The sequence below is a fragment of the Anomaloglossus baeobatrachus genome, chromosome 3 (assembly GCF_048569485.1).
Source record: "Anomaloglossus baeobatrachus isolate aAnoBae1 chromosome 3, aAnoBae1.hap1, whole genome shotgun sequence".
In the NCBI taxonomy this organism is placed as follows: domain Eukaryota; kingdom Metazoa; phylum Chordata; class Amphibia; order Anura; family Aromobatidae; genus Anomaloglossus; species Anomaloglossus baeobatrachus.
The window spans coordinates 370,326,205-370,398,293 of record NC_134355.1 but is presented as its reverse complement, the minus strand read 5'-3'; positions in this window follow the sequence as shown (position 1 = coordinate 370,398,293).

Genomic DNA, 72,089 nt, shown 5'->3' with positions numbered 1-72,089 from the left:
GCCTACACAGAACGGTGCGGTGATTCTTCCAGTGATACTGTTCCCACAACCCGTGGATGAAGAAGTAGTGGAAGCGGTCAACCGTCAGCCAGAACCAGTGCCAGTGCCCAGGGATGAACCTGTACCCAGCTCCCCTACACCTCCGCCTGCTCCACACTATAGCAGGGAGGAGGAACCACTTGTTCCCTCTACCCCACTGTCTAGCCTCACTGACACCGGGCCCCGAAGGTCCACCCGTCCCAACCTAGGTAGATCCCCACTTAGGTACAGGGAGACCGTTCTGTGAGAAGAAGGGGTCAGGGAATGTAAAGAGTGGTTGTTTGTTTGTTGAAAAGTTTGGAAAGTTCTGAAAATGATGAAAAATGATTACCGAAGTTTAACCTGATTATCTGAGTGATTTGCAACCGGCCGGAGCCGGCACCGTTGTCCCCGTGGGGACCGTTTAAAAAAGTTGTTTTGCATGGAGGACTATCCATGGACAAGCCTGTGAACTTGCAGGGCAACCACAAACGTTAAGTGGCTTGTAAATAAGTTGTTTGCCGTTACCGTTTTCCGCAATGCCGCCTCCGGAGAGGCAGGTTGGAGGGAGGGCCCTCAGCAGAGCAGGCTGGGGCCCAGCCACCAAAGGAACCGGTGGCTACCCTCTGGAGGGGAAGGACAGATCCCGCTCGGGTAACTTGTGCTGGACTGTGGGTCAAGGGGTGCTGCCTGGGCTTTAGGGGCAGCATCAGGGCCAGGTTGCTTGGGTGGGAGAGAGCGGAAACCGTAACCGTAAACCGTTTGCAACGTTTAAGAAATGTGCCTCCCGTTAAGGGAAGATTTATTAAAAATGTACATATGTTATTTTACCCTGTTATCTTTTACAGAAAAATAAAACCGGTGTTGGACGGCAGCCCGCGGACGGTCTGCATTTTGCTAAGGGGGAATGTGTCGCCCTGGGCAAGCCAGGGGACACAGGTCACACACCACCACACCCTACATCCCAGTTAGGAACACCACAGCTAACCAAAAATCCTTGTTGCCTTCCTCCAGAGGCTGATGATTCACACCAGGGGGTGGGCCAGGCAGTTGGCTCCGCCCACCGAGGAGTTCACAGCTCTGGAGGCGGGAAGAACCAGGCAGATAGAGAAAGCAGGAGGAAGTGAGAGGAGTCCAGTGAGGGACATGAAGGAGTAAACAACGCAGAGTAGCCCAGGCAGGGCTTGAGTAAACAGCTAAGAGGAGTTAAGGAAGTGAAAGTAGAAAGAAGTAAAGTGGTAAAGGAGGAAAGCAAGAGTGGTGACAGAAAGAAAGCCTGAAGTAGTCCAGCTGTGTGCAGGACAGGTCAGCAAGGTCAGCAACGGCGGTGACTGTCTGGAGGGGGACCGTGTGGAAGTTCCTGGAAGGACCGCGGACGGGTAGTGGCCCGGCGGTCTGGAGCAGTGTACCGAAGGACAGTCAGCACCAGGGCAGGGGCCTCTCGGACCCCGGCAAGGCTAGGAGTCGCCATAATTTGCCAAATCCGTCAGTGAAGGGGACGTAGATCCCCCAACAACCAAGTCCCGATTGAAGGAAACAGCCCAACCAGAGTAGGAGAGACACCGCCACCGCCAAGGCACCAGTCTCTCAGGGCCAGCGCCTGCGGGCAAAGAGTAGAGCTCCTCTGGCCCAGCTTGAAGTCGGGGAGCGGGTTACCGGTGGGAATCCATCGCTACCAACACAGAAACAAAGGTGCAAGGAAAAGGGACATCACCGTCACCTACTGGGAGAGCAAGTGCAGCCGTCTGTGGGAACCGTCTTTCCAGCCGTGTGGTTTACCGTAAAACTGTGTCAACGTCTCAGGCTGAGTGAGTACCACAGTGCCGCAAGGCACAGCGCTGCCCCCACGTCCCTGCGCCCACCAGGCCCTGCACCTCCCTCACCATCACCGGGCCCCGGGATCACCAACCCCTACCCACGGAGGGGCAACACAACACCTGGCTGCTCCGCATCACCATCCCCGGGATCCCCGTATTGAGCAGCGGTGGTGAAATCACCACAACCGTGGGTGGCGTCACGGACAATAAACTATTCTGTCACGCTCCCCGGGTCCTCGGCTCCCCTTCCCGGGTCCTCTGTTCCGCTCCCCGGGTCCTCAGCCCCGCTCCCCGGCTCACCTGCCACGCTCCCCGCTCTCCAGCCTCCGGTGCCCGTCCTTCCCAGGTCCCCTGGTCTCCGATCCCGGCGCCCGACGGCTTCCCAGGCCCTGGCCGGCTCCCCTGCGTCCTCCTCTCAGCTTCCTTCCCTGGCTTCTGGCACCCGGGCCGCGCGCATGCGCATTAGGGCGCGCGCGCGGTCACTGACCCTTTCTTAAAGGGCCAGCGTCCATTAACAGGAAATGAGGCTAAACAGGTACAGGGTATAAAGGGGTTTATTGTCCAAGGGGGCGGGGCCTGATCTTCGTGTTTCCTAAGCTAGGCGTCAGGTCTCCTGGTGTCTCTGTGCATATACTCACCTATCTCTCTTGTAGAGCCGTGCCTGCCTCGCCATCCAGTCCTGCCGTATCCTGAACCCCGAACGCTGTCCATCTGCCATCCTGACAGTCCGCACCATCTCGGATCCCTGCGGTGACCCGTCATCTCGCTCCAAAGGTTCCGGACCCCGCCTGACATCATCTCGGCTTCCGAACCTGAGCTGCGTCACCCGGACTACCACCCTTGACTCCATGGTCCCAGGGACTTCTCCGCTATACTCGTGTGCACGGACTGTTCTGCTGTTTATAGTGTTCCAGCTACCGGACTCTTTACTACCATCTAGGAGTTCGGCCCAGTGGATCCACCTCCTGGATCTGCCCGTCCACCTGGCCGTGACAGTAAGATCAGGCCATGGATCCCGCTGCAGCACTAGCAGCCGTACAGGAGGAACTCCAACGCCAGCGTGAGACTCAGACCCGCATGCTGCAATTCATATCTTCTGTGGACGCCCGCCTGAACACGCTACAAGCGGCAGTCACGTCTTCAGCATCTCGGGCTTCCACTAGTCAATCCACGGATCCAGCTCCTGTGGCGACTTCTTCAGATACCACCAGACTTCGGTTGGCTTCACCACCCCGGTACGCCAGAGACCCCAAGACCTGCAGGGGATTCTTAAACCAATGCTCCCTCCATTTCACGCAGCTGCCGCATTTGTTTGCCTCCGACCAAGCCAAGGTCGCCTTCATCATGTCCCATCTAGAGGGTGAGGCACTGGCGTGGATGAACCCCTTGTGGGAGAAGGGGGATCCTGTGACCACGAACATCCAGGACTTCCTGCAGGCATTCCGTGGTACCTTTGATGAGCCCGGACGCGCCTCCGTGTCTGCTTCGTCTCTTCTCCGGTTACGTCAGGGGACTCTGACGGTGGGTCAATACGCGATCCGGTTTCGCACCCTGGCCTCAGAACTCGGGTGGAACAACGAGGCCCTAACCGCCGCCTTCTGGGAAGGACTCTCAGGGCGAATTAAAGACGAGCTGGCGGGTCGTGACGTACCGACCACCCTGGATGCCCTGATTGCCCTAGCGACTCGAGTGGACATTCGCTTTCAGGAGCGATCCAAGGAAGTGTCCCGTGAGAGACGTCCGGTACGGCATTCCTCTCCTCCGCAGAAACCCTCCGTACTTCAGTCATCGACAGCTGGGGCTCCCGTCCACGAGCCCATGCAGATCGACCGAGTGCGTCAGTCTGAACAACGTCGAGCAGAGCGGCTCGCCAAGGGTCTCTGCTTTTACTGCGGTGAGGGCACACACCTGCTACGCTCCTGTCCAGAGAGGCCGGGAAACTCCAAAGCCTAGGGTTGGTAGGAGAGGCCACCCTAGGTGCTGGGACTCTCTCTGACCCGGTTACATGGACAGTGCAAGTGACAACGGGAGAGACGCGGTTCACGGCTGATGCCTACCTCGATTCCGGGGCAGCAGGCAATTTCATCCAGCAGGCCACGGTGGACAAGTACCGGGTGCCTGTTATTCCACTCGACAAGCCCCTAGTGATTGCCTCGGTGGATGGGAGACCCCTCTCTGACACCATCTCCTGGATCACCAGGCCGGTCGAACTGCGTATCGGTGCCCTTCACACCGAGAACATCGCTTTCTACGTCCTCCCACACATGTCCCACCAGATCCTGCTGGGACTTCCATGGTTGCGGACACACGAACCATCAGTTAGCTGGGGCACTGGCGAAATCACCCGATAGGGCTCTTCGTGTCATGAGAGGTGCCTAAAGTCCATACAACCCATCCGACGACCTCCGGTTCCAGAGAACCTACCGGGGCTGCCCTCGGCCTATTGGTCCTTTGCAGATGTCTTTGATAAAAAGGAATCCGAGGTACTGCCGCCACATCGTCCATACGATTGTGCCATCGATCTGCTCCCAGGAACAACACCACCACGAGGACGGATATATCCTTTATCTCCAGCCGAAACAAGGGCCATGTCTGCTTACATCTCAGAGAGCCTGGCAAGGGGGTTCATTCGGAGATCCTCCTCTCCTGCTGGAGCAGGTTTCTTCTTTGTCAAGAAGAAAGAGGGCGACTTACGCCCATGCATAGACTACCGGGGTTTGAATCAAATCACCGTAAAAAACAAGTACCCTCTGCCGCTCATTCCCGAATTGTTTGACCGGCTTAGAGGAGCTCGTGTGTTCACCAAGCTGGATCTTCGGGGTGCTTACAATCTGGTACGCATCCGCTCTGGTGACGAATGGAAAACCGCGTTCAATACGCGCGATGGACATTATGAATACTGCGTGATGCCCTTCGGCCTGTGTAACGCTCCTGCCGTCTTTCAAGAACTGGTGAACGACGTGTTCCGGGACCTTCTCTACATCTGTGTGGTAGTGTATCTAGATGACATCCTTGTCTTCTCTCCGGACCTCCAAACCCACAGAGAAAACGTACAGCTGGTTCTACAAAGACTGAGAGAGAATCGTCTGTACGCAAAGCATGAGAAGTGTGTCTTTGAGCAGTCTTCTCTCCCCTTTCTGGGGTACATCATCTCTGATACTGGACTGCAGATGGATCCCAAGAAGGTCTCCGCCATTCTCAACTGGCCTCCTCCTTCTGGACTGAAGGCAATCCAACGCTTCCTGGGATTCGCCAACTACTACCGCCAGTTTATCCCTCACTTCTCTGCCTTGACTGCTCCTCTCTCCGCTTTGACTAAGAAGGAGGCTAATCCAAAGGACTGGTCACCTGCGGCTGACGCCGCGTTTGGCTCTCTGAAGCGGGCTTTTGCTTCCTCTCCTGTACTTCACCGTCCGGAGTTAAACCGCCAGTTCACCTTGGAGGTGGATGCCTCCTCCTCAGGAGCCGGAGCAGTGCTCATGCAAAAGTCCTCCTCCGGGAAGATGGTGACTTGCGGATTCTTCTCAAAGGGCTTCTCAGCGCCTGAACGCAACTACACCATCGGTGACCGAGAGCTCTTGGCAGTCAAACTGGCTTTGGAGGAATGGCGCTACCTCCTGGAAGGTGCAGTGTACCCCGTGATTATTTACACGGACCACAAGAACTTGGAATACCTACGGTCCGCTCAGCGTCTGAACCCACGGCAAGCCAGGTGGTCCCTATTCTTTGCCAGGTTTGATTTCCAGCTTCACTTCCGACCCGCGGACAAGAATGTACGCGCTGATGCCTTGTCCAGGTCTTTCATGCCCATGGAGAAGGAGGAAGAGACTACCCAACCCATCATTTGTCCTAGTAAAATCATTCCGGTGGCCCCTGTCACCCTGGCCCAGATACCGCCCGGGAAGACCTATGTCTCCGAGGTAGACAGGAAAAAAGTGTTACACTGGGGTCATGCCTCGAAAACAGCCGGTCATGCTGGTCAGAAAAAGACATGGGGTGCGATTGTACGTCATTATTGGTGGCCATCCCTTCGCACGGACGTCGCTGCTTTTGTATCCGCCTGTTCCTCTTGTGCCAGGAACAAGACGCCCAAACACCTCCCATATGGCCGTCTTCTGCCTCTGCCGATACCCTCAGTTCCGTGGCAACACATAGCAATGGACTTTATTACGGACTTGCCATTGTCCTCCGGACACACAGTCATATGGGTCGTGGTGGACCGGTTCTCTAAAATGGCCCATTTCGTCCCTATGGCAGGACTGCCCTCTGCTCAGGAACTCGCGGACGCCTATATACAACTCATCTTCCGCTTGCATGGCTTTCCATTACACATCGTATCCGACAGAGGAACTCAGTTCACCTCCCGCTTCTGGAGGGCTCTCTGTAAACATCTGGGAGTGACTCTGGACTTTTCATCTGCATACCATCCTCAGTCTAATGGCCAGGTAGAGAGGGTCAATCAAATCTTGACCTCTTTCTTACGTCACTATGTTAACGCCCATCACGACGACTGGTCCGCTCTTCTTCCTTGGGCTGAATTCTCCCACAACCACCACATCAGTGAGTCGTCCTCCAGCTCTCCCTTCCATGTCGTTTACGGACTTCAGCCTTCCATCCCATTGCCTGTATCCCCTTCTTCGGATGTCCCTGCTGCAGATACAGTAGCCCGTGACTTTGCAACCATTTGGGACTCTGTCAAAGCATCCCTTGGGCGTGCTTCCCTGCGGATGAAAAGACACGCAGACAAGAAACGTCTGGACCCTCCGTGTTTCTCTCCTGGAGATCTCGTCTGGCTTGCTTCCCAGTACGTCCGCCTGAAGATACCATCATACAAGCTGGGTCCTCGCTACATTGGGCCGTTTAAAGTCCTCAACAAGATCAATGAGGTCTCCTACAAGCTACAGCTCCCGGCCACGATGAGGATACCCAACTCATTCCACGTCTCCCTGCTCAAGCCGGTTGTCCTTGGTCCCTTCTCCGCTGCTGCCAGTCCGGCTCCTCCACCTATTGCCGATGACGACATCTATGCGGTAAGGGATATCGTGGCCATGAAGACCGTACGAGGTCGACAGTTCTTCCTGGTGGACTGGGAAGGGTATGGTCCTGAGGATAGGTCCTGGGAGCCCAGGGAGAACGTAGGCACTCCTCTGATCCGTGCCTTCATGTCCCGGTTGCGGGGAGGGGGGTGGTGGGGGGGGGTACTGTCACGCTCCCCGGGTCCTCGGCTCCCCTTCCCGGGTCCTCTGTTCCGCTCCCCGGGTCCTCAGCCCCGCTCCCCGGCTCACCTGCCACGCTCCCCGCTCTCCAGCCTCCGGTGCCCGTCCTTCCCAGGTCCCCTGGTCTCCGATCCCGGCGCCCGACGGCTTCCCAGGCCCTGGCCGGCTCCCCTGCGTCCTCCTCTCAGCTTCCTTCCCTGGCTTCTGGCACCCGGGCCGCGCGCATGCGCATTAGGGCGCGCGCGCGGTCACTGACCCTTTCTTAAAGGGCCAGCGTCCATTAACAGGAAATGAGGCTAAACAGGTACAGGGTATAAAGGGGTTTATTGTCCAAGGGGGCGGGGCCTGATCTTCGTGTTTCCTAAGCTAGGAGTCAGGTCTCCTGGTGTCTCTGTGCATATACTCACCTATCTCTCTTGTAGAGCCGTGCCTGCCTCGCCATCCAGTCCTGCCGTATCCTGAACCCCGAACGCTGTCCATCTGCCATCCTGACAGTCCGCACCATCTCGAATCCCTGCGGTGACCCGTCATCTCGCTCCAAAGGTTCCGGACCCCGCCTGACATCATCTCGGCTTCCGAACCTGAGCTGCGTCACCCGGACTACCACCCTTGACTCCATGGTCCCAGGGACTTCTCCGCTATACTCGTGTGCACGGACTGTTCTGCTGTTTATAGTGTTCCAGCTACCGGACTCTTTACTACCATCTAGGAGTTCGGCCCAGTGGATCCACCTCCTGGGTCTGCCCGTCCACCTGGCCGTGACATATTCCCACACCCAACAAACCCCCTTTCACTCACGGGCGAGGAGTGCCGCTCGAGAACCCCCGGGATCCGGCCCACAGCTCGAGCCACCACTGAGCAGCAGCCGCCAGACCCGAGCAGAAGGGGTGAGCGTAGTGTGCTGACACCCTCCCCCCCGCCCGCGACAAGTGCAATGCAAGAACCTGAATCCAGGCCTGGCATTACTGGAGATTCCTCCGGTAGCCAGTCCGACGCTGCTTGCGAGTGACTCGCACGAGCGTCGTATTGCATCACCCGGCCTGCTGCTCTCTGGACAGGAGCAGGTCAGTTGCATGTATTTCTATCCAGCAGATCTGCTCCTGTCCGGCAAACGTCAGGCCGTGCTGAGTGACGCAATGCAAGACTCGCAGGAATCACTTGCAAGTGTGACTCTGGCCTAGCTGTTATTAAAAAAAAAGGGCGGTTATATTAGTCACTGATATTTTTTTGAAATATCACAAATGTATTTTTGTATATTTTGAGTTGTTTGGTTGTTATTCTCACTATAACAGATGAAAATTGAGATGGGAATATTTACTTTTTTCATTTTAGCACTAATAGTTGCCCAATTATTCTGCATACATAAATATTCTCCTAAAAAAAAAAGCTAAAACCTCACTTTTACTTTCTTATATAATCAGGTCTTAGGTTTATTAACCTTTTGGACTGACTAACAGCACTGCAAATGTTCAATAATTGAATAATTGAATAAAAGTGAGTACACCCCATACATTTTTGTAATTTATTCTATCTTTTTTAACACTGAAGAAATGACATTTTGATACAATGTAAAGTAGTCAATGTACAGCTTGTACAGAAGCCACTGGAATCCTCTCCCATCCTCCTGACATCATGAGCTGGTGGATGTTAGAGACCTTGCTCTCCTCAATCTTCCATTTTAGGATAGCCCACAGATGCTTAATAGGGTTAAGGCCTGAAGACATGCTTGGCCAGTTCAGCACCTTTAGGCTATGTGCGCACTTACCGGATTTTGCCGCGGATTTTCTGCGGATTTGCTGCATGTTTCGCTGCAGAAAATGTTCATAGCATCTCTGCAGTGAATCACCAGCAAATCCTATGGAGAAAAAAAATCCTGTGCGCACTAGGCAGAATTTGACAGCTGCATGTTTTGCTGCGGAAATCCCGCAGCAAAAACAAGTGCATGTCACTTCTTTTCCGCAGGTAGCTGCGGGTTTTCCCTAATCTAATGTAAAAATCACGCAGGGAACAGCTTGCGGAAGAACCGCACCAAATCCGCACCAATTCCGCACCAAATCCGCAACAAAACGCGACAATCCGCGGGTGCGGATTTGATGCGGATTTTTTCCGCAGGTGATAAGATCTTTGAGAGCCTGCGGAATTTACGCAAGGAAATTTCATTTCCCAGTGCGCACATAGCCTAACTCTCTGTCATGAACAGGGGGAAGGAGTGGAAGTTACATCCCCCCTTATCCACCTCACAGAGCACGTGACTCGCTCTCTAGCGCCCCTCTTATAGTCAGGCCAATTATGGAATTGCCCGACAATAAGCAAGGAGGCCGCTATTCTACTATGCCGATGATTGAAGGTTTCCCGGTGAGAGTAAGGTATATATTTCCCTGACTCCTGCGGCGGAATATATCTAAACCGCCCCTGATCTTACGGGTCGCCCCACAATGATCCTTGGCATAAACTCGCTATCACCAATCGATTACGATAACTATTACGCCGAGCACACAGATGTGGAATTCAGGATCGAGATAACAGAACAGCCCAAGATTAAATTATATATGTTTTAATAGCCGTAAGGGCACACTAGAGACTACAATAAGGAATTTCCAGAATATATAGATATATGTCAGAATACATTTACAAATAAGACGTGGTCACAAACAGGCATACAGATGTATCAATTACCTTAGGGTTAAGGGTTTGGCCCATGCAAGGGGGTACTGTGTGGGGCCAGGGACGTTTCAGGTATCCTCCACTACATGAATTAAGCATGTAACCCCCAGAAGAAATACAATGCACGGACCTATGCCCTTAGCTTTTATCTGTTCTGTCCTGGGCTCACATGGCCCCCCCTCGTGACATCATCCTGGCTGGAAATTCCCTCCCCCTGCTGTTAACTGAGAATAACCTAACGTTATATTTCCCAGCATAACTCTGCCCCTGAACTTCTCACCCGGAAAATATGACCCTCGTTTTGATGGTCGTGAATTGATCTGCGTTTTGATAGGAAATATGAGGGTTTTGCGGGCTTCCTGTGGCCAGTTATTAATTATTGAGGGCTACGCACATCATACAGGTTTGCCGAAATATGTGTTACGTGCGTCTGGCCCTCAGGAATATGAAAATGTGCCTGTCTTGTCTGTGGGGGCGAGGTACCCCCCAATATCGAAACTCTACTGACAGTTCCAAATTGTCTGGAGGAGACCTTTGAAGTTAGGTTATAAACCTGGAGCTTCCCTCTCACCTCTTGTATAGGACAATTCACTTCGCAGGGGGTGTGCTGGATCAAGGGCTGTCCTAATTAGATTTTGACACCTTGAGTTTTACATTTGCTGGGTCTTCCTTTCCCTTACTGTTCTCAGGCCTAACTAGCTCATCTAATTTCCTCAAGTTAATTAGCATACTGATTGAAGCCTCCTTAGGCCTTAAAGCTGGGGTCACACATAGTGACACAGCAGCGATCACGACGGGCGACCTGACCTTATCAGGATCGCTGCTGCGTCATTACATGGTTGCTGGTGAGCTGTCAAACAGGCAGATCTCACCAGCGACCAGTGACCAGACCCCAGCCAGCAGCGACACGTGGAAGCGCTTGGTAACTAAGATAAATATCGGGTAACCAAGGAAAGCACTTCTCTTGGTTACCCGATATTTACCTTAGTTACTAGCATTCGCCGCTCTCACACTGCCAGTGCCGGCTCTCTTTTCCCTTCTCTGCTAGCCACAGTACACATCGGGTTAATTACCCGATGTGCATTCCGGCTACGCGTGCAGGGAGCAGGGAGCCGGCACTGGCAGCATGAGAGCGGCGGTGCTAGTAACTAATGTAAATATCAGGTAACCAAGGAAAGAGCTTCCCTTGGTTACCCGATATTTACCTTGGTTACAGCTTACCGTAGGCTGCCAGAAGCCATCTCCCTGCTCCCTTCTCGCTTCAGTTCTTCGCTCTCTCGCTGTCACACACAGCGATGTGTGCTTCACAGCGGGAGAGCGACTAGCAAAAATGAAGCAGGATATTCAGCAACGAGCGGCGACCTTACAGCAGGGGCCAGCTCGTTGCTGGATGTCACACACAGCGACAGCGATGGGACGTCGCTGCTACCTCACAGAAAATGGTGACTTAGCAGCGACATCGTTGTCGCCGTCGCTGTGTGTGACACCACCTTAAGGCCCAGTCACACACAACAAGATACCATGTTCGTACCTTGACAAGATGGCAGCTATAGGAATATAGTTTAATAGATCAGAATATATCCCTATTTCCTCACACTTTCAGTTTCTTTAGCAAGGCAGTGGTTGTCTTGGAAGAGTGTTTGTGGTCATTATCATGGCATACTGCCCTACAGCCCAGTTTCTGAAGGGAGTGGATCATGCTCTTCTTCAGTATGTAACATGTTGGCATTCATGGTTTCCTCAATAAACTGAAGCTCCCCACAGCCGGCAGCATCCCTGCAGCCCCAAACTATAACACTACACCACCTTGCTTGACTGTAGGCAAGACACAATTGCTTTTGTACTCTTCACCTGGTTGCTGCCACACATGCTTGAGGCCAAGTAAACCAAATACTGTAACTTTATCCTATTCTCATCAGACCATGGTTACATGGTTACAGTAATCCATGTCCTTAGCTTATCTTCAGAAAACTGCTTGCGGACTTTTTATGCATTATCTTTAGAAGAGACTTCCTTTTGGGACAACAGCCATGCAGACCAATTTGATGCAGTGTGCTGCATATGGTCTGACAATTGACAGCACAACCCCCCCATCCTCCCCCGGTAGCTTCTGCAGCTATGCCTGCAGCACTCATACTTTTATTGTGGAAAGACAATGTCTGGATATGACGTTGAGCACGTGCACAAAGCTTCTTTGGTGAGTCCTGTTCTGAGGAAACCTGTCTTATTAAACCGGTGTATGGTCTTGGTCACTATTCTGTAGCTAAGCTTTTAAAGTGTTGGTAAGCGCCTTATAGCCTAGGCCAGTGATGGCGAACCTATGGCACGCATGCCACCAGGGGCACGCAGAGCCCATTCTGCTGGCACGCGCGCGGTGTCCTCATCCTGCCACTTTGATCTGCTGGTGCAGTCGCGCCGGCAGATCAAAGCTGTGTTGGAGTGGAGGAGACATTTCTCTTCGCTCTGACACTCCTCCTCCCCCAGGCTGCAGGTGTGTTGCCTAGGAGACGGAGGAGCGTCAGTGAGCGGCGCCGGTGTAATGATGTCTTCTGGCCACGTGGGAACTGAGGACCCAGCGGCGCGCAGCGATGGAGCGTGTGCTGGGAGGTGAGTTGTATGTTGTGTTTTTTTTTTTTATAACTTGTGTGCGGCTGTGCCAAGGTGAGGATGGGGGGGGCAGTGCCAGCGCCAGCATAGGGTGGGGGAGAACACATATACCAGCTTGGGGTGGGGGAGAACACATATGCCAGCATGGGGTGGGAGAACACATATGCCAGCATGGGGTGGGGGAGAACACATATGCCAGCATGGGGTGGGAGAACACATATGCCAGCATGGGGTGGGGTAGGGAGAAAACATATGCCAGCATGGGGTGGGGGAGAATGCACATGCCAGCATGGGGGGGGAACACATGCCAGCATGGAGTGGGGGGGAGAACACATATGCTAGCATGGGGGTGGGGGAGAACGCACATGTCAGCATGGGGGGAACACACATGCCAGCATGGGGGGGAGAACACACATGCCAGCATGGGGGGGGGGACACACATGCCAGCATGGGGGGGGAGAACACACATGCCAGCATGGGGGGTGGAGAACACATGCCAGCATGGGATGGGGGGTGGAGAACACATGCCAGCATGGGATGGGGGGTGGAGGACACATGCCAGCATGGGGTGGGCGAGAACACACATGCCAGCATGGAGTGGGGGAGAACACTCATGCCAGCATGGGGTGGGGGAGAACACACATGCCAGCATGGGGTGGGGGAGAACACACATGCCAGCATGGGGTGGGGGAGAACACACATGCCAGCATGGGGTGGGGGAAAACACACATGGCAGCATGGGGTGGGGGAGAACACACATAGCAGCATGGGGGGGTACACATGCCAACATGGGGGGGAAACATGCATGCCAGCATGGGGGGGACATGCATGCCAGGATAGGGAACAATGCATGCCATGATGGGGAACAATGCATGCCTGGATGGGGAACAATGCATGCCAGGATGGGGAAAATATACATGCCAAGATGGAGCAAACATATAGGCCAGGATGGAGGAAACATGCATGCCAGGATGGGCAAAACATACATGCCAAGATGGAGGAAACATGCATGCCAAGATGGAGGAAACATGCATGCCAAGATGGAGGAAACATGCATGCCAAGATGGAGGAAACATGCATGCCAGGATGGAGGAAACATACATGCCAGGATGGAGGAAACATACATGCCAGGATGGAGGAAACATGCATGCCAGGATGGGGAAAACATACATGCCAGGATGGAGGAAACATGCATGCCAGGATGGAGGAAACATACATGCCAGGATGGATGAAACATGCATGCCAGGATGGAGGAAACATGCATGCCAGGATGGAGGAAGCATGCATGCCAGGATGGAGGAAACATGCATGCCAGGATGGGGAAAACATACATGCCAGGATGGTGGAAACATGCCACGATAGGGTACATTTACCAGGAAGGGGAACATTTACCAGGAAGGGGAACATTTACCAGGAAGGGGAACATGCCAGAAAGGTGGACATTTACCTGGATGGGGGTACATTTACCTGGATGGGGGTAAATTAACCAGAATTGGCAACATTTACCAGGATGGAGGACATTTACCAGGAATGGGGTAGATGCCGGGATGGGGGAACATTTACAAGGATGGGCAATATGTCAGCATGGGGTACATTTACCAGCATGGGGGAACATGCCAGAATGGGGAACATTTACCAGGATAAGGTATATTTACCAGGATGGGGCCATGATGGGGACAAATATACCAGAATGTAGGAAATATATTTCAGGATCGGGGACATGTTTACCAAGAAGTGGCTCAGGAAGGGGGACATAACTACACAATGAAAGGGGAGGGAAGCAACTCATATGTCTTTATGGGATTTCAAGATGTTCAGACTTTGAAATGTAGATGTGGATTACAGGGTGAAATCTGATTGCATTCCATGCTAAAAACTCTGTCTAATATGCTGCAATTTTTTCCAGAAAGATCAACTGCTGTGTCTGGAAAGGGCTCAGCTTCAATGTGTGGTAAGCATGCATGAGCGTGATGCCCCCTGCTGAAGAGAAGACTGCAAAGGTAAGGTTAAAATCAATTATTTACATGATAGGATTGGTTGGCACTTCGAAAAAAAAATTGGGTTTAGGGCTACAGTTTGGGCACTCGGCCTGTAAAAGATTCGCCATGACTGGCCTAGGCCATCTTTTTATAGAGCAACAATTCTTTTTTTCAGATAATCAGAGAATTCTTTGCGATCAGGTGCCATGTTGAAAATCCAGAGACCAGTATGTGTAAGCGATAACACCAAATTTATCACACCTGCTCCCCCTTCACACCTGAGATCTTGTAACACTAATGAGTCACATGACACAGGGGAGGGATAACAGGCTAATTGGGCACCATTTAGCCATTTTAACCTAGGGGTGTACTCACTTTACCTGCCAGCGGTATAGATATTAATGATAGTGATGAGCGAGCATGCTTGTTACTACTCGGTACTCGCACGAGTATCACTGTACTCGGGCTACTCGGCGGGGACCGAGTAATCTCGCGATACTCGTGCTGTACTCGTGGTCTTCATCCCTGCATGTTGGCGCTCTTTTGAGAGCCAGCCCTCATGCAGGGATTGGCTGGCAGACCACTGCAATGCCACAGCCCTGTTAGTTGTGGAATTGCAGTGATTGGCCGGCCCGCACAGCGTGACCGAGCCTTTATACCGGCGGGTGCGCTGTGCTCTGCTCACAGCCATCCAGACAGTCAGTGCAGGGAGAGGGTCGCTGCTTCAGGCCCCCTTCACACGTCCGTGAAACACGTGCGTGTTTGGTCCGTGTCCGTATGTACCAGAGACACGGACAAACGTGGACCATTGTTATTCAATGTCTGTGTATACACGTACGTTTTTCCATACGCTCCGTATGTCCGTGTGCGTGACACGTATGTGTATCCGTGCCTCACGGATGCTTGTCCGTTTTTGGCACGGAACACGCACACGCGCATCCAATGATAGTCTATGGGTGCGTGAAAACACGTACGTGACACGGATGCATCTACGTGTGGTCCGTGTCCGTTTTTTCAACTTTGCTTGTAATTAATGTATCTCTTTATTGCCAGGTGTCTTCAATTTACTTTGAGCTGTATTTAATGTCATTTTGCAGCCTGCAGGCATTAAGGAAGGAGTGTGAGGCTTCATTTGAGCGTTTGTTCAGCTTGTTTTTGGTTTAGTGCTTGAAAAACTCAACAAGACCCAGTATGGAAGCACACCAAAAAAACCAAATCCGGATTAGTGGCTCATTAAGTTGGAAAATGTTAATTAACACCAGCATCAACACATTGAATCATTAATGTGATGACAATCCACAGAAAAACGTTCTTGAAAAACGGATGGCAAACGCTAGTGACACGGATCACACACGGACTCTAAAAACGGACAAACGGATGAATCATACGGACATACGGAGACAACACGGATGTTACACGGAACAAGAATACGGATGAAAAAACGGACAACGGACATGAAAAACGGACCGTGAAACACGTGCGTGATTTTAACGGACGTGTGAAGGGGGCCTCAGGGAAAGGTTTGCGGCCCTTTATAGTTAGATCGGAGCAGGGCTGCAAACAGTGTGACCAGAAGTCCTTCTCAGGACTATTCTAGTTGTATACAGGCAGGCAGGGTATAGCCAGGTCGGAGTACAGTAGCAGAGTCCTTCTCAGGACTATTGTTGCTATATACAGGCAGGGTATAGCCAGGTCGGAATACAGGCTAGTGACCAGAAGAGTCCTTGTCAGGACTATTGTAGCAGTATACAGGCAGGCAGGCAGGCAGGCAGGGTATATAGCCATTCCTAGTGGTGACCGTATACCAGCCTTCATCATATCTGGGGCTGGTGTACACAGTCTAAAACAGTCCAGATAGTGTCAGACTTCTCAGTAATTGTCGCTCCTAAAAACCTGTTAGGTTCTTATTGCGTCCGTGCTTGCATTTAAAAACCGCACGTGTGTGCCTGTCGGTGGCAGCGTACAGGTGCACTTGTGTGCATTTTTCACAAACTATTATATAACGCACAAGTGTAGTGTATAATACACGTCAGTCAGCAGTGTCTGATAGTGTCAGACTTCTCAGTAATTGTCGCTCCTAAAAACCTGTTAGGTTCTTATTGCGTCCGTGCTTGCATTTAAAAACCGCACGTGTGTGCCTGTCGGTGGCAGCGTACGGCTCCATATTGTCCCTGGATAGAGATGTGCATGAGGGCCTCAAAACATTGTTCCCATTGCAAAGGAGCGGGTCTCCTGTCGTTGTAATGCCCATTCTGAAAGAATGGGCGAAAAAATTTACCACTGGGGGTATACCTGAAACAACGGCCTAACTATTGTAACGGTCATCATGATGGCGCATGAGGAGAAGGAGGAGCAGTCCAGCGATTAGCCAAAGTCCAGAAGTGTGTTAACATGGGTGAGTGGAGGTACATGGCAAAATCCCGTTACAAACTTTAAATTCCGCTGTCATTTGCTGGTGGTGTGGTGAAGTCTGGCCCAATCCAACCCTTGTTCATCTTGATCAGAGTCAGCCTGTCAGCATTTACAGTTGACAGGCAGGTGCGTTTATCTGTAATGATTCCACCTGCGGCACTAAAAACACGCTCTGACAAAACGCTAGCGGCAGGGCAGGCCAGGACTTCCAAGGCGTAGAGAGCCAATTCATGCCATGTGTCCAGCTTGGATACCCATTAATTGTAAGGCACAGAGGAATGTCGGAGTACAGTTGTTTGATCTGCAAGGTACTCCTTGAGCATCTGGGCAAACTTAGGATTTCTTGTGGCACTACCCCGCACCTCAGGGGCTGTGGTATGTGAGGTAATGGAAACTCCGGCACACTCACTATCACCCTTGGAGACACAGAAAGTCGGAGACATGTAACTGATATCAAAATCCTTTTCTTTTTATTTTGTGGTGAAAAACGTGTATCAAAAAAGTGCTGTACAATAGTCCGCCAATCTCAACGTTTCGGCCTATCTGGCCTTCTTCAGGTCGGACGGGCTCAAGGATGAAAGGACTGGAAGTGGATGAACATGCATAGGATACTATCGTTAGACCTATGGTATAATAAGAATAGTCATCTTCTTGAATAGGTGATGTAGAAGTAAACTACTAGACTACTGGAGAGTTTATTCTATGGTCATACCAATGCTGAAATGCAGTAAGGATTATGGGATACAGGGTAATCAATGTCAGGATACACTATGCGTAGACGATGTCGGATAGTGCTGTTATCAAGGCATATGGGTCTCAAACCTTGTGTTGAATCAATGGTATAATGATACCCAATCGTACGCAAAGGGTCTGGATTATCTAAGAGCCATCACCTCAGTGTTCCATAGTATGTAGATTGGTCTATGACGTGGTCAGACGTCTAGAGTGGTCTGTTTAGATATGGTGATCTCTATTGATGACTGGAATAGTGCATAGGGACCAGGAGTGGAAAACCACAGTGCGGTCACACTCGTCAGTGTTTAATGGAAAACATTGTTAGCTTAAATGACTGCCTGGCTGAGACTCCACTGGTATTTTGTCTGGATAGGGGTCCTAGAGGTACAGTGGTGGGAGTCCAGGTAACATGTGCCTGTGTGATGTAGGGGTGAACCGCACGTCCTATGGGTCACCCCTACATCACACAGGCACATGTTACCTGGACTCCCACCACTGTACCTCTAGGACCCATATCCAGACAAAATACCAGTGGAGTCTCAGCCAGGCAGTCATTTAAGCTAACAATGTTTTCCATTAAACACTGACGAGTGTGACCGCACTGTGGTTTTCCACTCCTGGTCCCTATGCACTATTCCAGTCATCAATAGAGATCACCATATCTAAACAGACCACTCTAGACGTCTGACCACGTCATAGACCAATCTACATACTATGGAACACTGAGGTGATGGCTCTTAGATAATCCAGACCCTTTGCGTACGATTGGGTATCATTATACCATTGATTCAACACAAGGTTTGAGACCCATATGCCTTGATAACAGCACTATCCGACATCGTCTACGCATAGTGTATCCTGACATTGATTACCCTGTATCCCATAATCCTTACTGCATTTCAGCATTGGTATGACCATAGAATAAACTCTCCAGTAGTCTAGTAGTTTACTTCTACATCACCTATTCAAGAAGATGACTATTCTTATTATACCATAGGTCTAACGATAGTATCCTATGCATGTTCATCCACTTCCAGTCCTTTCATCCTTGAGCCCGTCCGACCTGAAGAAGGCCAGATAGGCCGAAACGTTGAGATTGGCGGACTATTGTACAGCACTTTTTTGATACACGTTTTTCACCACAAAATAAAAAGAAAAGGATTTTGATATCAGTTACATGTCTCCGACTTTCTGTGTCTCCAAGGGTGATAGTGAGTGTGCCGGAGTTTCCATTACTTGACTTATTTTTCTCCAGAGCACCCACGAGAGGTGATGCGAGGTTTTCTTTGTAACAGTGGTATGTGAGGGGCTGAGAAAACTGTCCCACATCTTAAAGACTGTTCCCCTACCTCTGGCGGATTGGACTTGTGCCCCTCTCGGCTGTACGCCTTGGTTGTCCACTGATTCCTGACCTATGCCGCTAGCGTTTTGTGAGGGGAATGCTTTGCCTACTTCCGTGACTATGGCCTTCTGGAACTGATGCATTTTTCCTGACCTCTCCGCCTCAGGAATAAGAGACATAAAGTTCTCCTTTTAGCGTGGGTCTAACAGTGTTACCAACCAGTAATGATTGTCGGACAAGATGTTCTTAACGCGAGGGTCACGAGACAGGCAGCTTACCATAAAGTCAGCCATGTGTGCCAGACTCTTAACAGCCATCACTTCAGTATCCTGACCAACACGATGACTGAACATGCTGTCCTCCTCCTCCTCCTCCTCATCATTATCTACCCTGTCCTCTGGCCAGCCACGCTCAACCGAGGATATGACTGCATGTCATATCCTCAATTTGGCCAGAGAGTTGCTCCATGTCTTCATCCTCCTCCTCGTCATAGTCCTCCACTGCACGTTGTGATGAGACGAGGCTGGGCTGTGTGTTATCACCCACACCCACTACTGTTTCTTGCTCAAACTCATCGCGCTCCGCCTGCAATGCATCATGGTTGTTTTTTGAGCAGAGACCATTTTAGAAGGCAGAGAAGCGGTATGGTGACGCTAATAATGTCGTCATCGCCGCTCACCATCTTGGTGGAGTCCTCAAAGTTTTGGCGGATGGTACATAGGTCGGACATCCATCTCCACTCCTCAGGTGTTATGTGTGGAGTTTGACCCATTTCCCGACGGCTTAGGTGATGCAGGTACTCAACAACTGCCCTCTTCTGCTCACATATCCTGACCAACATGTGCAGAGTTGAATTCCAACGCGTGGGGACATCACACACCAGTCTGTGAGCCGGAAGATGCAAATGGCGCTGAAAGCCGGCAAGGCCGGCTGAAGCAGTAGGTGACTTTCGAAAATGTGCAGACAGGCGGCGAACTTTTACCAGCAGATCAGACAGCTCTGGGTATGACTTTAGAAACCGCTGAACCACGAGGTTGAGCACATGGGCCACGCATGGAACATGTGTCAGCTGGCCTCGCCTCAAAGCCGCCACCAGGTTCCGGCCATTGTCACACACAACCTTTCCTGGCTTTAGGTTCAGAGGTGTGAGCCAGTGATCTGCCTGCTGTTTCAGAGCTGTCCACACCTCTTCTGCATTGTGGGGTTTGTCACCTATGCAGATTAGCTTCAGCACAGCCTGTTGCCGCTTCGCCGAGGCAGTGCTGCAGTGCTTCTGTGTCGCCCTGGACAAGCCAGGGGCCACAGAGCACAACAATTACACACCCCACACTCCCTGCAGGCATATCATAGTCAAAACACAAAATCCTTGTTGCCTTCCCCAGGGGCTGTTGTCCACACCAGGGGGTGGAGCCAGGTGGTTGGTCTCCACCCACCAAGGAGGAGGGAAAACACAGGCAGTGAGAGTTAAGCTAAGGAAGTGGAAGGAGGAAAGTAGTAGAGAGGAGAAAAGTGACAGCAAAGAGCCTGAAGTTGGTCCGGGTGTGTGGCCCGGACAGGACAGCAAGGTTGGCAGGATGTGGTGACCGTCTGCAGTGGAGGCCGATTGGAGTCTGCCGTAAGGACCGTGGACGGGTGGTGACCCGGCCGTACCGGACCGGTATACAAAGAGAAGCCAGCACCATTGACAGGGGCCTTTCGGATCCCGGCAAGGCTTGGTGTCGCCGTGAATTTGCCAAATCCGTTAGTGAAGGGGACCTCAGGGTTTCCAAACAGCCAAGTCCCGATAGAAGGCAACCGCCCAACCGTGAAGGGGAGACACCGCCACCGCCAAGGGCAACCGTCTCCCAGGGCCAGCGCCTGTGGGAAAAAGGGGCTCCTCCGGCCCATATCCAGGTCGGGGAGCGGGTTACCGGTGGGAAACCATCACTACCAACACTGAACTTAGGTGCAGGGAGAGACAGTCATCACTAACCTGCAGGGAGGAACAACCGCAGCCGTCCGAGGGACCCGTCCATCCAGCCACTTGTTTTACCGTGAACTGTGTCATCATCATTGGGCTGAGTGAGTACCTCCGTGCCATGCGGCACAGCGCTACCCCTGCGACCCTGCACCTCATCAGGCCCCGCAACCCACCTGTCATCCATCTCTACCCCATCACCGGGCCCCGGGACAACCAACCCCCCTACCCACGGAGGGGAGAAATAACAACAAAGCTGCTCCTTGTCACAGGCTCCCGGGATCCCCGTCCAGAGCAGCGGTGGTGTCCACACAATCACCACAACCGTGGGTGGCGTCACGGACAATATCCCCAAAACCCAAACGACCCCTTTTCACTCACGGGCGATGAGCCCCGCTCGAGTCCCCGGGATCCGGCCATCGCTCGAGCCAACGAGCAGCAGCAGCCGTAGAGCAGCGGCAGCCGGACCCGAGCAGTGGGAGAGCGCAGCGTCCCCTCCTCCGCCCGCGACACTTCCAGCTTAGGACTGGTGTGGAGAGTAAAGTGGATGAGGATGCGCAGGAGGAGGAGGAGGCTGAAGAGCATGACATTCCGGAGCTGTAGAGTGTGGGTGAAACCCTGACTGAGGTAGGGCCTGCAAAACTTGGTGTGTGAAGGACGTGTTCCGTCCCTCGCTCAGACTGGGTCCCAGCTTCCACAATATTAACCCAGTGTGACGTCAACGAGATGTAGCGGCCTTGCCCACATGCACTTGTCCACGTGTCTGTGGTTAGGTGGACTTTGGCTGAAACAGCGTTGTTCAGGGCACGTGTGATGTTTTGTGACACGTGGTTATGCAATGCGGGGACGGCACACCGGGAGAAATAGTGGCGGCTGGGGACCGAGTAACGTGGGACAGCTGCCACCATCAGGTCGCGGAATGCTTCTGTCTCAACCAGCCTAAAAGGCAACATTTCCAGCGCAAGCAGTCGCGAAATGTTAGCATTTAGAAGTGTGGCATGTGGGGCGTTGGCAGTGTATTTGCGCCTGCGTTCAAAGGTTTGCTGAATGGATAACTGAACTCTGCGCTGGGCCAAGGACGTGCTTGATGATGATGTTATTTCTGCGTGGGCAACTGCAGGTGCAGGGCCGGAGGAGGCTTGTTTGCGGGCAGCATGGACAGGGGATTGGCTCGCATGCACACCAAGCGAAGACGTAGCAGTGACATCAGCAAGCAGTGCTCCTCGACTCTGTTGTACATCCCACAAAGTCGGGTGCTTGGCTGACATGTGCCTGATCATGCTGGTGGTGGTCAGGCTGCTAGTTTTGGTACCCCTGCTGATGCTGGCATGGCAGGTGTTGCAAATGGCCTTTTTAGAATCATCTGGAGCCAACTTAAAAAACTGCCAGACTCGGGAAGACCTAACATTTGTACAGGCACCTTGTGTCGTGTTGTTCCGGGGAACAGTTGCCTGACGTCTGCCTGGGGCCACAACCCTGCTTCTTACTGCCTGTTGGGATGCTACGCCTCCCTCCCCCTGTGCACTGCTGTCCTCGCTCTGCATATCCTCCTGCCAGGTTGGGTCAGTTACTGGATCATCCACCACGTCGTCTTCCTCTTCCGCACCCTGCTCCTCCTCCTGACTTCCTGACAATTGTGTCTCATCATCGTCCACCCCTTGTTGAGACACGTTGCCAACTTCGTGAGAACGTGGCTGCTCAAATATTTGGGCATCTGTACATACGATCTCCTCATGACCCACTTCAACATGAGCTGGCAAGAGGCCAGAATGTGTGAATGGAAACGTGAACGAACAGCTCTTCCGAGTGTCCAAGTGTGGGATCAGTAATGTCCATGGACGTGTACTCGGCCTGGTGGTAGGAAGGAGGATCAGGTTCTGAAATGTGCGGTGCAGTATCACGGCTACTGACACTTGACCGTGTGGAAGACAGAGTGTTTGTGGTGGTGCCAATCTGACTGGAAGCATTATCCGCTATCCAACTAACAACCTGTTGACACTGGTCTTGGTTCAAGAGCGGTGTACTGCTGCAGTCCTCAAGAATTTGGGACAGGACGTGCGAGCGACTAGATGTGGCCCTTTGTTGTGGTGAAATTAGAGCTTGCCCACGACCTCGGCCTCTGCCTGCACCACCATCACGTCCACTTCCTTGTTCCTTGCCAACGCCCTTGCGCATTTTGCAATGCTGTGCTGACGTGTATTCACTAGACTTGTGCATTATATAATTGTGCTTCTTACTGCCTGTTGGGATGCTACGCCTCCCTCCCCCTGTGCACTGCTGTCCTCGCTCTGCATATCCTCCTGCCAGGTTGGGTCAGTTACTGGATCATCCACCACGTCGTCTTCCTCTTCCGCACCCTGCTCCTCCTCCTGACTTCCTGACAATTGTGTCTCATCATCGTCCACCCCTTGTTGAGACACGTTGCCAACTTCGTGAGAACGTGGCTGCTCAAATATTTGGGCATCTGTACATACGATCTCCTCATGACCCACTTCAACATGAGCTGGCGAGAGGCCAGAATGTGTGAATGGAAACGTGAACGAACAGCTCTTCCGAGTGTCCAAGTGTGGGATCAGTAATGTCCGTGGACGTGTACTCGGCCTGGTGGTAGGAAGGAGGATCAGGTTCTGAAATGTGCGGTGCAGTATCACGGCTACTGACACTTGACCGTGTGGAAGACAGAGTGTTTGTGGTGGTGCCAATCTGACTGGAAGCATTATCCGCTATCCAACTAACAACCTGTTGTCACTGGTCTTGGTTCAAGAGCGGTGTACTGCTGCGGTCCCCAAGAATTTGGGACAGGACGTGCGAGCGACTTGATGTGGCCCTTTGTTGTGGCGAAATTAGAGCTTGCACACGACCTCGGTCTCTGCCTGCACCACCATCACGTCCACTTCCTTGTTCGTTGACAACGCCCTTGCGCATTTTGCAATGCTGTGCTGATGTGTATTCACTAGACTTGTGCGTTATATCCAAGTTTTTGCAAAACGCACACAAGTGCAGCGGAAAGCTGCCACCAACAGGCACACACGTGCGGTTTTTAAATGCAAGCACGGAGACACTAAGAACCTAACAGGTCTCTATCCAGGGACAACGTGGAGCCTCCCAATTTTTGGCTGCCCTGCCTAAGGGCTATACTACAATAGACCCACTTCCTTACAATGGGCACTTCAGGTTTACAGGCCCTCATTCACGTCTGTATGCAGGGACAACGTGGAGCCTCCCAATTTTTGGCTGCCCTGCCTAAGGGCTATACTACAATAGACCCACTTCCTTACAATGGGCACTTCAGGTTTACAGGCCCTCATGCACGTTTGTATGCAGGGACAACGTGGAGCCTCCCAATTTTTGGCTGCCCTGCCTAAGGGCTATACTACAATAGACCCACTTCCTTACAATGGGCACTTCAGGTTTACAGGCCCTCATGCACGTCTGTATGCAGGGGCATTGGTGAACCTCCCAATTTTGGACTGCCCTGGCAAAGGAAAATACTACAAAGACTCACTTCCTCAAAATGGGCACATTAGACTCAGAGGCCTTTATGTACGTCTGTTCTCAGGGACATCGGAGTGCCACACAATGTTTTACGTAAAATCTTTCATGTATTAATCGCAAAAAGTAACATACATTAGCTCTATCTCACTATTGGGTATGTGCCCTTAACATTTCCGCCATGAAAATTCATTTTGGTGTCATTTTGGAAGGTTTTCTGGTGAGTCCGTAAAAATGGCGTAAAACGTGGACAAAATTGTTCACAGCTGTGACTTTTGAGTGATAAATGCTTCAAGGGGTCTTCCCCATGCTGTTGCCATGTCATTTGAGCACTCTTCTGAGACTTTTGTGCCATTTTTAGGGTTTCTACATGCTGCCGGGGGTCATTTCACAAAAATACTTGGGTCTCCCATAGGATAACATTGGGCCCGGTGTTCGGGCCGAGTACACGAGTATCTTGGGAGGCTCGGCCCGAGCCTCGAGCACCCGAGCTTTTTAGTACTCGCTCATCACTAATTAATGACTGTTAGTTGAGTAATTTAGATGGCACACCAAATTTACACTGTTATACAAGCTGTACTCTGACTACTTTACATTACATCAGTGTCATATCTTCAGTGTTGTCCCATGAAAAGATATAAAATATTTACAAAAATGTGAGGGGTGTACTCAGTTTTGTGATATACTTGATGTACGCAATGGAACACAATGGATGTACTGAATCTTACATAGTAGGAACTAAAAAGTCAGGAAGCAGAACTTTGAGAATTAACTTGAATGAAGAAAAAGAGCACATGTGCAAGGGTCAGAACTGAGATGGGTGGTCAGTCAGGCCAGGGGTCAGATCCAGGATGACATGCCCACATCAACATAACAAATATGCCATGTGTTCATCAAAGTACAAACCATGTTAAAAAAGAATAGTAACATACTTGACAGTACGCACTGGTCAAGGAAAGACAAAATATATTTATGACTTATTTGCTGGACAAGATGACAAACATTTATTATGTAACTTTGAACTAAGCAATCTTTTCAATAATGACATTGACAATAATGTTTAAAATTGTATGAATAACCTGGATAAAACATGTAATTTGAGCGTTTTCCTCATTTGAACTATTGTCCATGCTAAAAAAAAATAAAATCTGCTATCTGTTCTTTTACTGCTTGTGGATTGCTCTGTTGTGTCTACATTGTAGCCCTAACCTCTCAAGAGAGAATCAGTTGCTTATGTCAGATGTATGAGTCAGACATGTGTTAACTTTGAACATTGTAATAACCTTAATATGGGTTCATGATTGTTACATAGTCATTACTAAAGTCACCCTGAAACCAATTGTAAACATTTTTAATGAAGATTTAAAAAAAAAAAAAAAAAAAAACCCTTCTAAAAAGAAGGGAAAATTTACATTATTTGTTTTATATTCCCCAAGGATCAATATATGTAAAATAATTACAGAAAGGTGTTAAAATAGTCTATATTTTATATATATATATATATATATATATACACATATAATTGCCATATTCTGTCTGTCTATCTGTCTGTCTGTCTTGCTCAAAGTGGAGAAAAGCCAGATGTGTGAAACCACTAGCTTACCCCGCCACACGTGTGCCGGAGGCGGCGTAGGCTGGTAACCATGGTACACATCGGGTAACTATAGAAACCGCTTTCCTTAGTTACCCGATGTGTAACATGGTTACTAGCTTACCCCGGCTCCCGGGACATGTCAGCACTGTCTCTTTGAATAGTTACTTACCTTTTCTCCACTTTGTCAGATTCGGCGCGCTCCCGTGCACTGTGTACACTACAGGGGCCGCGCGACAAGCTCCGATCACAGTGTATGGCTGCTTTCAGACGTCCGTGTTTAATCAGGTACCACTCACACGCATGGTTATGGTCATACGTGTGACATACGTGTGACATCCATGTCTACCATGGTTACCAGCCTACGCCGGCTCCGACACACGTGTGCCGGGAGCCGGGGTAAGCTAGTGATTTCACACATCCAGCTTTTCTCCACTTTGTCTTGCCGGTGTGGGATTCCGGGGGTGCAGCAGTCACCTGGGAGTCGAGGCTCTGTGTGGAATGCAGGCGGGGGGCGGGGCCAGGGCGAGCGTCCAATGCGTGAGGGGGACGGGGCCTGGCCAAGCGGAAAATGCATGCAGGGGGCCGGGCGAGCGCCAATCCATGTGGGGGGCGGAGCCTGGCCGAGCGGCCAATCCGTGCGGGGGGCGGAACCGAGGCGAGGCAAGCGGCCAATGCGACGGTTGTCACTGTAACGACATAATTGTGGAGCAAGACAGACAGACAGACAGAATAAGGCAATTATATATATATATATATATATATATATATATATACTTGCTGTACTACCCGGCTTCGCCCGGGTTACTCACTGTTGTTAACAAAATGGAATGTATTAACAAAAATGTATTGTGGCCACAAAAACCACAAAACAAATAGATAGAAATGTAATTATTAAAAGGCAAAAACTAAGCTAATAGAAGCATTTCACAACATATATTTCAACACCACAGATATTCCACAAAGATTTAACTAAATTGGCCAAGTAATGTGCTCCATCTGTCTCTTTCCAGGTCTGTCTCTTTCCCATCTGTCTTTTTTCAGGTGTCTCTTTCCAGGTCTGTCTCTTTCCAGGTCTGCCTCTTTCCCCGTCTGCCTCTTTCCCCGTCTGCCTCTTTCCCCGTCTGTCTCTTTCTCTGTCTGTCTCTTTCCCCATCTGCCTGTCTCTGTCTGTCTCTTTCTTTGTATGTCTCTATCTCTCTGTTTCTTTCCCCATCTGTCTCTTCCCAGGTCTGTCTCTTTCCCAAATTGATTGGTAAATTGGAATGCGTGGGGTTAAAATTTCGCATCACAACATAGCCTATATTGCTCTCGGGGTCCAGACGTGTGAGTGTGCAAAATTTTGTGGCTGTAGCTGCGACGGTGCAGATGCCAATCCCGGACATAAATACACATACATACATACATACATACATACATACATACATTCAGCTTTATATATTAGATAAAAATATCATATGTAAAATATATGAAACTACAAATCTATTCTAAAGGATTACTGATAAAAGTGAATCCTACAGTGTTTATATTCGATTTAGAATAATAACTACCGATCATGGGCAGGAAGGTGGCTCAGTGGTTAGTAGAGATGAGCGAACTGGCCGTGGTTCGGCTCGAGTTCGGTTCGCCGAACGGAGGTCTCGTTCGAGTTCGGTTCGGCGAACGTTCGATGAACCAAACTCGAACCAATAGGATATAATGGGAGGCAATCACAAACACATAAAAACGCATTATAAATGTACACATACAGTTAATAAACATTGCCATAACACTTACCGGTCCCCGCGATCCCTCCTGCACTCTGTCTCCTGCCACTTTTCCATCCGATGATTGCTGAATCCTCCCGGTGACCAGCACTGCCAGCAGTGATGCAGGACCTATCGTGACGTCAAAATAGCCATGTGACCAGTCACGTGGCTATTATCTCATTGGCTACAGACTGGTCACATGACTCGTCATGTAGGACCTGCGAGTGCATCTATCCGGTACACGGTGCACATTTGTGTATCGCCGTGTACCGGCAACATGCTCTAGCACACGGTCGACTCCCCGTTCCGTTAGCGACCGGCTGACACAGCCGGTCATTAAAGGAGATCACCGTTGCCATAGCAACGCAGTTAGCGGTGACGTCACCGCTAACCGCGGCTCCGAGAGCACGGTTGCTATAATAACGCGTCTGTCAGCATTACCGCTGTTACCGCTGACAGCCAGCAGCACTGATCACTCACGGAGTGAAGGCTGCACGCTGCTTCCCGTTCAGCCTTCACGGAGTGAAGGCTGCACGGGGAGCAGCAGCGTCTTCCCCCATGCAGCAGTGATGGAGCAGAGCTGCATTTGTTGAACGAGAAAGACAGAAGACCATGGAGCGTGGAGGGCTGACAGGGGGTAATAAAGATGGAGTCTCTAATGTGTCTGTGTATTTATTTCTATTAAAGTATTTTTTCTGTGTGTGGTGTCTTTTTTTTAACCCTTTATTGGAGATTCTTAATGGCCGGGTCAAACATGCCTGACATTAAGAATCTCTGGCTTAATACTAGCTAGTAAAACAAAGCTAGTATTAACTCATTATTACCCAACAAGCCACAGGGCTGCTGGAAGAGTTGGATACAGCGCCAGATGATGGCGCTTCTATGAAAGCGCCATTTTCTGGGGCGGCTGCGGACTGCAATTCGCAGCAGAGGCGCCCAGAAACCTTGGGCTAACCTGTGCTGCGGATTCCAATCCCCAGCTGCCTAGTTGTACCCGGCTGGACACAAAAATGGGGCGAAGCCCACGTCATTTGTTTTTTAATTATTTCATGAAATAAGTGAAATAGTTAAAAAAAAAACGGGCTTCCCTATATTTTTGGTTCCCAGCCGGGTACAAATAGGCAACTGGGGGTTGGAGGCAGCTGCCTGCTGTACCTGGCTAGCATACAAAAATATGGCGAAGCCCACGTCATTTTTTTGGTGGGCAAAAAACTTCTGCATACAGTCCTGGATGGAGTATGCTGAGCCATGTAGTTCTGCAGCTGCTGTCTGCTCTTCTCCATACAGACAGACAGCAGCTGCAGAACTACAAGGCTCAGCATATTCCATCCAGGACTGTATGCAGAAGTTTTTTGCCCCCTGAAAAAATTATGTGGGCTTCGCCATATTTTTGTGTCCAGCCAGGTACAACTAGGCAGCTGGGGATTGGAATCCGCAGCACAGGTTGGCCTGAGCTTTCTGGGCCCCACTGCTGCGAATTGCAGTCTGCAGCCGCCTCAGAAAATGGCACTTTCATAGAAGCGCCATCTTCTGGCGCTGTATCCAACTCTTCCAGCACCTGCCTGCTATACCTGGCTAGCATACAAAAATATGGCAAAGCTCACGTCCTTTTTTTGTAGTTTTTTGGCAAAAAAAATAAAAAATGCTTCTCTGGATTTTCCATTGCCAGTGAAGGTAACACCAAGCAGTGGGGGTTAGCAGCCAGTAGCTGCTTGGATTACGCTTAGCTAGCAATACAAAAAATGCAGCGGGAGCCCATATATATATTTTTTAATTATTTATTTAAATAACTAAAAACAAAATGGGCTTCCCTGTATTTTGATTGCTGGACATCACAGTGCTGTAAAAATAAATCTTTAAAAAAAATGACGTAGCACTCCGCGGTATTTTTGATTCTCAGCGCAGATAAAGCAGACAGCTATGGGTTGCCAACCCCATCTGCCTGCCGTTACCTTGGTTTGCAATCAAAATACAGGGAACCCCATTAATTTTTTCTATTTAAAAAAATAGTTAAAAAAAAATGACGTTGGGTCCCCCCATTTTTGATAGCCAGCTAAGGTAAAGCAGACGGCGGTAGCCTGAAAACCACAGCTGGCAGCTTTACCGTGGTTGGGGATCCAATGTGGAGGTCCCCCCAGGCTCTTTTTTTATAATTATTTTATAAATATTAATAATTACACAATAAATGTAGGGTCCCCCCCAAATTGGATCACCAGCCAAGGTAAAGCGGACATCTGTGGTCTGGTATTCTCAGGGTGGGTAGTTACTGGGCCTTCACAGTCTAAAAATAGCAGGCCGCAGGCACCCCAGACGTGGCGCATCCACTAGATGCGCCAATCCTGGCGCTTCACCCCAGCTCATCCCGTGCCCTGGTGCAGTGGCAAACGGGGTAATAAATCGGGTTGATACTAGCTGTAAAGTCACCTGAAATCAAGCCCAGCAGTTTGTGATGTCATGGCGTCTATTAGATACCCAACATCATAAACTGTCAGTACTAACAAAAAAAAAATCGACAAAAGAAATTTATTTGAAAAAACAGTCCCCTAAACATTTCCTCTTTCACCAATTTATTGTAAGAAAAAAAATAAAGGGGTCCCACGACAACTCTGAACCGTCTAGAATATGGGGGGGAGACACTCAGGTAACGTATCCCCCATTTTCTAGGAGCGCGGACCCTTCATGTGAGGAGTGTGGGTGCAATGAATCTGCACTCACTCTCCCCGGGTCCACAGCAGCAGAGTCCATGTCGTAATGGTTGCTACCAAAGCTGCAATGCCCTGCTCATGAGGTAAGGGCATGCCTAATCAGGAGAACTATTCTACATTTCCAAATATTGGTATTTGCTGATATTATTGCTATTCCACCTACTATATATTGGGGATAGGATCTTGGAGATGGAATACCCCTTTAAGTCCAGTTATCCAGCTGAATGAATACTTAACAACAGAGCTCGCTATTTTGATGTGTTTTCTTGTGGCGTATAATGGACTCTCATGTTTGGTAGTCGTTCAGCAGGGAAACTATAAAAGCAAATCCCTCCATTTGGAAATGTAGGATATAGCTCTCCTGATCAACTATGTTCCATACCTCATGAGCAGGGCATTGCAGTAATAATAATAACTTATTCATTTATATAGCATTATTAATTCCATAGCGCTGTATGTCTTTGGAGTGTGGGAGGAAACCCCGGAGTACCCGGAGGAAACCCACGCAAACACGGTGAGAACATACAAACTCCTTGAAGATGGTGTCCTTGGTGAGAATTGAACCCAGGACCTCAGCGCTGCAAGACTGCAGTGCTAACCACTGAGCCACCGTGCCGCCCATTTAGCTTACAGATGCATAACCACCACTCACTGTGTCTGAACACAGGAAGCTGAGCTGACAGCTGCTCTGTGCATGCGGCAGCGTCTATTGTGAAGGATAGGGCCGTGGGGGGATCAACGCTGCACAGGTACCGTGGGACACCGGGGAACACAGGTGGGGTTATAGGGGGTGACCTGGCAGGGCCTGGGGAGGAGTTTTCTGTCGCATGTGTCATGGCACATGCGACAGAAATCAGAGGAGTAGGGTGAATGCGGCCGGCGCGCTGCTGTGCGCGTGGCCATCTTGGATTTCTGGGAGGGCATCAGGGGGGGCACTTTGGTGACACCGGGGGACCGGAGGGGACCGGGGAGGAGATTTATCATGTTTGTTCATGCCAGATGGGAGATAAATAATTTTTTACCGGCGCTGTCATTTACTGTAACGTGATCATCGGTGTACGGTGTATAACTGTGATCACGTGAGCGGGGACCGGAAAAACCGTCCTGAATCATGATCTCCAGGGTCTCAGCTAGCCCTGAAACCCCGGAGATTTTCTGACGCTGGGGGGGCGTTATTCACTTATTTCTGCCTGCTGTTTATAAACGGCAGATCAGAATAAGGCTACATTAACACGACCGATCCATTTTTGCGGTCTGCAAAAAACAGTCAGGTTTTTTTTCACGGGTGCATCCGTGTGGCATCCGTTTCCGTTCCGTAGACAGTCCGTATGTCATCTGTTTGTCATCCGTGTGCCTTCCGTTTTTTTTGTGTACTGCAAAAAAACTGAAGGAGGGTAAATGGATAAATTTACCCAGGATCCATAGCTTCATACTACATGAGGCGGTCACATGTTCACTCCAGTGCCATTTTCTACTGCTTTTCACAGCGTAGAGCGCTCTGGTGATTTTCTTGTGCTTGTGCACTTCATATCAGTCTTTTCTGTCATTATAATGGCAGAAAGACACATAATATCCCACTCTCCTGCATTTTGTAATTTTGCACCCTTTGGTGGTTTCATGTGGCACTAAGGGGTGCTTAGCTTTGTATTTATCCAAAAAAATGAAAAAAAAAAATGACGTAGGGTCCCCCTATTTTTGTAGCCATCTTTTCTGTCATTATAATGGTAGAAAGACACATAATGTCCCAATCTCCTGCATTTTGTAATTTTGCACCCTTTGGTGCCTTTCATGTCGCACTAAGGGGTGCTTAGCTTTGTATTTAGCCAAAAAATGAAAAAAAAAATGACGTAGGGTTCCCCCTATTTTTGTAGCCAGCTAGGGTAAAGCAGACGGCTGCAGCCTGCAGACCACAGCTGGCAACCTCACCTTGGCTGGTAATCCAAAACTGAGAGCACCCCACACTGTTATTTTAAATTAAGTAAATAGTTTAAAAAAAAAAACACGTAGGGGGTCCCCCCAAAATTGGATCACCAGCCAAGGTAAAGCAGACAGCTGGGGTCTGATATTCTCAGACTAGGGAGGTCCATGGTTATTGGACTCTCCCCAGCCTAAAAATAGCAGGTCGCAGCCGCCCCAGAAGTGGCGCATCCATTAGATGTGCAAATCCTGGTGCTTCGCCCCAGCTCATCCCGCGCCCTGGTGCGGTGGCAAACGGGGTAATATATGGGGTTAATACCAGATGTGTAATGTCACCTGGCATCAAGCCCTGGGGTTGGTGAGGTCAGGCGTCTATCAGATACCCGACATCACCAACCCAGTCAGTAATAAAAAAAATAGATGACAAACACATTTTTATTTGAAAAAATACTCCCCAATACATTCCCTCTTTAACCAATTTATTAGAAAGAAAAACAAATCCAGGTCTGGTGTAATCCAAGGGGTTGCCATGACGATCCACACTGTCCCAGTCAATGAAGAGCAGGATGTTCCCCATTGGCTGGGAGAGCAGTGCAGTGACCTGAGCTAACATCAATGGGTCAGCCCAGGTCACTGCAGGGCATGACAAGTGCTGCTGTCAGCGAGGTACATTACCTGCGCTGATCTCCTGCACTGCTGACAGCACCTGTCACTGAGTTCAATGACCGCCGCCTTCACAGCCAAGTATCGTGAGAGGCCCGTGACATCACCGCTAGTCAGTCTTGGGTCGGAAGCGAGAGAAGGTGATGTGACAAGCGGCGGCCATGGAGGACAGTGACAGCGCTGAGGTCGGGACTTCATCACCGCAGGTAAGCCGAGTGGGACCATGTGTGCAGAGTGCCAGGAGGACGTCAGTGTCGTGGACTGCATGGCTGGGGACGTGTGTGTGTGTGTGTACATGCCGCGTGCATGAGGGGGCGGAGCGAGCTGAGCGGGGAAGTGTGGGCTTCCTGCACGTAACTAGAATAAACATCGGGTTACTAACCAAAGCGCTTTGCTTGGATACCCGATGTTTATCTTGGTTACCAGCTTCTGGCAGGCTGCCAGCGATGGCTCCTGCACACTGTAGCTGTAAAAAGCCCTGCTTTTTGCTGCTAGAACCGTTCTCGAACGTATCTAGAACTATCGAGCTTTAGCAAAAAGCTCGAGTTCTAGTTCTACCTAGAACAGCCCCCAAAATCACTCGAGCCGTGAACTGGAGAACCTCGAACCGCGAACCGCGCTCAACTCTAGTGGTTAGCACTACGAATGAGCGAACATGTTTGAAAAGGTTCACAAATCTCAGGTTCGTCTCGAGTCTTGCCCATTAGCATTCGGGTTCAGATTTTAGAACACTTTTCTCAAAATCGGTAAATTCGACCTTTGTTCAAGTCTTTACTTCTACCTTATTGTCGTTTTGGCTTGGATAGTGGTGTTGTTTGCTGAACAAAGGGGAGGTGTTTGTTTGATGGGAGGAGTGGGTCGGGAAGCGTCAGAGGTGCGGAGGATTTTTTTTTTTTTAACTTAATATGTGGAGGTTCTGGCAGCCAATCAGGCATCAGAATTCATCCACAACATTCTGACCCAAGGGATTGTGGCATTGACTGCCTAAGTCACCTGTCCCTCTTCATATAAGAAGCAGACATACCGCATCAATGCCATTTTGAGTCTGCTACAAAATGAGGAGGGTGCAGCATATATATCACTTCAAATAAATTCAAATTCATAACTCTGTTGTCCTGGCACAAATAGAAATTTCAGCAACTAAATACTGATTGCTAATTCTATGGTTCTGCCAGTAATTGAAATTTCAGCGTATAAATTCTGATAGCTAAATCTGTGGTCCTGTGGCCTGCCACAAATAGACATTTCAGCATATAAATAGTGATTGATAATTCTGTATCCTGCCACACTATCTCAGAACATAAATACTAATTGTTAATTTATTGACAGGTGACTGACTGGTATAGACAATCAGGGTTGTAAAGCAGCTGATTAAAGGAGGGGAGGGATACATCAAACATGAGTGGGAAATACCAAGGTCATGGGGAAATAGGCTTTGTTTTCCTGACCCAGCATTTCAATCATAAAACATTGATAAGATAGAGCTGCATCAGTCAAAGGTGTAGGCCTGGTATCCTGAGGCCCTCTGCAACTATAGGCAACACACAACAAGGAGACCCATCTTGGAGTCTCCACATTTTAAAAAGTTATGAGCAGACACCAGTACAGTGGCATCAATTGCCCCTGATTGCCATTAGTATAAAGCATGGACAAGGTCATGGTCCATGCATGCATGGACAAGGCCTGGAACAAGGTCAGGCCCAGCATTTTTACCTTAAACAATGATCATTAAGAGGGCCATAAAGGAGAGTTGTAGGCATGGTTCTATGAGAACTTTGCCAAATTCAGGCAGCACACAACAAAGAAATACAGCTTGAAGTCTCCACATTTAAAAAAATAGGGGCACACACCAATACAGTAGCATCAATTGCCACATAGTACAAATACTATAGTATAATGGAGCAGCATGGATGCATGGGACATGGCCTGAAACAAGGCCTATCCCAGCATTTCTAGCTTAAATATTGATCAGTAAGAGGTGAATGAGTGACAGGTGTAGGCCTGTTGCTCTGAGACTCCTACTACTACAGCAAACACACAAAATGGAGACCCATAAGGAGTCTCAATTTACAAAAAATTTAGCTTGTCGTGACTTAGGGGGAAGCAAAAGGAGGAGGAATATTAGGTGAATAATACATAAAAAAGCCACATTGTAAAAGTAACAGTGGTGGACACACCTTTTGATTGTTGCGCCACCAAGACACCATTACGCTCTCCACAGTGTGGTGAGCAAGGACGTGTGAACCCACTAGACCGCAGTGGAGCTGTGGTAGCTGACCACAATCAGGACATGGAAGAGCGTAGATGGAGAGCAATAGACAAGGTTTATTGATAATCCTTAAATAGGAAAGGAGTGCGAGAGTGACCGGGAGAGGCTCCACCGGACTATGCATCAGGCTCCCCTGGAGGAGCAACCGGGGGCAAACCCCTATACAGGGGCTGTCCGGTCCAGCCCCAGGGGGCCTAAATGCATGATCTCCAAGACGGTGGTTACGACTCACTGCATCACAGGGAAAGAGCAAAGTCTCTGGTTAGTGCGCCCAAACAGTGGCACAGCACAAATGTGCGAAGACACGGCAAACGTGAAGGTTCAGTTGAAGTAGCTCCTCCGGATGCAGCACAGCTGATACAACAAGGCTCTGCGGACGTGGAACTGTAAGTGAAGCTTGACACCAAGGAGGCGGCACAGCTTACGTGTCCTTTTGGCAACAAAAAAGCAGCGGTTCCGGAGGCACAGCAAACACGAGTAAATCTAAGGATAGGAAATGACACATTAGTAAGAGGCACAGGAAGGAGGTACGCAGCGCGACCCCTACACTGACAACGTACCTTAGGATAGGAAATGTTGCCCAAGCACTTCCCATAAGGGAAGGGTGCAATAGGCTAGGAGGGAATTGCACTCAGAACAGCTCAGTACTAACAAGACCTGCGATGATGTTAGAAGGAGGGGAGGAGTCAGAGATCACATGATCCTTAGTGCATGCAGGACTCTGCAGTGTCACTAAGAGTGCAGGAGAAAAGGGAGCGCATGTGGGCTGCATCAGTTTGCTGGAAATGGTAAGTACAGAACGGACAGAAGCCGATCCACCCCTGGTGACCGGTCTCCAAAGCCAGCGGGAACCAGAGTCACAGCGCTTGGGGACGGCACAGGATGGGGCATGACACACTAAAGGCCCTGTCACACACAGAGATAAATCTTTGGCAGATCTGTGGTTGCAGTGAAATCATGGACATATTGTTCCATTTGTACACAGCCACAAACCTGGCACTGATTGTCCACAATTTCACTGCAGCCACAGATCTGCTGCAGATTTATCTCTGTGTGTGACAGGGCCTTTAGTGTTAGCTAGCTAGTAATATCAGCATCAGAAGCAACAGCAGCCATAGAAGCCACGAGAAAGGTGTCACAGAATGCAAAAACGCAAGATCAATGCCGCACATTGAAAACTACACCATTGTCTTGTCTGCAAAGTCTGCAACTGGAATGAAAAAGTCATGGAGATCCATGACTTGTTCATCTTGATAAAATTTAGGCAGTCTAAACTTTCAGGGGACAGCTGGATGCGCTTATCCGCTAGGACACCACCAGCAGTGCTGAAGACACAGTCTGAGAGAACGCTGGCTTCCGAGTGTAGAGACACGGGGCTCAGTGGGTGCTCTCGTCCACTAAAACCCGCCACCTTTAGAAAGACAGCGTGGCTCAGGGCTCATCCCAACTGAACGTCGGTCTCCTTAACCGTGGGCGTAACACTACTCAGACAACACAGGGTGAGGGAACCACAATAATTAGACTTTATTGGATCCCCAAAATATTAACGGCACATAACACATAACCAGCAAAACACACAAATGTAACAGGCAACAGAGTCTCACCCTTCTGCTGGCTCACCAGGGATTTAGAATGTCCTTGCCTCAGAGCTTTCAAGGGGCGCTTACTCCAATCCAGCAGCACCCCGCTTTTGGCGGGCACCCACCGAGATAGGAATAGCGCCAGATTTAGGAAGCTGTGTGAGGTCTGCAAAGTCTGTAGCCAGGTGACAAATTGTTCCAACCTGGGTTTCTTCCTTAAGTAGTCCTTGGTATGATGATACAATCCTGGCAGCCGGAGTCGAAATCCCTAGGCTGTGGATATGGTCTCCAACTGGAACCGGAGTCCTTAGATTGAAGCCATAAGATATCCTGATCCTCTAGTCAGCTCCGAAGAGCTTAGACTGGATCCATCAGCATCCATCAACCACCTGGTGGCTTAAAGAAATCCCTTTTATAGTCACAGCCTTTCACTTGGATACACTGCGTCCTCATCGATTGGTTGGACAAGATCGCCTCTCCCATTGGTTGAATCTCAAGCTGCATGGACAATGTTCATCCAAATGATGTCTACAGAAAGACTGAGGGTATATATGTAGTCTGGGAGTCACCGACTAGACAATGGCTACTAAGTTAATCACATTAGCAATACACAATTACAATACAATGATTACTGGAAAAGTCTGGAGAAACAATACGTCTGGCTTTCAGTGGCCAACACAATTACATGAGTCAACAAGAGTCTTGTAGAAACAATGAGGGACTTATCCTCCGTCTATAAACAATCTATCATCCTGTTTGGCTGAATTTTAAGAAACTTTAACCCATGAGAGTCCATGTCGTCACATTCCTACCCCTTCTTAATATTAGCCAGACATGATAGGCTTCCGATCATCCTTCTCCTCTTGACGGCATTGTCCTTTTTAATGGTGAGGTCAGCAACAGAGGCTCGCATCTATACACCTCCCCCTGATTACCTCCCCCAAGTTGAGCAGCCATATTGTGGACAAGCACTAAGGTGGGGTCCATGAGTTGGGCCTGTACAAATCTCCCCCTATCAATCCTCCCCCAGTCAATAGCCACAGTGTGGTTAGGCTTACTCACGGTTCTTGGCTCAGAAGTGGATGATGGAGACCGGGAATGCAAACCATCGTTGGAAAAGATGTTAGAAAGATCCACATCAGGGTCCTTCTTGGCTTGGAGGGGGGTGATGGCTGCTTCAAACTGACTGGATAGTCCTTGTCCTAGGTCATTCTCCAAAATGACTGGTGTGAGCAGGTAATTCACAAGCCCCACTTTCACTTCCCTTTTGAGTGGTATCCGAAACAACAGGCTTGGTGGGGCCATCTATGAACCCCACTTCAACTTCCTCCTGGCTAGTCCCCGAAACAACAGGTGTGGGGAGGCTGTCCATAAACTCCATATGGACCTTTTCCTGGTCAGACCCCAAAGTAACTGGTGTGGGGACGGTGTCCATAAGCTCCACATCAGCCTTGCTCTGATTAGTCTCCACAATGACAGGTGTGGGGAGGCTGTTCACAAGTCTCACTTCAACCTCTCCCTGGTCCTTTCCCGAAATAACTGGTGTGGGGACGGTGTCCATAAACTCCACATCAGCCTTGCTCTGGTCAGTCTCCACAATGTCAGGTATGGGGAGGCTGTTCACAATCCCCACATTGATCACTTCCTGGTTGGTCCCCAAAATACCAGGTGTGGGGAGGCTGTCCACAAACTCCACCTCGACCTCTCCCTGGTCGGTCCTTAGGTCCAACTGCACACATGCCAGAGGAATGTCTGAGCGCTGGCCCTCAGCCAGGGAGATGGATAACTGGGAATCTGGTACAGGGTCTTCTGGGGAAACAATAACTGGGCTTACCAGGGTAATGGAGGAACCAGTGTCTCGTAGTCCCTGGCTCTTGACCGGCTGAGCTGGTAGATGGGCTCCAAGCATGCGGCCTCGGTTTTGGAGACAATCTTTATCTATATGTCCATGGCGCCCACATGTATAACAGCGCCATAGATTGGGTGAGTCACAGGCCCTGTTTGTAGTCCTTTGTTTTGGCGCAGCTTCTGCTGGGTAGCGGGATCATCCTTCTTGACCAGCTGGTGTTAGCAGTACTGCAGCTGGAATCCCATAAACATATTCCAGAACATAAGCCCTCTCTTCTCTTGAGAATCTAGGCCCCAATGCATCCAACAACGCTGTGGCTTGGGCCATTTTGGACAAAGTTGATTCCCGATTGTCACTAGATCCATAATGTGGCACATAGTTTAAATCCTCTGGGGCAATATCGGCGGGATCCTCATCGTCCTCTGCATCATTCTGGGCATCCCAACGGACTAATTTCTGGATCAAGTCCGACCGAGTCTCAGCGTTCCAGTAGATAATCTTTCGACTCTGGCACAGATCCTGTAGCATCCATTTACTGCAGCGGTCGTAACTCCTCTCTTGTCCTTGTCCCATGGCTGAGCTGGTGGAGTTGGACATGGCAGCGTCCGAAACCTGAATGCCTCCCCTATGGCCTGCTGGGTATGCTTTTGTGCCTCCCTGGTTGTTGAGCCCTGGACGGTGTCCGAAAACACCAGTCCGCTGCAGCTCCCCTGGATAAACCAGGCTGAGTAGTATCCCACTGCTGCCACCAATTGTGGAGACACGGGGCTCAGTGGGTGCTCTCGTCCATTAAAACCCGCCACCTTTAGAAAGACAGCGTGGCTCAGGGTTCATCCCAACTGAACGCCGGCCTCCTTAACCGTGGGCGTAACACTACTCAGACAACACAGGGTGAGGGAACCACAATAATTAGACTTTATTGGATCCCCAAAATATTAACGGCACATAACACATAACCAGCAAAACACACAAATGTAACAGGCAACAGAGTCTCACCCTTCTGCTGGCTCACCAGGGATTTAGAATGTCCTTGCCTCAGAGCTTCCAAGGGCCGCTTACTCCAATCCAGCAGCACCCCGCTTTCGGCGGGCACCCACCGAGATAGGAGTAGTGCCAGATTTAGGAGGCTGTGTGAGGTCTGCAAAGTCTGTAGCCAGGTGACAAATTGTCCCAACCTGGGTTTCTTCCTTAAGTAGTCCTTGGTATGATGATACAATCCTGGCAGCCGGAGTCGAAATCCCTAGGCTGTGGATATGGTCTCCAACTGGAACCGGAGTCCCTAGATTGAAGCCATAAGATATCCTGATCCTCTAGTCAGCTCCGAAGAGCTTAGACTGGATCCATCAGCATCCATCAACCACCTGGTGGCTTAAAGAAATCCCTTTTATAGTCACAGCCTTTCACTTGGATACACTGCGTCCTCATCGATTGGTTGGACAAATGATGTCTACAGAAAGACTGAGGGTATACATGTAGTCTGGGAGTCACCGACTAGACAATGGCTACTAAGTTAATCACATTAGCAATACACAACTACAATACAATGATTACTGGAAAAGTCTGGTGAAACAATACGTCTGGCTTTCAGTGGCCAACACAATTACATGAGTCAACAAGAGTCTTGTAGAAACAATGAGGGACTTATCCCCCGTCTATAAACAATCTATCATCCTGTCTGGCTGAATTTTAAGAAACTTTAACCCATGAGAGTCCATGTCGTCACACCGGGTATGACAAAATCTCTAAGATGTAACTGGCGAGGTCAGACTACTCTTCAAATTTGAAGACCAAAATGCAAAAGGGTGCACCCTCCCCTGATGTCATTGATATTGAGCTCTATATACTCCTGCACCATCCTCTCCAATTGTTCACTATATGTCAGACTTGTACTCTGTTCTGCTGGTGCATGGGATGGTCTGAAAAATGTAAGCCACAACTCACAGAAATTGTTGCTGCTACTTAAACTGCTGGGATGATGACTCACCGTTTCCATTGTTGGAAGTCTAGACCTTAGATGAACATTGTGTTGCTCACTACTATCTTGGGGAAATCCACTCTAAAGATTGTGAACAAGCTTGTTTCGATACTCCAGCATACGCAAGTCTCTTTCCGGGGGGTGGCAGCATTTGGCAAAAGTCCGTCATCTGTGCCCACTCCGCAAGCGGGTTTTATCCCACGGCCAGACTGCGTGGCCCGAACTATGCACAAGGGCATGTCGCTGCTGCCACAGTCACTGCAACGTGTGCAGAGTGGAATTACACTTTGTTGGCACATTGCATATCAACCGGTTAATCGGTAGGCCGAAAGACCTCCAGTGATGCAAGTCACTGAGCTGCAGTTTGCGAAAGGTAGAAGTGAGCACATAGTGACCATGCCTTCTGCAGTAGCGCATCCAGGCTGGGATTGTGGACTAGAAATTGCTGTACAACCAGGCTGAGGATGGGAGCCATACAAGGCATGTGTGTGAGGTTTCCCCGGGGTAGCATCACCACCAGGTTCGGACAGTTATTGTACACAGCCTTCCCTGGCTCCAGGTTCAGTGGAGAAAGCCATTGCTGAAACTGGGCCTGGACAGCTGTCCACAACTCTGCAACTGTGTGACTCTAATGGGGTGAGCTCTGGCAGCGCAGTACGGAGCTGGGGCGGGGTGGATTGTTTCTGCAGTGTTAGAATACGTGTCACATTAAGGGAGAGGTTGAGGGCACAGATGGAGGCACTAGATTAGGTGGAGAAGGCAGACGTAGTGGAGGAAGTTGTAGATACAGAGGTTTTTCCCGCAAGTCTTGGGGATATCAAGACTTGTGGAGCAGCCCCTTCGCTGCCCACAGGCATCAGAGTCACCCAGTGCCCAGTCAGTGAGATGTAATGCTCTGGCCATGCTTGCTCATTCAGATTTTAGTGGTGAAATGCAGCCTGTAAGGCACCGAGTTTTTCAAAGAACCTTCTGTCATGGCTGTGTCATTCTTAAAAGACAGTCCTGTGGTTTTTGACTGTAAAAAGTCCCACCATTTGGCTACACAAGCTGCTGTCTGACTTTCCCTTTTTTCTGCTTGGGGATAGTCCCTTTCTATTTAAGACCCTGCACATTTCCTCACCTTTTCAGCTGTTTACTTCCCTTTGTGTCTTTAAATTCCCTTATTCCCCCTTACACTGTGCTGGTGATAGGTCTAATACCCTTAAAAACTCTTCAGTGCAAGCAGTCGGCTTATATTCATCTGGAGAAACTTTGTTGTTGTTGCAGTTCCTCTCCCTGAGTCATCTGGAGATAAGTTATTTGTTTACTTCCCCTGTGTGTTTTCCCTGTGTGTTCTTTAGAGCTTAGTGGTGTTGACTAAGCGCTCATCACATCTGTCCCCTACGTAAGGCCTATTTCAGGATCCGCCAGGGTCAGGTATGTGGCTTGGCGCACAGGTGCGGAACCTATCTACGGTAGTGAGTGAAGCTAGGGTTTCCCTTCTCATTCATCATCCGCTTGGTACTTTCGTACCTAGTGTGACACCTTCTAACTGCCAAATCCAAGCAATACTACTCTGTCCTCCTCCTCCTAGAGCTGTCCTCTGTCTTCTACACAGTGGCCATTCCCTCCTACGACAGATTCTCTCATCTCTTGGTATCACAGACCTGGCCCTATCTTGGATCTCTTCCTACCTAGCAGAGCAGACATTCAATGTATCCCACTCACACACCACCTCCTCATCTTTTCCCCTATCTATCGGTGTCCCCTTAGGTTCTGTTCTTGTACCCCTCCTCTTTTCCATTTAACCTTCTGCTTGAGACAGCTCATAAAGTCCTACGGCTTTCAATACCATCTCTATGCTGATGATACTCAGATATAACTTTCTGGACCCAGTATCACCTGTTTATTAACCAGAATCTCACAACTTTTGTCTGGTATTTCATCCTTTTTCCCTGCTTGATTTCTAAAACTTAACGTGAGCAAAACAGAATACATCATCTTTCCCCACCTCACGCAAAACCCCCAACAGACCTTTTGATTAGAGTCTCCACTCTCATCTTATATCCTCTTCCTACAATCGTATACAAGATTTCTCCCATGAATCCTCCATACTATAGAACTCTACCACAACATATCAGACTCTCACCTCACGTGGAAATCTTCAAAAGGAAACTGAAGACCTACCAGGCAGGTTCCTCTCTACTCCTGTACTAGTCTGTGGCTTGTGTTATTCTTGAGTATTGTATTTGTTTTTATTATGTATACCCCTTTTTAATGTAAAGGAAGAAGCAGTTGATGGGCGGCTGAGGGATGGCGAGGCCTGCTAGGCTATGTTTTAGCACAGTAAGATTCCCAGACTAATGCATGTTGCATGCACATGTGCCGGTTCATGCAAGTATTAGTAAACGTTTTGTAATGTCTGTCTCTACTGAGTCGCTATTTACAAAGTTGGCAGATAGCATGAGTTGGATCATCCTTTGTGATCTCAAAAAAGGCCCAGGCTAAGAAACCCTTACTGCCCATGCAAACTACAGACCCGTAAATCACAGCTTGCCATATCCAAAGTTGTGGCTAAGGATTGCATCACTTCATGTTTGTGTGGGAAGCCTCAACGTAACTTTCTTGTCTTCCTCCTCTTCCACCTCTGCGTGCCTCTAGGTTCACACCAAGAGGGATCTCGAACCTCATAGTCATACTCTCTGTTTTTCCACTCCTCGCACTGAGAGTCATTATACTCCTCTTACTGCCCTAACAGCTAACAGCTAGAGTGCTAACATGCCATTCAATGCACAGCGTCATAGGTGATCACTGTGTATCTGTATCCGTTGTCACAGCCTCAGACGCTGGGTTTAGGCTCAGTGTGCATGATCAGATGTCCTGGCACTTCTGTTCATGTGCATTAGACCTCTCTGAAGCCAGGACGTGTACACCCGGCTTCATATTGCACATGACCGGAAGTGGCGGGACTTCTGATCATGTGCACTGAGCCTAAACCTGGCCTCTGTGGCGGTGACAACGGACACAGGTACACGCATCACTGCCAATGACGCTGGGCATTGACTAGCATGCTAACACGTCCACAGTGGTGTGCTAACATGCTAAGAGGGCAGACTAGTCGGGGGAAATAACGCCATTGCGACTAGTCGTACGTTCCTTAGCATATCATAAAGGATCTTGATAAGTACTTTTTATAAAGATCTCTTTGTGTATGCTAGTAAATGCTTTGACAGTTAGGCAGGGATTAAAAATATGCACCCAGAACTGTTTGTGGTTCTGGGTGTATATTTGACCTGACAGGTTCCCTTTAAATACATTAAAACAAGCAGCATACTGTACTAGGAAATGTCACACTGTTTGTCAAATAATTTCAGCAAAATTAAATTTACCTTTGAGCCATAGTGAATTTATTTGCCGCAAATTAAATTTTTGAGGAAAAAATTACCTAACTAATGTAAATCTGAAAAGGTTGCTCTTTTACGTACTATGGGTCCCCAGATTCCAAGAGTTTAACATCGATTTTGCAGTATAACATTTATTGCTGTATAACTGATTATTTTTCTTTTGAATTACCATTTTTTTTATTGTCTGTGGATTTTTTTTTTATAATTGTATAAACATTTAGATGCAAAGGTTTTTAGTGTTCTTCATACTTTGGGATAATTGCCACTACCCCACCATACATAATTATTTAAAAACTATTTTAGTTGTTAATAGAATATATTTAAACACATTATATCTGTAAATTAATTTAACTTAATAAACCCCGACATATTACATAATAAATTACAATGTATAAATATTAACAAGAAAGAAAAAAGGTGGAATTCAGAAACACCTAATCACTTGCTATTTCAGTCAAGGTTGTACATTACTGCTATACAAGCCCCAATGTTTAATAATGCTGCTATAGTACACAGGTGGTTTGTACAATATTATAAGAGATTTTCACTTTGGAATTGATAATTCTATTTCTCCATCTAGCCCTGGACAGACCTCCTGGCATGGCTGCTGCTGAACTTTCTAATAAAAGGGGATTTGTTTTATTTTAAGTCGAGTCGTTGGGTCCGGCTGGACTTAAAATAAAAATCTGGTGTGGGACCGGATTTGGACCCGAACATCTGTTCAGATGCTGAATCCCATATAAGTCAATGGGGACCAGAACATTGGGCTGTATAATGATGGTAGAAAGGGCTAGTGTACTGCAAAGAGTCTCAAAGACCCCTCACCATTACTAACCTCTGGCCTGATAAAAGCTGTGATTTTTTGACAAATCACAGCTGTTATTAACCCTTTGTATTACCCAAATTGGCACACACCAGGGCAATCAGGATGCGGTAATGTTGGGGCGGCTGCAGGCTGCTATTTTTAGGTTAGGGGGGCACAATAGCTATGGGCCTCCCCATGCTGCAAGTCTGACAGCAATCAATCACAGATGCTGTCACAGAGGGTGGGCGGCAGAAGCAGTGAATATGCGTGAGAGTTAATGATCGGACCCGGAAGCAGTGGGACAGCAGCACAGTAAGTATAATTCTACTGCTTTAATCTCTCTTTTGCTTTTTTTTTACTTTTTTATTAGGATGGCCAAATCCAAACAGTAGCATGGATTTCCCTGAGAAGTCCTTGTTCGGGGTCCATGCACAGACACTAGGTGTTTGATACGGACCCAAACTCTACAGTTTGGTTTCACCCATCACTACTCCTTACAATTTAAAAGGAGTTTCCAAAGTAGTTGAGTATTTATTATGCTAACAAACTTTTGACAAATCATAGTGGCTTGTCATGGGCAGAGATTGGTGGATCAACGTAAACAGCTTCGGCTTTGAATCAAAATTCTTAGGTGCCTGCAAATTCGTAAGTTCTTACCATAGACAGCAGACTATTCACCTCAGTCACAGCTAGGAAGGCTTTCCCAAAATTCTCTGCAGCTATTACGTCAAATACTCTAGTGCAGCCAACTAGGTAGGCTATCATAAGGAGTATAAAAAATGAGACTCAGCAAAACAGCCCAATTTAATCCTTTTACTGCATGGTGAAAGTACTGTAGGTCAGAGAACACAGCTTATTTCACCTAGGGATTGAAAAAGTAGAAAACAGCAGTCCTCATTAGAGGGAAGCCACTTGGCAATAATAGTGTAAAAAGCAATTCAAGAGGCTAAAATATAACTTTTAATCCTAATATATTAAAAACATTATTAGGTAACAAGTAACCAAAAGATCCTTAGTACACTGACAACTCAGATGGTACCATACACTAGGAATATGGTGACCAAGGAGCCTAAAGATAACAAACTAAACAAAAAAACACAAAAAACACAAATAATAATTGAGTAGATTACTTCACTCAAAAGGACAGTGGTCCATATAGTGAGTCCAAAAAAATAATCATAAGAAACTCAATATAAATAAAGAATATTGTATACAGGTCCTCAAAGGAGAGACTGACAGTATAGTATTGTGTGGTATAGATGAGAATAAATTGAAACAATCTCACCCATGTTAAGTAGCTTGGGGTGCATCAGGGTTTCCTCTGTGTGGGTCCTCCAATTTTCATGTCGTTACTGACCCTACACGTCCCTAGGGAAACTCACTTTACGTGGCACCCACAAGCTTCTGCCCTAACAAGGGCAGACCACAGCTAACCCTCACTTAATACCCCTATACTGTTCCTAGCCTTGTCCTGACGCGTTTCATCGTGTAGGAATCATCAGGGGACTCCGGTATTGTGGTACAGGTCAGAGGTCCTATGCCCAAGCTCCCAAAAACACATTGGAACCAGAGCATCAAAAAAGAGGGTATTTAACAGGTGGCAATCAAACCACATAAGTGCCAATCATTAAACTCACCAATGGTGATCCAGGACTCCAGGCGGATCCAATCCAAGTAATCAGTGCCATAAACAAGTTAGATAATAAAGTCTCCCCACGTGTCAGATGGTTAATCAAAGTTAATTCACACTGGGTTACACACGCTAGAGAGCGTGGATAGGCACATAAGGAGGAGAGCCTCCACAGCCAAAGTGCACCCAGGTCCCGGTTCGAGATACAGATCCCACACCATAACACACCATTATCTCAAAATTATGCAGAAAACTTGCACAAAAAATATGCCACCATGACTCCCACAGCAACCAGAGGCATCCAAATTTATTTATTTACATATATCCCACAGAGTGAACCGCTACACAAGATTATTATGACGAAGCAGTATGACACAGCAGCGCTCCTCCCACCTACACCATCCTTGTATTGGGGGCTCAATGTCTAATCTGCACTTCCGGAGCTGTATTCTGCGCAGTGGCACATAGCATTGTCCCACCCTGGCATGTGATGTATTTCCAGTCTGTGATCATGTGACACACGGAAGTGTCCATCACTCCTGGATGGAGATTAACGTGGAATGCACGCTTTTGCGCTCCATAGACTAAGCATCTGACACGTGGGGCGACTTTATCATAAGTGCACATTTTAGCTCTCCCCATTTTGTGTCTTGCTTTGTCCATTTATTAAAATGAGAGAGAACATACATATGGCTTCGTCATAATAACGCTGTGCTCAGGTGTTCAGCCCTGTGTGAGCCGCTTGTAGTGTTTGAATGACTCGCAGTATGATTACATGTAGTGTGCAACCCAATAAATTGTTTGAAAAATCCCACCCCTGGAAGGGATCTGCTTATGGCTGGCTGTTTGTGGGCAGAGACTCAAACTGCCAAACAGTTACTTGCTCCGGGGTTCAGGTCCAGTGAAGGCTTTGCTGTCAGAGAACCGAGCCTCCACGGAACCGCTCATCTCTAGTGAAGAGGGCAAATTCGAATTTCAAATAATTTGCAGAACTCTAGTAACAATTTTTGATCTGTGGGGGTCTGGGTTACACTTTCTCCAATCTCAAAAATTAAAGGGCAGAAATGTTTAGCTAATCCTTTGCTGCCTTCTTCTTGGTTTGTCTAAGCTCATCTTTGTTTGGAAAACAGAGTGAGTGGTTTACAGATCTATAGAATTTGTATAAACTCAGCTAAGAGCTTCTACCCCCCCATTGGTTGAGGGTCTCAGCAGCTTGACCCCAACTAATCAAAATTTCTGATATACAAGTATGTATATCAAATGACATGTCACGTGAAAGTTCTGTGCCCTTTATAAAACCCTGCTTGGCACTCTGCTTGAAGCCATATTCTTTGACCTGATTGTAGAACTCCTGTGTGGCTGCTAGTCTCCTATAGTTTATAGTGTAATGGCTACATTCAGCTATTAATTATAAAATTGTATTATTTTTTAATGAAAAACATGATAATTTCAGGCATTTATTCTGCAGAAGAAATCTCACAATATTTCTTTTGTATAATTTAGTATTAAAAAGTTAAATTCCATGGTGAGTCTATAAGCTTGCAAGTAGTATCAAGCTTCACATAGCCTGAGTCACAAGCGCATACATTCTATACTTTCTTTTACAGTCAGCTATCCAAATAAGTCAGTAACTTTGAAATGGAAATTATCATTACCCAATGGACACATTTTTGGTTTTTAATAGTATTAAACTGTCAGTGTCTTTTGTTCTTTGCAGGTTAGAAAAGCAGAGCACTGTGGGTGCAGGTGAAATGGTTAGAAATTTTTAAGACATAGAGTGATAAATATTTTATGGTGTAGATGTCATTCTACCACTCCTCTAAGAATATGTTTCTTAATAGGTGTTCAGGCTCTACCTGCTTTGTTTTTGCTTGGATCTCCAACACAAATCAATGTGGCCTTTACTGTATATGGTTAACAGGTCCGCAGCAAGGTAGGGCCATCCCTTAGGTACATTCATAGGGCCCTGTAGTATTTATATATAGTGTATATGCTTACTCTTACTCCCTTATATCTACTAGTTTCCTGTCTGTCACCTTTTTTAATAAGGTTTTTCATTAATATCTTCACTTATTGTGTTTTAAAGCATATTTAATAAATTTAGGAATTTTTTTTCTGTGAACCAACTTTTTGGATTCCTCCCGTACTGTTGTTAGCTTCTTTACTGTATAATAATAATAATTAATAATAATTTTATTCATTTATATAGCGCTATTAATTCCACAGCGCTTTACATACATTTGCAACACTGTCCCCATTGGGGCTCACAATCTAGAGTCCCTATCTGTATGTCTTTGGAGTGTGGGAGGAAACCGGAGTACCCGGAGGAAACCCACGCAAACACGGGGAGAACATACAAACTCCTTGCAGATGGTGTCCTTGGTGGGATTTGAACCCAGGACCCCAGCGCTGCAAGTCTGCAGTGCTAACCACTGAGCCACCGTGCCGCCTAAAATTTCATAAGAGGCATCTTTCTTTTTTTTCTGTTAGATAAATAGGCATACACTTCATATGTATTTGGATATTTTCTCATTGAAATTGTACTTCTAGGAAGAAGATTAGGATCTGAAATCTCCATACCAAGAAGCTCTACAGCCGCCATGTCCTGCCGAACAGGCTCTGTGCACGGCACTCGCTCATGTACTTCATCACTCCTTCCTACATAAAATTACTTCCATATTTCAAGACACACAAGCCCTTCACAAAACAGGTGAAATTTTATCAATGGAAATATGCTGCTAGATGTAAAAAATGTCCAGAAGTTTGCAATTAACCTGCCATAATATATTACTTATAAAGTACACGCGTAAAACTCTTGTACAATATCGGGGCACTTTTGCCGTGAATGTCATTTATAACACGTGTTAACTTGGTGACTATAGGAATTGACTAAGGTCATAGAACGAAGGAATACATCACTCCGGTGTTTAATGTTTGTCCTGACATTTTTTTTCACTTCTTTTTTTTCGATTTTTGTTCTGTTCTTTATGAAACAGCCCTCGTTCTGTACTAAACCATACAACTAACACATTACTTAATCTTACTGGCACATTGTAAAATTTTACACATGCGCTCATCCAGATAATTACACAATTAATTTTCACTTAGTACAGCTGAAACGGGGATAATGAAATTTCCACTGGTGTACTGTTACGTCCTAGGGGTCATGGGTCAGTTTCCTGTTTGGATAAGGGCGAGTTTAAAGAGGATTTCTGACAGTCTCCTTACTTTAACTGAGCCTAAAAACATTGCAAAGGAATTTCAATTTACAGCTCAGATCAATGAAAAGAGCAGATGTTGGAAGTGTGCCGTTGACATTCTGGAAGTGCACCGAGCGCAGGTGTAGTTTGCACACTCCCCTCCCCCACTCCAGTTATTGTAAGTAATAATCTGGCCTAATTAAAACTTTCCCTGTTTACAGAAGTGAAGAGGGTGCTATGTCAAACTTGTCAGAAATCCTGTCACTACAAAGAGGATTGTGTAAGCACTAATCTGCTAAAAAGGCAAGACAGATGCTGCCCAATGTTCTTTTTAAGGATGACGGATGGAATATTGTTTTCTATACACATTGTATATTTCACGATAATTGCATGTCTAGGAGATCTATATTTTTGGTTACTCTAAAATTGCTTAGAAACAACTTTGGACATATATTTTTTCCAAGAGTGCATTTAGGAAAAGGAGGGTACTCCCAGGCTGGCATTAATTAAAAAAAAGTAGTTTTCTCCGTGCTGATGGAATCCAGTTCACCTGAAAATGTTCTACCTCACATAGTATATTGAGCAATAACCCCAGTGGAGCCTTCTATCCATAGTGTCTGTGCGACATGTTTGTTTTATGTGCAAAGTCTCCGAATCTGCAACATAAATCTGAACATGTCCTATGACACTTCATAAATTTGTTGGAACTTGAACCAGAGGAAATCCTGTCTGCCTGTTCTACATGGATGCCATTATTTTGGTGTAAATAAATTGCACACTGCAGTGATACATTTATCATATAATTGTAAGCGTTTAACCATGTGCATGATTTTGTCCTCTTAGGTGAACGGCGTATAATATTGGTATATGTGGTGCAGAATTTTCAAACACATTTCTAACATTGTTTGTATATCGTTGATTTGCCTTTATTTTGCAAAAATACAGACTCTGATCATCAAAAGTAGTGATGGAAAAAATAGTTAGAATTTTGTTTTACATCTTATATGTGAGCTTTATACTTCATTTTAACTCTTTTAGGAACATATATATATATATATATATATATATATATATATATATATACACTGTATATAGTGTACAATATACAATCTAGTAGTATAAATATTTATTTTTTAAATCCATGGAAAAAAGTTTTTCTCTGTAAATGTGTGTTCTATTTAAAGATGAAAATGACTATTGAATAAAGGGAAAGACTTTTCGAAATAATATTTTTTTTTATTTGTAAGAATCTGTAAGTAATTGAATATTGTGCATCAGAAACCAGAATTGAATATATATTTTTTATTTCTTTAAATATTAAAATTACAAGAAGAAAAATAAGAAAATGATACTATCGGAAATTGCTACATAATATATAGTGTTTGACCAATTCTGCTTCTTTTCCATACTTAATCCCCCATATTGATTATGTTTTCATTTATGCTTATTTAATATTATTTTGGGTAATGTCTATATAGTTTATATATATATATATATATATATATATATATATATATATATATATATATATAAATATATATATAAATATATATATATAAAAGTAATGGAATATATAGCGTAATCACTTTGATGTGGATCTGATCGTGAAATGTTATTTGATCAGTATTAATGTTAATATTTATATTTAATTGCTTTGAAAAATAATTATATGGATAAAAAATAGTTTTTCGGTATTCAGAATAGTTCCAGTTATTTTTTTTCCATAAAAATGAAAGTTAAAAGAGAAGAAATCAGAGCTGGAATTCACTTTTAATATCAATTTCTAAAGCCAAAAACCGTAAAACCTGGAAACAGTTTTTAAAAAAAAAGTGTAAATTCTGTTACACATCAGAACTCAATGTTAACATTTTTCATTTATGTGTCTATCATTTTTAAGTGGAGATGGCATAATAAGGAATGACTTTCATCAGTTAATCATATATTTATATAGATGCGTCCAAAAACTGTGAAAATTATTGCGAAAATAAATAACCGTCAACACTGAAATATTTTCCTGAAAGTGAAAAATGATTCTTTTATCCAATGTGAAGTGTTCTTACACTGGGTTACAATATCACCAAACATAACGTGGGAGCTGGAGATGATTCAGATTGATTTAGAAAGGTTTTGCAGACTTTTAGGAATTTTTACAAACTAGAACATGCCTTAAATCAGAAACACAGGCTGATTACACAGAGTAAATGTAGAAGAGTTAGGCAGTAGATAATAATAATCTATATTTATATAGTGTCAACATATTCGGCAACGTTTTACAATTTAGAGGGTAAATATCCAGATAATATCAGACATTCCAGAAAAACTCAGAATTCAATACTTCAAGGAAAAAGCACGAGGGACCTGCTCACAAGCTTCCAATCTAGGAGTAAAGGTTGAGACAAGGGGTAAAAAGTGCTTGTATTGAATGGTGCAGCCATAAATAATAATGTAAATCTACAAAAGTTGGTCACCAGACGTTTTTTGTGTATGCACAAGTATGAAGTGTTACAGAATGCATGGAGAAATATACATAGGCAAACCTCGCGAAAAAGGCGAAAAATCAATTGTCACAAAACTCTTGTCTTGAATCCTGCATATATAGAAAATACATAATAATAATAATAATAATAATAATTTATTATTATTATTGTAAATAAATCCAACCTAAGTCAGGTTTGTAAATGTGATCAGATATGTGTGTAATCCAGATTCCAGAAAACAAAGAGAGGAGAGTAAAACGTAATTGCTAGTCAGCTGTCGATTTCATGCTTGTGGATGATTGGTATCAGAGATTCCTTTTGTGTGCTCCGACCGGCAGCACTAGCACATGCTGGCCACAGTACAATATAGTACAGTCCACCTAAACAGAGCTACATCCCTCACTAAGGATAAGTCCATGATCCGTGATCCAGGGTACAATCTCCAGCAAGTTTAATTCTTCTTCAGGGATACCAGCATTCACAGATCACTAATTTCTATCATCCATTTGGGGGGGTGGATTAATTAATTTATGACTATGATTATTCCATCATTTGTGTATAAAACGTCTACATAGGCTTAGGTGTCTCCATGAATATCAAAAAATGGAAAAGAAAAAAGTCCAGCTCAAGATCTTCCAGATGAAGTAAAAAATCACTTGTATTAAACCATTAAAAAATGGGCAAAATACACGGGCAATGAGGTACTGACTCTATAGGTGGTAGATCAACAGAGACAACGCGTTTCGGCATTCAGTCACCTTCCTCAAGTCTTGAGGCTATTCTACACACGGTGGCTACCTGCTTAGATCTTGGATCTTGGATCTACAGAAGGTTATCCGGTCAACCCTTCAATGGTGAGCGGTTTCATGTGTTTTTTTTCTTTTTTCTTTCCATGAATATAGGTATCAAGAGAACCCTTTGTAGTATAATTATGCAGTTCTGTGTCACTCAATACTCTATGTTCCTATGCATGCCCACCAAACAGAGGGGGCAGACAGAACAAGGGAAAAAAAAGATTGATTACTCATGAAATAGTCATTGGCCAAAGTTTGTTTGGCAACAGTTGTTTTTTCCAACATCCTACTACACACAATACATCGTCTTGCTCTGACATTCATGTTTTTTCAATGAGCAGAACAGAGAAAGCTACTCAGACTCCTCTGTCAGGAAATAATTGTCTCTCAAAGGTAAATGATCCAACATTTAAATTTCAACCACAGATCTTAATCTCCTTCCAACTGAATGGGAAGTTCCCATAGACATGAAATAGTTTGCTGATCCTGCAGAAATTGTTGAGGTTGGCGTTCTTTCTTCTAACACATAACTGCCGGTACAACCTACACACAGGGTTAATTTATTGTCTTTAACAATTAAGACATCTAATGTCTTATTCACACTTTAGTTTTTTGGTCACACTGCAAAAGTTTTACAAAATATAATATTACCTGGTAATTCATTAAGGAAGCATAAATATAATAAATGTTTGTCTTTAGGGATAGAGCTAATGACATATAGAGTAATATCTCTCTGAGAACTGGAGATTAGATAATCCCCCAATCTGACCACACAAATGGTATTAATTTCAGTAATTAATCTTTCCAAATGAACACTAAGCTCTTGCGCACATAACAAGGGGATATAGTTTCACTATAATAATGTACACCCCTGTTTTCCCATTCTGAGCTAATCTAATTAAGAATCAAAAAAGGTCAGAGACTATGTCAACCAACAATGAAGCAAACTTAATGTTGGTGATATTGGCTGGATGATATATGAAAATTCTTATTGTCTTTTTTGTAGCCCATTCAAAGAATGCCTTTAGAATACACATCAATGAAAGGTTTTCTATGAAATAATGACCTTACATTATTCTGTAACAGTGGACAAACATGAGCAGGGATATAGCGATTAGAGGGGCAGAAATAGTATTTGCACCCAGCAACAGGTGAATAATGGTGTTTTAAGGCCCCTTAGCCATATGAGAATACTAAAGTATGGCACACTATATGAGGTACTACCAGCTGGACATCAGAGGAACGTAGGCCATGCAATGCTTCTTTGAGTTTGTCTTCAAAAGACTATTGCAAAGCCCACAAGTAACTGGGAACTGAGGAGGTGTCGGAACCCTAAACTGCTGTTTGTAGCTGGGAGTCATTTACTTTGTGAAAAGATTCTAGCATCACTAAATATCCTTAGTAGTGATAAGTGAGCATTACCATGCTCGGGTACTCGGTACTCGAAACGAGCAGTTAATGCTTGGATGTGCATGACTCAAGTGCCGACTGAGTACAATGGAAGTCAGTGAGGAAATCTAGCATGCTTGTATTCCCGATTGACTTCCATTATATTCGGTACTTGAGTCGCGACCATCCAAGCATTAACTGCTCGTTATGAATACCGAGCACCCGAGCATTGTAATGGTCACTCATCACTAATCCTTAGTCATTGCATTCAAAGAAAAAATGGCTCACTTCGAAGTATAATTGGATGACCAGGTGTGTATCAAGCGAGACTCCAGCTAAAAGACCAGACCATGGGCAAATGTATGAAAAACAAGTTTTAGGCGAATCTCCTTAAAATAATGTTTTTATTGTGACAAAAAATTAAAAGTCCATAATGGTGGAAATAGAATTTCTTAGCGCAGAAATTCTATTTCCACAATTATGGACTTTTAATTTATGTTTTTTTTCATAATAATAATTTTCCTAATCCTTAGTCATGTTGCAAGGCTTGTTAAAAGATTGAATATTAATTTGTAGAATTGCTTCCTCTAATAGGTGACACCAAAACGCCAACTCTCTTCCTCCTGGAGAGGAGCTAATTTACACATCACCTTCCCTATTAACTGTTGTATAAGTCTCCTTATGCCAGCTTGTAGCTTTCATAAGTAGAAAAAGCACTCCCCTGGAAAAGCATTGAGAAGTTAAAAACAGAATAATTGGGAATGATGTAATTTGGGTAGACTAGAATTACATTTTGGCAAACACTACTGTATCTACAAATATCTAGTGTTATTGACATCCTCATGTAGCATTCATAAGAATGCCGAAAAATAATAAAAAAATGAAGTCTTTTGAAAATGAATCATTTTATTCTTTATCATTGTAATGGTATTAAAAAATTGATTCCTATTGCCTATAGAAACCCATCACTCGTTTAGCTTTATTTTCTACACAGCCAAACACTTTCAAACATATCTACTGTAGAATCACTTCACTTTCCATACAACATTTATTTTTTATTCAGAATTTTAATCAATAGGTTAGAATTAAAAGCTGAGAATGGTGGCTATGACGGCACTTAGTTTAATAAAGTAAACAAAAATTATAAAAAGTAACCATATTTGTTTATTATTATTATTATTATTATTATTAATAATTATATATTTACAAATGACGGATTTGACTTCACTTAGTTTAATAAAGGAAAAAATAAAATAAAAAGTAACCATATTTTTTTCAAAATATTATTCTTATTTTTATTCTTCTTATTATTATTTTTATTAATAATAATAAATAATAATAATAATAATAACAACAATAATAATAATACAATACCAATGGTGAATTTGACTGCACTTAGTTTAATAAAGGGAAGAAATATAAAAAAATAACTATTTTTTACAATTATTATTATTATTATTATTATTATTGATAATAATAATCATAATTATCAAAATAATAATGATATATTTACCAATGGCGGATTTGACTGCACTTATTTTAATAAAGGGAAAAAATATATAAAAAGTAACCATATTTTTCTCAAGATACTATTATTATTTTTATTCTTATTCTTATTATTGTTCTTCTTATTATTATCATTATCATTATCATTAGAATTATTATTATTATTATTATTATTATTATTATTATTATTATTATTATTAATCATAATAATAATAACCATAATAATACATTACCAATGGGGAATTTGACTGAACTTAGTTTAATAAAGGGAAAAAATATAAAAATAGCAATACTTTTTTACAATTATTATTATTATTATTATTATTAATTAGACTAATACATTACCAATGGTGAATTTGACTGCACTTAGTTTAATAAAGAGAAAAAAATATAAAAAATAGCTATTTTTTGCAATTATTATTATTATTGATAATAATTATAATTATCAAAATAATAATGATATATTTACCAATGGCGAATTTGACTGCACTTAGTTTAATAAAGGGAAAAAAATATAGAAAAAGTAACCATATTTTTTTCAAAATATTATTATTTTTATTCTTATTATTGTTCTTATCATTTTTATGAATAATAATAATAATAATAATAATAATAATATTATATTTACCAATGGCAGATTTGACTGCACTTAGTTTAATAAAGGGGAAAAAATATAAAAATTAACCATATTTTTTCAAAATATTATTCTTATTCCTATTATTTTTATTATTATTAATAATAATAATAATAATAATAATAATAATAATAATAATAATAATAATAATAATATACATTACCAATGGTGAATTTGACTGCACTTAGTTTAATAAAGGGAAATAAATATAAAAATAACACTATTTTGTTACAAATATTATTATTATTATTATTATTATTAACAATAATATATTTACCAATATATAACATATTCTGAATCTCTTAATTCATTAAAAAGACTGATAATATGTACACATGCTATTACACAGTATGTTATATATTTTTTTATGTTTTCTGCACAATAAAGAAAAAAAAATCAACTGGCTAAATAATTGTATAGTATGAACAACATATGACTTTTTTCACTTGTATTACTTACTGTAATTTAATAAGGCTATAACTTTTTGTTGTGGTGTCTCATAATACTTTTATAAAGTTGCTTTACAGGCTGCTCTTTGTTCAGAGGTTCAAAGTGACAAGCACATTGCAGACAAGTCACCTTAAAGTTTTGCTGCCCAAATCCAGCAGGCACTGATTGCATTAGATTTACTCCAGACTAGTGATTGTAAGGTATGTTCCTGGACTAGAGTTGATATTATTCAATGTAAAAAAAAAAAAAAAAAGTGAAATAACTTATTTGTATGTTATTACTTTTTTTTTTTTTTAAACAAATTGAAAACTGTTTGCAACACTCCTTTAAGTTCTGTGAACGTCCACCAATATCTTTCGGGGCTGTTACAATGCTGGCATTATGCTGTCCCCTGTCAGCTTTCAATTACTTCATGCACCTAGCTGATCACCAGCTTATTTCCTGGCTTAGGTAAATAGCGTTTTTTGGTGCACTTCCCAAAAGTCATTTCAGAGAAGATAAATTAAATAATGATTGCAATTTAATACAGTGATAGTGCTAAAATATTTCCTTCAAGTTTCAAGTTTGACCACAAGTTTCCAATAATACACTTATTTAACTTTCTAGTTCAAACCTGAGGTTTTATTAAATTCTACAGCTGCAGTCAATATTTATGTATTCATCAACCGCGTTGGACATTTTAAATATTATGGAGACCCGAGTGTGTTATAGGCGCATAGAGCGAACACTTGCGTTTCATTTTAGGTGGGAAATTTCATTTGAAGGTAGAACTATACTGAAAAGACACATGGCCAAATGTTTCAAAAAAATATATAATTTCATACCTTTTTACCCTTTACGAAAAAATATAAGTACGATATCATAAAATAAGAATTCTCTTTATATTTTCAATTACTAAAAATAATACAATATTCATGCTCTGCGTAGGCAATTATAGAGCTTGAATGTGTAACATAAATTTGTTTCCGCTAGGCTTATGAAAAGAACTGGAAGATGCCCAATTTTGGAGGGAAATTATAGTTAATAAAAAATTCTTTGTGGTTACCCAACACTACAAAAACAGAATTGATTGCACTATATATATAGGGTGATTGTAAAGCATTTACTGTTTCGCCAAGCCGTTACTAATTTCATGTAACATAGTAGAATTGAGACTTAAGATCATATGTGTCTGTTCTATTGGTTTGGCTGGGAGTCTCCCTGAAGAAGAGAGGTGGTATATATCTGACTTTGGAATAGCAAGTAAGTCTATCACAAAACGTGATTTGTAGTAATGAGCTAACTGTTTGGTGCTCGTAAAGAACATTTTTATGTTCGGATGCTTGGTGCTCGGGTGCTCATAATAGCATTTTGATGCTCAGGTGCTCGTTTACCGAGTATAATGGAAGACAATGGGGAGCTCAAGCATTTTTCTGAAAAATCTTCTGGAAAAATGCTTGCGTTCCCCATTAACTTCCAGTATACTGAGTACCAAGCAACCGAGCATCAAAATGCTTATTACGAACACCGGAGCACCGAACAGTTGGCTTATCCTTAGTGAATTGTAACTACCACTAGAGGGAATTAATATATATGTATTTATTGGTGTGTCAATGGAAAATGTATAAATATGTCTGCAGCGATTTCCCAATTGAGGCTGGCTCAGGAAGGCAACGTTTTATTTATGTAACTACAGAAGGAAAAAAGTATTTAGTCAGCCACCAATTGTGCAAGTTCTCCCACTAAGGCCCGTTTCACACGTCAGTGAAAAACACTGACATTTTTCACTGGCGTGTAAAACACGCACATGTCCCTCCGTGTGCCGTGAATCACGGCACACGTGGGTTGTCTAAGTGCAATCCGGGCTCCGTTCTCCGTGGCCCGTGATTGCACTTAGAGATTAACTCACCTGTGCGCGCTCCCGCTCTCCATGGTTCTGATCGCTCCTGCGGTGCAGCATCCGGCCGGCGCTGACCCCCGCAGCAGCTGCTTCCGGGTCGGCTGTGTCGTGCATCATTAATATGCGCGACATTAATCAGCCGGCTCAGAAGCAGCAGGGAGAACAGGCTGCAGAGAGCGCGGCTGAAGCCGGGTGAGTTAAAATGTTTTTTATTTTAGAAGCCCGTTTTTTTCTGGCACATGTTTCACGGACCACACCACTGCGTGGTCCGTGGGACATCAGTGATGCCAGAAAAAAATGGACATGTCTCCGTGCGGCAATCACGCACACGTGGGTACGCCACACGGAGACACGTGCAGTGAAAAATCACTGACGTGTGAGCAGAACCATTGATTATAATGGGTCTGCGTATGTCAGTGATTCTAGTATGTTTAAAAAAAAGCACAAACGTACCAGAATCACTGACATGTGAAGGGGGCCTTAAACAGATGAGAGAGGCCTTTAATTGACATCATAGGTAGACCACAACTATGAGAGACAAAATGAGAAAACAAATCCAGAAAACCACCTTGTCTGATTTGGTAAGATATTTTTTGCAAATAAAGGTGGAAAATAAGTGTTTGGTCAATAATAAAAGTTAATCTTAATATTTTGTTATATAAACTTTGTTGGCAATCACAGAGGTCAAACGTTTTCTGTAAGTCTTCATAAGGTTGGCACACACTGTTGATAGCATATTGGCTCATTCCTCCATGCGGATCTCTAGAGCAGTGATGTTTTGGGCCTATCGTTGAACAACACGAATTTTCAACTTCCCCCAAAGGTTTTCTATGGTGTTGAGATCTGGAAACTGGCTAGGCCACTCCAGGACCTTCATATGCTTCTTACAAAGCCACTCCATTGCCCTGGTGGTGTGCATCGGATCATCATGCTGAAAGACCCAGCCATTTTTCATCTTCAATTCTCTTGCTGATAGAAGGAGGTTTGCACTCAAAATCTCATGATACATGGCCCCATTCATTCATTCATGTACACGGATCAGTTATCCTGATCCCTTTGCAGAGAAACAGCCCCAAAGCATGATGATGCCACCCCCATGATTCACAGTAGGTATGGTATTTTTGGATGCAACTCAGCATCACCATAGTGGAGTTTCGAGTGTGACTGAAGTTGCGGGCAGGTGTCTTTTATACTGATAACAAGTTCAAACAGGTGCCATTACTACAGGTAATGAGTGGAAGACAGAGGAGCCTCTTAAAGAAGAAGTTGCAGGTCTGTGAGAGCCAGAAATATTGCATGATTTTAGATGACTAAATACCTATTTTCCACCATAATTTGCAAATAAAAATCTTGATAAATCCAACAAGGTGATTTTCTGGATTTGCTTTCTCATTTTCTCTCTCATAGTTGTCGTCTACCTATAATGTCAATTGCAGGCCTCTCTCATCTTTTTAAGTGGGAGAATTTGCACAAATGTTGGCTGACTAAATATATTTTTCCCCACTGTATGTATGAAGAAAATTAAATTAATGGGGTGTTCTCAATTTCGGAAATTATTATAGTTAGTTATACAGCATGAAAATAAGCAAGTTTGCAATTGACTTGATTACTATATTCTGTGATTCTTCTTGGGAGAGATTTTATCTTTCATAGTATACAGTTTATTACAAGAAGAGTCTTGTCATATGCACAGCAGTTATATTCCAAGCAAAAGAGTCAACTCATGAGATCCCAGTCAACTCTCTCCAGACCATTAATTTCAATGGAGCAGTTAGCTGTTTGTCAGCTCCTGACTTATTTTATCAGTTCTTGAAAATCACAAACACCAATTACCACCATTGCCTTGTTTCCAGAAAAGCTTTTCTAATCACTGCTCTCACTTTTGCTTTTGTTCACAGACACTGTAATATCTATATTAAATATAGTGATTACAGTGCAGACTTCAGAACAAGCACTGGCAGACCATTAATGTGTCATAGTAGCAAGAAAAACCCCAGATGTTGTACCAAGCTACTGAACTTGAACTGTCACTCATAGGAGTGCCAGCACCCAAGCAACAAAAAAAAAGAAACAACTTGAAAGTAAACATTTAAGTCTTTTTGAAACTATTTTTAAAAGTAAGTTACTTATGGTTTAAAGGGACTTTACTTGCTATGTTAGCTTAAACTTCCTCGCTTTATCATTAGTCGGAGCCAGCTGAGCGTGAGATCAGGTCTGATTCCACCCTCTCTGTGATTAATAGCTTCTGTCTATAGATTTGTACACTGAAAGCCTGTTGCGGGAAGCGGCAGCTTATTAAGCTCTGCTATATGTTAAATCTAAAATCTTTGATTGTGTCAGAATAGCTGCATCCAGTAATCTATAGTGGGGAAAATAAGTATTTCATACAGTGCCAGTTTTCCAAGTTTCTCACCTAGAAAGATTGGAGATATTTGTAATTTTTATCATAGATACACTTCAACTGTGAAGGCAGAATCCCCAAAAATGTCCAGAAAATCACATTGTATGATTTCTAAATAATTAACTTGTATATTATTATATGAAATAAGTATTTGATACAATAGAAAAACAGAACTTAATATTTGGTGCAGAAACCTTTGTTTGCAATTACAGAGGTCAGACGTTTCCTGTAGTTCTTGACCAAGTTTGCACACACTGCAGCAGGGATTTTGGCCCACTCCTCCATACAGATCCTCTCTGGATTTTTCAGGCTTTGGGGCCGTTACTGGGCAACATTGGGTTTCTGCTTCCTCCAAAGATTTTCTATTGGGTTCAGGTCTGGAGATTGGCTTGGTCACCCCAGGACCTTGAAATGCTTCTTACGGAGCCACTCCTTAGTTGCCCTGGCTGTGTATTTTGGGTCATTGTCATAGAGGAATACTCAGCCACGATCAATCTTCAATGCCCTTACTGAGGGAAGGAGACAGTTGACCAAAATTTGGTGATACATGACCTCATCCATCCTCCAATATGGTGCGGTCATCCTTTTCCCTTTGCAGAAAAGCATGCCCGAGGATGATGTTTCCAACCCCATGCTTCATGGTTGGTATGGGGTTTTTGGGGTTGTAGTCATGCTTCTTCTTCCTCCAAACACAGCAAGTTCAGTTAATACCAAAAAGTTCTATTTTGGTTTCGTCTGACCAAATGACCTTCTTCCATGCCTCACCTGGATCATCCAGATGGTCATTGGTGAGCTTCAAACAGGCCTGGACATTTGCTGGTTTGAGCAGGAGAACCTTGAGTGCCCAGCAGGATTTTAATCAATGATGGCGTAGTGTGTTACTAATGGTATACTATGAGACTGTAGTCCCAGCTCTCTTCATGTCATTGACCAGGTCCTCTTGCGTAGTTCTGGGTTTATTCCTGACTTTTCTTAGAATCATACTTGTAATGGTGTGATATTGTGGGTTATGTACCATTTTGTTTGGGTTCATATTTTAGGCGTGGTTCACTGTCCATTCTGTATTCCTTGTGTGTACATTGTCCTGTTTGCAGATCTAATCCCTCCCCTGCCGGACTTTTGTTCCTAAGTCTAGGGGAGGGGGCTTGGGATCCACCTAAACTCTCTGCTTACCTGAAGAATTGGGCAGTCAGGCTGGGAACGACAAAAGAAGAAGCAAGATTGATCCTTTGAGGTGGAAGTTGACACCCCAGAGAGACTGTGAGAAACCCCGATTTCCCTGGAAAAGGACTGCTGGAGGATTGTGACTTATCCCCGGGACATTTATGCCATTACTGGAATATTTTACCCTCTGTTTGGTGGCTTATTTGATGATCATTCTGTATTGCATGGAATAAATATGCTTTGGATTGTTCATCCATCTCTCTCTCTGCTCATTGTGTGATATGGGAGAAGGACCCCCATCACAATACTTACCCCACGAGGCAAGATTTTTCAAGGAGCCCCAGACCTAGTAAGATTAACAGTGATCTTGTGTTTCTTCCATTTTCTAATAATAGGTCATCAATATAAAAATGTGAGGGTTCAATATTCGGCACCCCCCACTGATCAATTGTCATCACCTCTAGCAGCAGCTAAATGTAAACAGTGTACAAAGTCTGAATAGCACAGTTTTGTACACTGTTTAGTGTCTGGTGTGCGAAAATCATTATATTATGAGCAATGGTGTTATTTACTAAACAGACATGACGTGGTGACAGGTCCTTTTTAACTTGTTGACCTACATCTACACCATCTACACCTCTTTCTGAACACTGAATGCTTATAAACTTTAGTGATCTGTCTATTCATGGTTTAAAATGAGGATGAATGCTTTTAATCTTAGTTTTATTTGTGCTGTTTTATGTATATAATTGCATAAAGGGCAAACATTATTTTAAAAATGTAGATTTAATAAACTTAAGTTCCCAATTATCATATTAATATCACACAATTTAAAACACATGAATTAAGTTATTTAATTAGCAATTTAACCGAATCACAAAAGTAATATAATATTCTAACGTTTTATTACATTCTTACAATACATTTCATTTTCCAATGCATTTACAGTACTTAATATTGTTCTACCTTATTATATTTTTAAAATGTTTTACAAATTAAAATTGACTTTATATTTATTGTAGTTAAAAAAATACTAATGAATGAAAATGAATGTATAAAAGGAAGCCATTGGCTTTGCAATGTGTGATTGTAGTAATCCCCTTAAACCTAACCACTTATCATTAAGTTCTAAATGGATGACCTTTGTCATACTAACTCTTGCTAGATCAGTCAGATCTGTGTGGTCCACTCTGCAATTTCCCCTGAGAATCCAAAAAGAATTTTATCTGGCTCTTCCCAGCCAGTGAAACTTTCTAAGTGGTTGTAATCTATTAGAAATGTTTCTACAAAATACCCTGCTTATCATTCCACTGCTGAAATGTCTTCTTTTGTTTTGAGCTGGAAAATAATTTATTATAATTATTGCTAATTGCCCAGTGGGTGTTTTGTTTTGTTTTTAAACAATTTATGCCATATCAACCACTTAGTTGCATATTAGAGATGAGTAAATCTTTTGACATTTATATTCCCCAGCTATGCTAAGTTTTTCCTGATTGAAAGAACTTAGAAAAAAATATATGACATTTTGAGGACTTGGACGACTGTATCCAACCCCTTTTAATCTCTTTAATACAAAAGTAATCTTAGTAAGGTCACAGTGACCTCACTGTACATGGCTATGGGCAGAGGCGTAGCTAGGGGTTAAGCACAAGGGGAGGGAAACAGATGAAAGGGCCCCTAACTAACTATCCATGTTTATAACTATGGTGGTGCATCTTAATTTTGAATATAGGGAAACATTAGCAGATGACCGTGCTGTTAGTAAAAAAAAATCACAATACAAAAAACAATGTTACCACTATATGGTGACGATATAGTAGTAGACATCAGTCCTGCAAAACAGAGATTATGGTACAATTTTAGATAGAGACTGACAGCTGACTGTTGTGAATGTCATCAAAGTGGGTGCTGGCTTGGAGCTCCCTCTGGTGGCCAGGAATGGTATTGAAGCTGAGTCTGAATCTATGACTCAAACAGGTGTTGGTATTAATTGGGAATTCAGGAAGTCCTATTGCTGACCAGCCTAGTGTATATAGGAGAGCAGTTTCTGCTTAGCTGCTACCAGTGATAATGATAAATGTTCCTTCTGCCTCTGAAGATGGTTTGGAGTTCATCTTTCTATTTATCCTGCACCAGAATTCACTCCAGATAAGTCTGCTGGGTCTTCTTTGCCAAATTGCAGGTTGTTCACCTATGGGTGTTTGTGTTTTTGTTTTCATTTTGTTTCGTGTTTTTTTTCTTGTACATAAGGATCTGGCTCTCTGCTATTTTTGAGAGGGCAGTTACTTCAGCAAGAAAGGGAGTTTCTCCCTGTTCTGATTTTGATTATTTGCACTTTTGAATATTATTTGTTCTGTGATTTTGTTCCTTCCCATTATATCTGCAGTTCTGTTTAAAGTGTCTGGTACAAGAGTACCTGATATAGTGGGGGAAAGACCATGTGGTTTTAGGCCTTTTTTCTATCAGGATTTTGGTATTTTTTGAAGCGTTTTTTGCTGGCCGCAATCAGTTATCTTTCTTGTCCTGTTGTATCTAGCAAGTCAGGCCTCACCTTTGCTAATCTATATTTTCTATCTGCGTATTGTGTTTTCTTACATCACCATCGTTACATGTTGGTGGCTTGCTATTCCTTTCGGGACTGCTCCGAGGCAAGTTAGGATTCCTAAATTTCTATCTTTGAGGTGTAGCAAGTTTCTACGGCAGTGACGAGGTGTCTAGGTGTGTTAGGAACATCCCAATGCTACTTCTAGTGTTGTCCAATAGATAGTTAATTGCGATCAGCTTAGTTTCCAACTACTCTTGTGTTTTTTTCCTGATTAATGGGATTTTTTGTGATCGTCCACGGTTACCACATCATAACAGCTGACATTCTTTCTGATGGAGTGGTTGACTTTCCCAAATTTTCCCTATGGCCCAGACCAACATAACAACTTCTTCCAGCTACAACTCATCTGAAGAGTTTACAACCAAGGCACATTTGACTTTCTCACATTTTCAGCACTGACCCCATATATTCCCAACCTGCAGAAACGCCCCATTTCACTGTCACCACACTGCTAAGCCTGTTGCTGCCATATTTGTCACTGTTACTGGACTTAAGGCCCCTTTGCACACTGAGACTTTCTAGTGATCCCACCAGCGATCCCAACCTGGCCGGGATCGCTACAAAGTCTCTGGTGAGCTGTCAAACAGGCAGACCTGGCCAACGACGCAACAGTGATCCGGACCTGCAGAACGACCTAGCTAGTCATTGGGGACATTGTAAAGCAGCTTTTTGAAAGGGAAGTCACTAATGAAGTCGCTGTAAAGTCCCCTTTACACACTGAGACTTTGCTGCACAGCGGGAAACAAAGGACCAAAGAATGGTCCTGAATGATTTGTAGCGATCAGCAACTTCACAGCAGGGGCCAGGTCGCTGATGTGTTTCACACACTGCAATGTCGCTGGGGAGGTCGCTATAACGTCACAAAACCGGTGACGTTACAGCGATATCGTTTGCGATGTTGCAGTGTGTAAAGCCACCTTTACTCTAGCCCAAAAACATTGCTCTTTTTGTATCTCCCTAGAAACTAATAATGCCTCTTTGATGGTCTTAACACTTACAAGACCGGCCGATTTTTCGCTTTCCGTTTTTTTTTTCGCCATTCTTTTTCTGAGAGACGTAACTTTTTTATTTTTCAGTCAATATGGTCATGTGAGGGCTCATTTTTTGCGGAACGAGCTGTACTTTTAAATGAAACCATCAGTTTTACCATATTGTGTACTAGAAAATGGCAAAAAAATTCCAAATGCTGAAAAATTGCAAAAAAAGTGCGATAGCACTATGGTTTTTGAGATATTTTATTCACTGTGTTCACTATATGGTAAAACTGATGTGTGGGTGTGATGCCTCAGGTCAGTGCGAGTTCGTAGACACCAAACATGTATAGGTTTACTTTTATATAAGGGGTTAAAAAAAATCGGAAGTTTGTCCGAAAAAAGTGGCGCACGTTTTACGCCATATTCCGTGACCCGTAGCGTTCTCATTTTTCGGGATCTTAGGCTCAATGACGGCTTATTTTTTGCGTCTCGAGCTGACGTTTTTAACGGTACCATTTTTGCGCAGATGCTACGTTTTGATCGCCTCTTATTGCATTTTGCGCAAAAGTTGTGGCGACAAAAAAACGTCGTTTTGGCGTTTGGAATTTTTTTGCCGCTACGCCGTTTACTGATCAGATTAATTGATTTTATATTTTGATAGATCGGGCGTTTCTGAACGCGGCGATACCAAATGTGTGTATATTTTTTATTTTTTTAACCCTTTAATTTTCAATGGGGCGAATGGGGGGTGATTTGAACTTTTAGGTTTTTTTGTTTTTTTTTAAATTTTTTAAAACTTATTTTTTAACTTTTTTTTTTTATTTTACTAGTCCCCCTAGGGGGCTATTGCGATCAGCATTCCGATCGCTCTGCAGTATCTGCTGATCACAGCTGCAAGGCTGTAAACAGCAGATACGCTGTCTTTCTCTTTTGCTGTGCCCCGGGCACAGCGAAAGTGAAACCAAGTCAGGTGTAGTACAGGAGTCATCACATGACCCTGTGCTACCATGACAACTATAGGGAGTCACGTGATTGCGTCACGTGACTTCCAGTATCGGGCGGTAAGGAAAATATTACCGCAATCGCGCTTATAATGGCGCTGTCATGTATTGACAGCGCCATATAAGGGGTTAATCGGCACGAGCAGATAACGATTCTGCTCGTGCCTAGCAGGCACACATCTCAGCTGTGAAAATCAGCTAAGATGTGTGCCGATCGCGGCATGCTGCCGCCGGAGGACCGCGGGCAGTAACATTATGTCATTTAGGACGTAATTTTACGGCCCGCGGTCGTTAAGGGGTTAATGCTTCTTAAGTGCCTACTTAACATTTAATAAAGTCTCCTGGGTTCTCCTTTGAACCGTAAAAATATCTCCCGAGTAACTTCAAAATAGAATAATAATTTCCACTGAGTCTCCCCAAATACAGTAATGTCCCCTAAGAACAGATTCCCTATACATAGTATGATGCTCCCAAAGCCATGTAAAATCAGTATCATGCCACCTATACATATTGTGATGCCCTCATAATGGCTCTATACAGTGTGATGCCCCGACAGCTCCCCTGTGTGCACTTTAATGCCCCCATAGCTCCGCCCTACAATGTGTGATGTACCTAAAACTCCGCTATACGCAATATAATGCACCATAGCTTCCCTATGCACAAAATTTGAGCTGTCCACAGCTCCCCTATATACATTATATTGGTCCCAGATTTCTAAGTTACTCATTTGTAGTTGATAAGGAGCAATCCACAGTGATATTTCATACATTTTTCCCTGTTACTATTGTAGACAGAGAGATGTCCATTGGAGGGGTATATGGAGGAGATAAATAGGTATATAAGCATCACAATGCATTGCTACCTTTCAAAACATTGACCCAGTGGGCCATGAAAGATGTCCTTTCCCTAGCTGTAATTGCTGCTGTTGACAGTAGAGTGCACATGGCAGCACAATGAATTTTAAGGAGTAGAACTACAAAAATGCATACAGCTGCATTCTAAAATGCTAACATTGAATAAGAGAACTCTGTATTGCATTACTGCTATAGGAATATTTGAAAAAAAGAGATACTTAGCTTATGTATTGGCTAATGCATGTGAGCCTGGTAACCACGTTATGGTATATCTCTATATACCAGGACCCTAACTTGAAATGCCTTTATCTGAGTTAAAAACCTACATGTCTGGGCAGAAAGGATCCAGCTATTAAAGAGGGTGGACACAGCCTGGTTACAGGGCGTGGTGCTCATTCAGAAAGAACACTACATGAGTGGACTATGGTCTCTGCCACGTAATATTACAAAACAGTGACAAATGTATTCAAGAAATATTGGTGGCTAGCCATCCTCCATCAATATCATTTTTCAAAAGTCTATAGCTTCCTTGTGATATGACAGACTTTGGTGAAATTGGAAATTTTGGATTTGGTGAAATTAGTAATGATGGAGTTATCACATGGGCAGCCACACATACGAGTAATTAACGATGCAACAGAGGCAGAGAAGGAAGAGCAGAGAAAGTAGCAGATAATGGTGATGATAACAACGACTGGGATCTACTTAAAGATGGTGCCTGTCTACTAGAAAAAAGATAATGAGAAGGAGGACAGCTTGAGACACACTAATATTGCCCGACAGTCTGATTCTCCTATATGAGCACATTATGCAACTGTCACGGGTGTTTCACGAGTGACAGACAGTCATGTGGTTTCTGGAAATAGAAGGTTACAGCCTTTGGCTGTGCAAAATGCTCCTTTACTTTCTGTTGTTTCTGCTGTTAGTATTCATTGTACTAGGTAGCTTTCCTGCTGGATTTTTATCTATTCCTTTTTTGACCCAGGGAAACTAAACTTCCAACCAGCTGCTGATTATCAATATTCGCCTTGTGCTTAAATACTCCCATCTTCTTTTGACTTGTTCTGGTATTATTATTCAGTTAAATCAAGCGCTGGTTGTAAGCAGGTGGCTTGTATTCATCTGTGCTATCTTTGCTAAAGCTTTGCTGAACTTCTGCCTGAGTCATCTGTGGATAAGTAGTTCATACATTTTCCCCCAATGTGTCCTCCTTGTGTCTTCCTTTAGCATTTAGTGGGGTTGACAAAGAGCTCATCCCACTCATTCCCTATTTAGGGTCCAGCATTAGGAATACCTAGGGAAGGTAGCTGGCTCTATGGATAGGTGCGGAACCGATCTAGGTGGTGGGAGACCCCAGGGACCAACTGTAGGTTTGGTCAGGGGTCACCATTTCCCTCTTCCCTAGACGCAGGGGTCCCCTTCCCTTACCTTTCGCCGCTCGCTTGGTACTTTCCTGTACCTAGCGTGACAGCCACTTTATATTCTGATGGCTAGCTGCAGTTACTAGTGAATTTGTGCCAGGACAACAAAGGCTTTTTTTTGGCTTCAGAGCTTGCAAACTGCAATAGGTGGATTACCTTGGGAATTATTTTTTATGTTACAAGAGGACAACACATAGACTTGCTATCAACATAAATATAATCAAAGCTTCCAGTTCCTGTTGAGTCTTCTCCACCAACAGGAGTTGCAACATCACCTGCTCCAAGTTCACTACAGAAGAAGCAGATCTGCCCAAAGAAAATCTTTTGGCTCGATGTCAACTACATTTTATATAAGCAATGGCTCCACCCTCTTCTGATGACTTCACCTCTTTGTCACCCCGATCTGATTCTTAGGTTCTGCTCACCACATAACGATCATAAACCTTGACTTATCTGACAGTTCTTTCAGTCTGGTGAATTTCAAGATATTCTTGCCTCCCCCCTCTTGATTCCCATGTCTAGATTTTGCCTTACTTAGATTGCCACTAAAGTTTTTTCTGCCAGTGCCCATACCATGATTGCTGCCAGTGACAATACTACCATCATCAACCAACATCAAGAAGTCGTGAAATATCTTACTGAGAATCTGGAGTGCTGCGGATTAGGGTGCTAAGGGTTACATAGCCTGTGATATCATTGATTAAATTGGAAGTCCATGGTAGAAAAAGTTACTTTTATGACAGTGTTAGAAAAGGAATGTGCAGAATACTGACTCAGACTGATGATGTCACTTGTCATTCTGCTGTGACTGAGATAAGTGATATGCTATATAGTGCATAATGTCCTGAGCTTCCAACCCTTTAGTATGCTTGCCAAAAAGGTAAATTGTGAACTGCATTTGGTAGTATCCTTGTCTGGATAGCTGGTAATTTTGGTGATGGTGCTGCTACTTCTTTTGGCTCCTATATTCTTATTCCAAGCTTTCATGGTGGGGTCCTTTTTTCTTTCACTACAGAGCAAAAAAACAGGCTGAGGCCAGAGTTTCCCACGCGTATGACTGACGCGAGTCTCGCATCGGTACCACCCCGCACACTCTCCGTATGGAAATGGAGCATGGAAATACATGCAGCTGACTCGCACAAGTCATATGCAAGTGAAATCATACCCTGACAGTAATAGTCAAAGTTCAATTGAGTCCATGGCTAAACCATGGACTCGAGTGAACCCTGACGTCACTGCAAACGTAGCAGAAAAAAGCCGAAGACTTCCAAGTGACGAGCAGTGCAGTGAATATCCCGGAAGTTAATGATCGGACCTGAAAGCAGAAGTGGCCGGGAGATAACGGGTCTGCAGGAGGCGTCGCGGGACTGTAAGTATAATGACAATGTTTATTATTAACTATATGTGCCGCCCCTGTGCCATGTTAGCCCCTCCGTGGGTAGGGATGGATGCTCCGGGGACCAGTGTCTCTGTGCTGAGGATGGTGATTGCAGGGGCCGGCGCGCCCGGTCAGACCGGGGGATGTAAGTTTACTCACGATTGAATAAATTACGCAAGTCCAATGGTAAACCAAGGTGCTGGTGGCCGACTACTGCGACCGGGTGTATTCTGGTCCCTCACCCGGGGTAATGGTCTGTGTCACTTTCCTCTGCACTGTTTTCGGTGTGGTGGACTTCCCAGTGTGGAACACGGGAGTCTGCTCCCGATACTTTTGTTGGGAGCCTTACCTGCTGACGCTAGCCCTTGGGATCTACCGGACCCTGGCGGATGCCCTATGCCCCGCGGTGGGCTGTTGTCTGCTTTTGGGACTTTGGTTGGGACAGGACCTATAATCCTACCCTCAATTGGTTAGGGTCCAAGTACGCCCTCTGTGCACAGTATCCGGGTCGGTTCTCCAGTGTCGGTACCCGTGGGCTCTTACCCTGTCCCGGTCCACCTCGGATCTCTGGCAGCCGTCTTCCCATATCCTGACAGATACGAAACACCGTCTGCCACCTAGCCAGTACACCGGTGCTCCAACCCCGACGCCTTTCCTTTCTGACTTCCACTTCCCTTTCTCCTCTCTACTCCACTCCACTAGACTGAGACCTTTCCACTTGAACTACAACTTTCAACTACTGATTTTCCCACCCCGGGTTCTCCAGAGCCCTAGGTGGGCATACTCCATCCGCCTGGTCCCGCCTACTGGTGTGCCTTTCCTTCCCTGGGGGGGTGACTAGGGTTTTTGTTGACATGATGTAACCTGGTGAGGGATGGTGTTATGCGGGGGCCTATTCTGTGTGACCACCTGGCGGCACCAGGGCATCACATTCCCCCTTGGTTTATTACAGACCGTCTGCAGGCTGTCCAACCACAACGTTTATTCTTCAGCAACTGGAATGCAAAATGGATAACAAGTATAATAACATTTAAACATTTCTTCCCTTTACGGGAGGCACAAGTCTTAAACGTTGCAAAATGGAACGGGACCACCTTCTCATTGTGCCCGCCACCCAAAACAACCTATTCCCTGGTGCCACCTCTAAAACTGGTGCACACCCCTTTTCCCAAGTCCAGGAACGGGTCCGGGTGATGCCCACATGGGCCGGGTAAAATGTTCTTTACCCGACAGTCCTTGTCAAGGGTCCCAAGTCCGGGGGATCCCCTGGCCTGGAGGGTAGTCACCAGTTGCAGTGGTGACTGGGCCTTGGCCTACTCTACCGCAGGTCCTTCCTCCATCTAGCCTCTCCAGAGACTGCGCCGTGCACAACAAGAAGGTAGTTGAGGGGTATTTACAAAGGCCAAAAGCTTTTGGGTTGGCCTGCCAGTTCTCGACCATGGTCCACTTTAAACTGAAAAACCTCAATGGGGTAAACAACTTGCATAGCCGAGAACCGCTACCTTACTCATCATCTGTAGTTGGAGATAGCAGAGGGGGGTGGAGGCACAGCGTTCCATCGATCTTCACCCACTTCCTCACGTCTAGGCGAACCACCCCCTCTCTCCG